General features: G+C 44.7%; 3 protein-coding genes across 3 annotated transcripts in view; 2 read left to right on the forward strand and 1 right to left on the reverse strand.

The window, feature by feature from the left end:
* The window catches only part of golt1bb (golgi transport 1Bb), an 8,456-nt gene extending 1,821 nt beyond the window's left edge, over positions 1 to 6,635 (reverse strand). Inside the window, exons 1-4 of the mRNA XM_084335633.1 lie at positions 6,527 to 6,635; positions 6,104 to 6,195; positions 5,736 to 5,914; positions 5,028 to 5,109 (exon numbers count right to left, since the gene is read on the reverse strand). Of these exons, the coding sequence (XP_084191759.1) occupies positions 5,028 to 5,109; positions 5,736 to 5,914; positions 6,104 to 6,195; positions 6,527 to 6,551 (378 nt within the window). The 5' untranslated portion in view covers positions 6,552 to 6,635. The remainder of the gene's footprint in view (positions 1 to 5,027; positions 5,110 to 5,735; positions 5,915 to 6,103; positions 6,196 to 6,526) is intronic.
* Positions 6,636 to 26,507: 19,872 nt separating this feature from the next.
* On the forward strand, positions 26,508 to 36,705 carry slc35b4 (solute carrier family 35 member B4). The gene is made up of 10 exons (XM_084334990.1): positions 26,508 to 27,003; positions 27,264 to 27,377; positions 27,476 to 27,578; positions 27,710 to 27,759; positions 28,169 to 28,250; positions 28,391 to 28,451; positions 29,386 to 29,495; positions 29,839 to 29,914; positions 32,550 to 32,625; positions 35,761 to 36,705. Exons 1-10 carry the CDS (start codon positions 26,927 to 26,929, stop codon positions 36,008 to 36,010), a joined length of 999 nt encoding a protein of 332 aa, XP_084191116.1. The 5' UTR covers positions 26,508 to 26,926; the 3' UTR covers positions 36,011 to 36,705.
* A 238-nt stretch (positions 36,706 to 36,943) lies between these two features.
* LOC311245150 (uncharacterized protein) lies at positions 36,944 to 48,827 on the forward strand. Its single transcript, XM_084334950.1, has 9 exons — positions 36,944 to 37,155; positions 38,293 to 39,688; positions 43,109 to 43,447; positions 43,657 to 43,750; positions 43,849 to 44,029; positions 45,269 to 45,352; positions 47,153 to 47,223; positions 47,327 to 47,462; positions 47,586 to 48,827. Exons 1-9 carry the CDS (start codon positions 37,075 to 37,077, stop codon positions 47,604 to 47,606), a joined length of 2,403 nt encoding a protein of 800 aa, XP_084191076.1. The 5' UTR covers positions 36,944 to 37,074; the 3' UTR covers positions 47,607 to 48,827.
* Positions 48,828 to 72,089: the final 23,262 nt, after the last annotated feature.

Genomic DNA, 72,089 nt, shown 5'->3' on the forward strand with positions numbered 1-72,089 from the left:
AGTTGCGTAAAAAGTTATTTGACAGGTGTAAAAACCTCGAGTTAATGTGGTTTAGTGATGCAGATAGACTAAAATGGATTTTTGATCACAGGGTTTTTGCACTTGCTGAATATTTAGAGAAAGCTTGGGATAAACGCATGAAAATAACTTATGTGATGTATTTTGGCCTCTGATGGTGTAGTTTAGAAACCATGGGAAGTGATTGTTATGTTCAATTGTTGTTTTTGGTGTCTTATAATCCCATAAGGGATGAGTCGTCAGACATGACACGAAAATAAATTTTTCATTAATTCATTGATACAGTTGATGTCATTCACGGTCTTTGCTGCCCTGTAACGGGCGCCGTGCCAGAGCCGGTTCCCGAACGGAATCTCGAACCGGCCGGCGTGTTCACACTGGGATTAATTGGTTCGGAACATTTTCCTTGCGAACCGTGACATCATCAGTCGGCATGCCATATTCTAGGCTGTCAAGACAAGCAAAAACGAACAGCAGAGGTTTGGCATTGCACTCAATCGATCCATTCAACAGGAAGCGATTTGCGACTGATCTCAAAATGAGATTAGATTCCAATGTATTGTTATTAGCGTATACAGCACAAGTACAATACACCATCCAACCAGAGTGGATAGATAAATGCTCCAGAAATGAATATGCATGGCCGTGGAGAAAGGCTTAGTGAGCCGAGGTGCGCAAGCACACACACTGTATATGTTCGAAATTAATTGTTCCAGCAAAGTAGACTTCTATTATTCTAATGACTTGTTTAATTGGGTATCATAGTAGTAAGTCCTACTGTAGAACATGACATATTAGCATGGTCTAAACACTCGGGCAAGACAAGCGGTTACAACAGATGCATCAACAAGGGCCCCCCCCCCCTTCATGTTCAATGCTGGATTACGTTGGAAACATGATCGCAATCAGTACTTGGAATGGCGATCAGATAATTGGATTATTCTTTTTGCAGTACATCATAGACATGGTAAGGGCTATATGTTATCAATCTTGCATTGATCCGATAATTCTTTCCCCGCGATCGGAGCGTGTGTCTGCGGTGTGTGTGTGGCGTGTCCCGTACCGTTGGTTGCGATCAAAGCACGGAGGGGCGGCTTCCCCCCCCTTTTCATGCATCCATGATGAAACATAATACCGATAATCTAGCGTTGATCTCAGATTGATTATTGATACAGGCAAGGAATGGCACGATTTATAGTGAAATGCAGTAAAACACTGTTTGGCACGTTTCCTGGGATTACACAGAATCACTCTAAAACTATACTCATATTCACCACGGTATAAACGGAAATGTATGGATGAAAGAAGTATCCGTTTGTTGCATCTCGACCGGAAGAAACTCAATGACAATCAACTATGTTATTACACCGGCATTTATCCCCATTGAACAAAGCGCTGGCACACGGCCCACAGCGACCTCTGGTGACTGGCACTGGATGTGTTAACGTTGGACGCTTTAGCTCAACTGGTTAGTGCAGCTGCCTGTGGTTCTTATGGTCCCAGGTTCAAATCTCTCACTTACACAAGTTCGTTTTTAAATTTCATTCACTTATGCATTTCTTTATCCACTCTGGTTGGATGGTGTATTGTACTTGTGCTGTATAATGAAAATACATTTGAATCGGATCTCATCTTGAGATCGCTACCTGTTGAGTGGATCAACATGATGCAATGCCGAACCTCCAAAGCCGTTTTATATAGGGCACTTTTCGCCACTGTCGTGTTCATATGGTTGTGTTTACCTCCGCCTGAGTAACGCCCCCTCCCCCCATTGATGACGGAGGACGGTGGAACGTTGGTTCTGCTTAAATAGGTGTAAACGCGGGCTGGTTCGCCAGAAAGCACCACGGTTCAGAGGCTCCAGAACGGAGCCGGAGCTTGAACCGGAGCCCTGCCGGTGTGAAAGCGCCTATTAAAGGTAATTTATAGGCCTCATTCTATATTCTATAATAATATTTCAAATTGCATGGGTCCGGATGGCAGAATTCAGTACTGTATCTACAAAACCTTGTTTAATCATCTTCCCTTTATTCATTTTCTCAGATTTTTGTACATGTGATCTCAAGAAGGTACTGAACGAGCTCAGTGGCAGTTTTTCATGTCTGGTCATTTTTTGCATGGTGTTATTCACGTCAAAGATGCAAAGAAAAATCATAATTCATATTCTCCTTTGTTTCATCACAATTTAAGCAAGCCTAGTAATAGACACAATATTTCTGACACTGGGAATACATTCCATGAGATCCATAGATGTCCCTAGATACAGAGAACATGCAAATGGACCTTGTAGAAGTGTGGAGCAATCTTCCATTTACTTAGTATGTATTTTAGGCAGATTTTCAGAAAATAGGGCTCGGGCCTAAGATGTTAACACGCACTGGCACGACGTATACGTGCCACTTTGCCCTTGCACGAAAGTCACGGCACTTTGCGAGCATCTAGCGGCTCGGGCTGCATTTTTCTCCAAACATAAATTACTGTTCAAAAGATCTATTTGTTGCTGTTTGAACGCCACCTCACTCGACCAAATCTGTGCCTCGGTTCTTGACATGACGATATGTCAGGCGAGCGTCAGATGACCACCCGGACTCGAGACGCTCCAGAACTGCCAATCATCCGCTGATAGCAAAAATGATTGGTCAGCGTTGTAGCCAATGAGTGTACCTTTCCAACGATACCCCACGTGGGGGAGTGCGAATAAGGGATGTCGGTGAAAGTTGACAAGCGAAAACCAGAAGAAGTCAATCAGACTTCAGAATGAACGGCTGTGGATGAGGAAATTGATTCCCCCCCCCCCGTCGGTTATACTCGGACATCTCTCAAAGACCCATTTCTGAACGGATTTTCTATCAAATTTGGACCTGTACTACATAAGCCTTCAGGCTATGGAACCGCTGTGTTTTCCAGCTTATACCGCTATGCTGGAATATTGGAATATGGAATCTTGCAACCACTACAGAAACATGCGAGTACACAAGTTCAACTCAAGTTCAGACCTCTGTTACTCTATTTCATTAGCACTAAGTGATTTTCCTTTTTTGCATTAGTAACTTCAGAATGAAAGAGACCAGGCTCATGCATGTGCTATAAGTATATAAAGTATAAAGCTAAGCTTTGCAAAAAAGTATGCAGTCCTCAAGTTCAAGTAAAAAAAATTCCACTTTTCTGGGTGCCTGTTAAAACACATTCGGGGCCATTGGGATGAGTCTAATAAATCTCTAGAGGACCGGCAAATGTAAACAGACGTGGGACTGTTTGTAGAGCTAAATCTATACTTTATAGTATTGCTATCTGTCCATTCTCATTGTCAATTGAGTCCATAAACCGTCCCTTCAAAATGGCTTAAAGAAAAAAAAATCATCAATACGTTCTCATTTTATAGCGCCGTGAATATAAGCGTTATACGGGATTTGTAGTATATTTTCTGGAAGGCTAGATAAAGGGCTAATAGCTGCTAACGTTATATACAATGGCATTTCCGTTATACAGATGCTACAGTTAAAACTCAAACTGCATATGATCGGCACGATCCTCAAGCATGTATGCATGAAAGGGGGGGGGGGGGACGACGACGACGTTGTTTCTTATTATTGATTACCAGTGTTGTGCTAGTTACTGAAAAATAGTAACTCAGTTACTTTACTAGTTACTTCATTTCAAAGTAACTTCGTTACTGTACTAGTTACTTACACCCAAAAGTAATGAGTTACTGTGAAAAGTAACTATTTAGTTATTAAAAAAAAAAAAAAAAAAAAAAAGATTGCTCCCGAGTCCCATGCCCCAGATACTCAAAATCGGTTGATCAACTTGACAGTTTCCATTCACATCACCGAACTCTGCTAAGCAATGTGGTCTAGATACAAACACAAATCTGACACAAACTAATGTTGTCCCGAGTCGATATAATAAGAAGTGCGGCGGTTGAAGGAACAGCCTTGATGTCGCCGGAGCGTTTCATTATAACCATCTTGCAACGTTGTTTAAGATATCAATCAAAGCATTGCAACGTTAGAATAGTTAGGATATCAATTGTGCATGAAAGGACTATATTTATATTGTTTGATTAGTATTATGAGATTCCCTGGCAGATTTCGTACAGTCAAAATCCGGAATCAGAAATGCGGAAACCAGAAATGCGGCTACGGAAAGAAATAGACGCTCTCTATTGTAAACAAAACAAACGCAGACGAAATCAAACGGAGTCAGGAGGACTCTCGCTATGAATCTACATAAAAAGAACGCAGTAACGAACTAACAAACCATTTAGTAACGGTAACAGCGTTACTGAATTTAAAAAGTAATGCGTTAGAGTACTAGTTACGGCAAAAAGTAACTTCGTTACTGTAACGCGTTACTTTGTACGTTAGTCCCAACACTGTTGATTACCAATAACCGTGTTTGTCTAACTAGCCACATAGGCCGATCGTATCGTATCGTAACAAGGCTCGATCGGGCTGTAATTTACGTGAAAAAGATCTTACCATGAGCCGGTTGGACCCCCCCCCGCGAGCATTTCCCCGTTATCGATCGCTATCTGGTAGATCGATATGTCCATTGGCTGATGATAAATGCCCTTAGTGAAATCCGCAATTCAAAACGTATCCTGTGCAACAGACAATAGCTATCGCTTCAGATGAGTAGAAAACTACATTAGAGATCCAAAAAAATAAAGACAACTTCTGCCACAGGGAACACTCTATTATCGCAATAGCGCCCCTAAGAGGATCTGGCCGGTATTGCACGTTGGCGAATTCAATGAGTAGGGTAAATCTGCAGTGCCGCTCTGCGACCTTGAATAGGTTATTCAAATGGAATAAAAGCAATAACAACTTGCCACGGATATATCCGTGCTTCTGTCCACAACGGGTGGAATCGAAACACGGAGATCTCCGTGGTTGGGCGCCATTGTGTTAAGAGGTTAAAAAACTGTAAATTTTACATGATTAATTTAAAATATAACCCAAACCACTGTGAAGAGATAACCAGGGTCATCCTTATACATTACTTACATTGCTGATCCCTGGTAGGTTGAGCAGGGAGCCGAGGACAGGAATCCGCCTGATGAAGCCTATGGCCACTGGGAAGAAGCCCCTGAGGAGAAGAGGAGAGAAGTGAGACTGGTTACATAAGTCCGGGATACAATATCAAAACAGCCCCCTAGCCATGTCAACCCGACTCTGTGCTACAGGAATAGTTTACAGAGTTGGGAACCAGTTCACTCAAAATGGGAGCGACCCGCCTGGAGGCACGCAATCTATTATTCCAATCTTCTCTGAAATCTCACCATGAACAGTCCAAAGCCTCCTTTCCCCAAAATGTGTCAAGTTTTTAAGTCCATAATGAATTGTTTGTTCACCCGCTCTGACCTCATGCTTCTAATTGTAAAATAATTTAACTTGGAGCATGCATTGCACACTACGACAAAATCATGCAGCGTAGCGCATGATTTCATTGTAGTGCGCCAAATTGATCAGAAGTGTGTGCTCACGAAAACGCTGAGCTGGTGAACAAAAAATTCATTATGGACCAAAAACCTGACTAATTTTGGGGAAAGGGGGCTTTGGACTGTTGTTGGTGAGTTTTTGGAGAAGATTGGAATAGATTAAGTGCCTCCAGGGCGGGGCACTCCCGTTTTTTAAGTGAACTGGTTCCCCACTCTGTATACAGATCCTGTAGCAGAGTCTGGTTCACACAGCCATCTTCCCTGCTGTACTGACCGGAATAAGAGGAAGAACCCATAGATCTCCAGGACCACTCCGATGATTGGCCAGCCAATCAGAACCACTAACACACCCCCCAGAAAGAAGCTTGTGGCTTTCACTTTATGTCTCTGGAAGAAGAATCTGAAGGTGCGCTCCAGGCCAATGACAAAGGAGAGACCTGCAACAAACAGAATCTACACACAAACGCAGACAAAGGAAGTCAAGTTCTAAAATGACATCCACTGAGCAGACAAAACACAGATGAGCAAAGATAGTGTTAGTAAAGTTTGAGAAAAGGGGCAAGTTCAAGAGATCAGATGAATTGGGTGATTTCATGTACGCACAAGGGCTCCACAAGGAGGCATCATATAGATTCAACTCACATTTCCAATGGCAAGAAGAGCTTTGTCAAAAAACAGGACCATCCCAAAGATGAGGAAAAACACTCCGAACCCCGTCAATCCCATTCCGATTTCTGTAGATGTAAAGCTAGAGTTAATAATCATGCATACAACAATGTCATAAAACAGCTATCCGGCTAAAGGCTATAACGTTATACATTTTTATTTAGCGTTGCGCACGACCTACTGCTATTATAGCTAACTTGTCCACTTGTAAAAGTGTTCAGCCAAATTAGTTAATTGATTAACACATTGCTAGAAGCCTCAATGTTAATGGTTAGGTGGGCCAGGCTAAAGTTAGCGTCATTCATTCGGCATAACCCGCTAGCTAATAATATAATAGCTGACAGTTACAGTTGGTCTTTCTCACAAAGAAGAAATAAAGAAGAGCACAACGTGTCTTACTTTGTGAATCCGTGAGAGAAATCATTTTGGCCGCTATAGAAGAATAGGCAAAAGCCCCCCCAGAAAACTTAGAATGCTGGCTAGCGGCGGCAGGGCTCTGTGTAGTGATTACAGCTGCAGCGGGAGGCAGAGCAACTCACAGACGAAACAGGCAAAGCTCGCGCCACGTCTTCCGGAACCACGCACGCGCAATTGAACATAGACCACTGCACTTCCGCGTTACATGGAGCTCGTGAGGGGGGGGTGGGGGGCAAAATACCGGAAGTGCCGGAATACCGGTGCCTCGCATGCGTTATTTTTAAACCGAGCCGCATTTTTCGGAGACGCTCTCTGATTGGCCACTGACTGACGCTCTCTGATTGGCCACTGACATGTTTGCCCAATCGCGTGACGAGCTGTGTCTTTGCCCATTTCCGGGTCTAACAGCAGCAAACTACCTAACGCATAGTTTATCACTGGTTAAGCGTAGGCGACTCTTTCGAAGTTGGTTAAGGTTAGAGTTTGGAATCAGGGCTGGTGTTTTATCGCCATGCTCTAAGACAAACTCTAACCAACTTCGAAAGAGTGCCTTAAAGTGTAGAAACATGCGTCGGCCAATCAGAGAGCGTCTCCGAAAAATGCGGCTAGGTTTTAAAATAACGCGCCTCGTATGAATGAATGAATGAATGAATGAAAACTTTATTTAACAGATTGCAGAATGGGTACAATACAGTACGGCTCAATACACACAATTGTTAAGGGGATGCAGACCAGAGAAAGACGTTTGTCTTGTTTACATCAGGGTAAATTAATTGAAAATGGGGGACCCTGATGGAAACAAGACAAACGTCTTTCTCAGGTCTGCATTCCCTTAACAATTGTATGTATTGAGCCGTACTGTATTGTACCCATTCTGCAATCTGTTAAATAAAGTTTTCATTCATTCATTCCCCCATTTTCAATTCATATTGACATTTATGACATACACAACATACATGACATTTATGGCATGGGACATACAGGTATTTAGTACTGATACATTTGTGACATATACGGTATTCAAATATACAGTACTGTTACCCATAGATCCTGACAGAGTATACGATGGGGAGGGGACTGTACATTAGGAGGGGGTGGGGTGGGTGGGAGAGAAATATACATACGGTGGGGAGAAGACTGTACATTTGGAGGGGGTGGGTGGGTGGGAGAGAAATATACATACGGCGGGGAGAGAATATATACATGCGGTGGGGAGGAGACTGTCTATTAGGAGGGGGTGGGGGGTTTGGACATTTACGGTGGCCAGTTTCAAATTGCAGCCTCCCGTAGGTGCTCTTTAAGAGCGGTTTTGAATGTGGGTAGGGATTCACATTCCTTTACAGCTTTGGGTAGGGCGTTCCACATTGATGTGGCATAATTGCGAAACGTGTTTGGTCCCTTGTTTGAGCCGAATCTGGGTTTAAGATTTGTTGAGCTTCCTCTGGTGTTGTGGTCGTGGTATTCACTGACCTTTGGGAAGTATTTTGACATGTACATGGGTACCTTAGTCGTATAGTGTATCTTGTAGACCAGGCCCATTGCAAGTTGCTGTACTCTGTCGTCTACTCTAAGCCATCCTACAGTAGGTTGTCGAAGTGGGCAGGGGTGAGGTGGGTTCTAGGGGTAAGGTCAAGTAGTTTCAAGTTCAAGTTTCTTTAATAGTTGTCATACAGAAGTACAGAATACTTTTATACAAAATGCTTCTTACTGTTACGCTCCAGAGACTGTGCAAGACAAGATAAGTATGAAATAAAATAACATAGTATAGCATGTAAATTAGAAGTAAAAAATGAGGTCACAGTGTTCAGTATAGACATATGTACAATGTTCGATGCAGAATAGACGTAACTGAGTTACCATATAATATACAATACTATGCAGTGTACTAATATACAATACTATATAGTGCAAGGCAGAAATGGGATGAGGTGCAATTTATACAATTTACAGTAGGTGTACGCAGGGGCGTAGCTGGGGGGGGGGGGGTAGCTTAGGATGATTCCAAGGGCCCAGCACTGAGGGGGCCCCCCAATTTTTTTTTTTATTTTTTTTTACAAGACATCACTCAGGTGTATTATTGATGCTCTCATTGATACTATGTTTGTTTCTGAAGTGTGTGTGTGTGTGTGTGTGTGTGTGTGTGTGTGTGTGTGTGTGTGTGTGTGTGTGTGTGTGTGTGTGTGTGTGTGTGTGTGTGTGTGTGTGTGTGTGTGTGTGTGTGTGTGTGTGAGATATATATAGAGAGAGGGGGGGCTTTGGTAGACTATTGCATTGGTCCATTCATTGAAGATGAACGCAATGCGACATCCTTTACTAGGCTCACCCACCAACAGTGCAGGTGCTGAACTGCTGATCCGAATGTATAGGTAAAAACCATATTATGCGTTTTCATCAATAAAAAAATGGCCAAAAAAAATTCCGCTCGCGCGCTTACGGGCGCTCGCATTCACCGGGGGCCTACTAATACATTCTTTCATGGGGCCCAGAATCTGGAGCTACACCCCTGGGTGTACGAGTTGTAGTGCAAATCCTTTATCAATAAATATAAAGTGTGTTTGTGTGATCTAAAGTGTGGAGAGTGGGTGCTGCAGTGTGTTGTTTGTTTAAGTGAGTGTGTGCGTGTGGGTGTGTGTGCTGTGTGCATTTGATGGTTGTTGCATAGTGTTTATTGTTTGTTTAGCAGCCTGATGGCCTGGGGATAGAAGCTTCTTCTGAGTCTTTCTGTGCTCGCCTTAAGGCTATGGTTAGACTAGTGTATTCCTGGCGTTTTTTTATACGTTTTTGACGACGTTTCATGTCCTATCTACACAGAAACACGTTTTTTGGCGTTTTTTTGTGGATACGGCTGAAACGCAAAATTGTGTTTGCGTTTGGAGATACGCAAAAAAACGAGTCGACAAACAGCGTGTAGTCAGCACGCTAGCCGTTGTTGCGAAAACGCCCATGCGCAGTAGATACCATCTGCGTGCCCTTCCGGTGACAGCAGTGTGTGTGTGTGTGTGTTTGGGACAGAGCTCCGTGTCCCAAATAGCTTCAGCTACCATGTGTTGTCAAGTTATTGTTATAAGGACCCCAGTCCAAGCTACAACAGTCTGCATTCCCTTAACAATTGTTTGTATTGAGCCGTATTGTATTGTACCCATATGCAATATGTTAAATAAAGTTTACATCCATTCATTCTGCTAGCATTACCGATGGCATGAGCAGCTGGCTAACGTGAGCTATCAGGATTCAGACCCTGTTAGCTCAGAGTTCCTCTTTCAACTTAACAAGCATTAAACAAAATGGCCCAGTCATCTATTCACCTTTGTTTAATACACACAGCGTTGTCTCTAATGTTATCAACTACTGATAGCTCGCGATATCATCAGTTTCGTGCTGGCTAAGTAGCGTGAGCTAACGTTAGCTTCTAGCCACAATGCTACATTGTTATAATGGCATACTCCATTGACGTTAGCATGCAGCTAACAATGCTACCGATCGTTTTTAGACTAAACTATCTGCTCTTGGTGGTCACTTGTGTTGATGTTAGTTTTGTTTCATCAACAAATGACAGGCAGAACACACAGTGAATGTATCCGTTTTGTTTATTGCACTTTTATTAGGCTTTGCTGAAAAAAGAATTGCTGCATTGAGTGAGCAAGCAAGATGGTGGCGCGGCATAGGCGCCTGCCTTATTGACATTTCTTTGCTGGAGCTTCCACCAGGAAGTGTATTGGCACATTCGTTCTGATTGGTTGAAATTGCCTTCATGTTTGCCACCTACTGCCACCTACTGCTTTGGCAGTGTACTACATCAGTGTGCTTGGCTGACAAAAACGAAAAAAAAACGAAAGTGTGACTCGAGGCGCATGACGTTGCGGCGATACGCGGCGATGCGTATAAGAAAACAATACGAAGATGATACGAAAGGTGTAACCTCAGCCTAAGACTCCGGTATCGCTTGCCTGACCGCAGCAGTTCAAAGAGGCAGTTGTTCGGGTGGCTGGAGTCCTTGATGATTCTCTTAGCCTTCCCCCTGCACCGCTTGTTGTAAATGTTCTGGAGGGTGGGAAGCCCCCCTCCAATTGTGCGTTCGGCTGAACGTGTCACTCTTTGTAGTCTGCTACGGTCTTGTGCAGTGCTATTCCCAAACCAGGAGGTGATGTTGCCAGTCAGGATGCTCTCTATTGTACATGAGTAGAAGTTCCTAAGGATCTTCTGACTGACTTGGAACTTCCTTAGGCGCCTGAGGAAGTAGAGGCGTTGTCGTGCCTTCTTCACAACACTGTCAATGTGTGTGGTCCATGTCAAGTCCTCGGATATGTGGGCTCCGAGGTACTTGAAACTGTTCACTCTCTCAACCGGTGCCCCGTCGATGCTGAGGGGGCTGTAGTCCTTGACCCCCGACCTCCTGAAGTCCACAATCATCTCTTTTGTTTTGCTGACGTTCAGGGAGAGGCAGTTCTCCTGACACCACTGTGACAGATTCTCTACCTCTTCCAGGTAGGCCCTCTCGTCGTTGGCAGAGATCAGGCCCACCACTACTGTGTCATCAGCAAATTTGATGATTGTGTTGTTGTTCCGCTGTGCCACGCAGTCATGTGTGTACAGGGAGTAGAGGAGGGGTCTCAGAACACAGCCCTGGGGGGCCCCTATGTTGGGCGTGATGGATGAGGAGGTGCAGTTGCCTGCTCTTACCACCTGGGGTCTGCCCGTCAGGAAGTCCAAGACCCACTGGCAGAGGTCATAGTTCAAGCCCAGGTCCCTGAGCTTGGCTATGAGTTTGGAGGGGACTATGGTATTGAATGCTGAGCTGTAGTCGATGAACAGCATTCTCACATAGTTCCCCTGCCTCTTGTCCAGGTGTGATGCTGCCGTGTGCAGCACATGGGCTATGGCATCCTCCGTGGACCTGTTGGGGCGATATGCAAATTGCAGGGGGTCCAGGTTGATGGGGAGGGAGGAACAGATGTAGCCCTTCACTAGCTTCTCAAAGCACTTCATGGCTATGGAGGTGAGGGCTACAGGGCGGTAGTCGTTGAGGCAAGCGGGCGTAGATTTTTTGGGTACAGGGATGATGGTGGACTTCTTCAGACAGGTGGGGATGACAGCCTGTTCCAAGGACAGGTTGAAGATGTCAGTGAATACTGGGGCCAGTTGGTCGGCACAGACTTTTAGGACGCGGCCGGGGATGCCGTCCGGTCCTGCTGCCTTCCTGATATTCACTTTTTTAAAGGTCCGCCTCACCTCATGCTCTGTTACCCTGAACACTGAGGCTACGTTTAGACGGAGAGAGTCTGAACAGAAACCGCAAAAGTCGTCTTACGGTTTCACTTTTAATTTTGGGTTTAGACGAGCGTTTTGGGATGGAATTCTCCGTGCAGACGAGGCTGTAACAACTCGAGACAACGGAGCCCCGCTGTCACACGATTGGCGCATATGTCACATGACGTGCTGTGAAGACCCGCCCTACTCTGCCTCTGATTCGCAGACTGTGGGTGGGGAATGTGATTGGACCAAAGCAGAGTCACTCACAGACAGTGGGTCCATCCAGTCACGCCGCGGGACAGATTCTTGTGTATTTAAAAGTACTGCCAATGTAGCCTTCAGGTGATCGCCATGGATAGAATCAGACATGCTTTATTTACGCTTCTAGGCTACTGGCGCATGCCTGTGATGTAAGCAGTACACGCGACGAGAGCCTTGACAACCCTTTCGTCATCGTTTTATGCGGTTTGACAGTTTAGATGAGAGCGCAAAGGTTTAGCGTTTCTAGGAATTCCACCCTGGAAGGTGGTCTCACTTTTTTACGGTTTCACCCCGTAAAAACGCTGTTTCCGTATAAACGAAAGGCACATCCGAAAAAATATTTTTGCGGATTCACCTGCTAGCGTTTCTGTCTAAACGGGGCCTGAGTCTCCATCAGCAGACCCCCCCCCCCCCCCCCCCCCCATTGCCGTGGTTTGTAGGCTGGTGTTGTTATTCACAGCCTCAAACCTCGCATAGAAGGAATTGAGATCATTTGCTAAGGAGATGTCACTGTTCAGTTTGAGGGAGGTGCCTTTGTAGTCTGTCATTGTTCTGAGGCCCTGCCACATACCTCTAGAGTCAGCCTGTTCAAACTGAAGTTCAACTTTATCCCTGTAACGCCGTTTTGCCTCTATTACTGCTCTCCTGACGTTGTATCTTGCCGTCTTGTGTTCTTCCATGTTGCCTGTCACCAGCCCGGTGTTGTAGGCTGATGTGCACACTTTCAGAGCCCACGAAGTAGTAGTCTGACCAGTTTGTTTTGTGATGTTTGTAATCTTGTTTTTAGCTCCTTTGCGGTGCTTTGGTACCATGAGGTGCAAGCATAGTCGTAGTACCCTTGAATGAGTGCTCCTGCCAGAGTCTTCAGGGTATTCTTGTTTATCAGAGAGGAGATCCGGTACAAGAATCTAGTTCGTTGGTTGACTTTTTTTATTACATTGGATGCCATTTTGTCACAGGAAAGATTTGCCTCTAGGATGGAACCCAGGTAGGTAATTTCATCTTTCCTTGTGACAATATTGTCACCCACTGTAACTGAGAAGCCGTCGGTCTTGCTGAGTTTATTATTTGAACCGAAGAGAATGGACTGTTTTACCCAGGTGTAATGATAGTTTGTTATCAGCGAGCCAGGTGCAGTCTGCAGAGTTCTGAGCTGAGGGTTTTTTCAACCTGTAACTTGTTCTTGTCAGAGACCAGCAGGGCTGAGTCGTCCGCGAACAAGAACAAGTTGCAGTCACAAGCTGACGACATGTCATTTGCATAAATTAGGAACAGTAGCGGTCCTAGTATGCTTCCTTGTGGAACACCACAGCTCAATGTGAGGGGGGGGGGGATAGAGCACCGTTTACCTCCACCATCTGTTCTCTCCCCTCAAGGTAGGATAGCATCCAGCTCACTGATAAACTATCAAAACCAATTGCTTTTAGTTTGTCAATCAGAATGGAGTGATTGACAGTGTTGAAGGCCTTTTGTAGGTCCAGCATGACCATGCCGCAGTATTTGCCCGCGTCCACCTCTTGTTTGATGTGGTCGTTCAAATAGAGAAGGCATGTGTCAGTGGAGTGGGATGTTCTGAAGCCAGATTGGAATTCGTAGATTAGATCATCGTAATAACTTTAATGTATTTTTTTTACCGTGATCCAACCGATTCCACAGTAACAATATAATAAGCTAATAGTGTGGATATTTGACTGGGATTCAAATATGAGAAAATTATATTTAGCCTATATGTTTTTTCTGCACAAAGTTATAAATGTCTGAAAATGGAGGACCCTTATGTAAACAAGACGAAAGTATTTTTCTGGTCTTCATCCTCTTAGCAGTTGTTTGTATTGAGCTGTACTGTATTGTAGTGTACGTGTACCCATTCTGCAATCTGTTAATAGTTTTCAATCAATCAATCAAACTACAACACCCATGAACATATAATGCGGAAGTGGATAGTGTAACCAGAGGGAAGAGGGAGGGTGGGTGTAAGGCTCTCTGCTTCAAATTGGTTATGCTTTGGCCCTCTTTCGAAGTGGGTTATGCTTAGAGTTAGGGTTAAGGTTAGGGTTAGGGAACAACATATCAATAGACCACTGCACTTCCGCGTTACATTGAAATCGGGGAGGAGATAGCGGGGGAGCAAATTAATGAATGTGGATGAGAGCCGTGATGTAAGTGGTTGCAGCTACGGCTGTGGGGGTGCTACTCGATCAGAACCACCACCTCCTAAATAGACAGTCTCCTCCCCACCGCATGTATATATTCCCTCCCCGCCGTATGTATATTTCTCTCCCACCCACCCACCCCCTCCTAATGTACAGTCCCCTCCCCATCATATGTATATACTCTGTCAGGATCTAGGGGTAACAGTACTGTATATTTGAATACCGTTTAAGTCACAAATGTATCAGTACTAAATACCTATATGTCCCTATGCCATAAATGTCATGTATGTTGTGTATCTATATGTAGCACCCTGAATATGTGGCTATTATTCAGAAGTGCTGACTTGCCTTTTATCTCCCCTCTGTGCACAAAGACATATTAACTAGTTTCCATTGATATTCCCTCGAACAATGACGCAGGTTTCTCCTTCTCTCACCGGCTGGAATATGGATTATAAACAGTAAACTGAATCATATTCTATCCACCCAGTTCTCTTCCTGTGGGGCTAGTTGGCGGTACCAGCAGGGGGCGGCAGGTGGCAGGCGGAGCGCACGAGAGAGAGAAGCAAGTCAACTGGAACGGAAGTGAGGCGAGCCAGCCTCTTCGACATTGGACTTGGATCTGGTCGGTCGTGTCTTGACAGAGCCCCGTTGTGGACCACACGGGTGAACGTATTGAACTTGAGTATATTACGGGTTATACTAGAAATATAAGCGTAGTAGCGTGTTGCATGTCCCCACTGAATAACCCTAGTGATACAACGAGTTATCCTAGAAGACAAGCGGTATAGCCAAGTGTTGGCTTATGTTAACGATATCCCCTCCAGTGAGGTGCCCAGCCAGCGTGGCTTGAAGAGGACTGGTGGTTAGAGGCACCCTGCGTCATTGTATGTTGCGGGTAAGAGGAGGGCTGTCTGGGACCCACAGAGTAGCTTCAGTTAAGGTAGGGCCAGATTATTATTGCGCGTCAACTCAGCACCGGCCGTCAGCAGCCTGGCTTCGCCGGCGTTCTACATCTGCTCTGCACCGGCGGTCGTCAGCCCAGCACGGGAGTTCGTCCCGTCCAGCAGAGGTCGCCATCACCCAGCACGCGCTCTCAGCCCGCTACTGCTCCCTCTGCCCCACCCCGCTTGCTAGCGCCCGTGACGAGAGCGTTCGACGCCATCTTACCACCCGGACAGTGGTGGCGCGGCGAGGCCGCCATCTTGGTTGAGTACATTAGAGCTTCGGTGCTCAGGATCTTATTGCACAGTACACAGTGTGATGCGGCCTACGGGTGAAGCTAACATTGCTAACTACAGTTCATAGGGGTACCCCATAAACATTACATGCCGGCATTAGTATAGGACTTTTGTTTTGGTAAAGTGGGCCCACCTTTTTCATTTCCTTTGAGTGTGATAACGTGTTTGTTCTTTAATAATAATTTCCCATCTAATTAACCCTTCCCCTGCGGGAAGGTTACTGACCAGTGGTATCATAAGTAAAGCCTTAGAGAGGTATTATCATTACCATATAATTAAAGCCTGAGAGAGGTATTATCCCTGGTACTAACCCAGACGTGGGTGATGAGTCAAGCACATTGGTGTATAATATAAGTGTCTAGAAGGTATTGAGTTACAACTTGGGTAATGGTAAGATTCCATTCTATTTAAACCATTGCCATTAAATCTTTGTAACTGAACAGTACAATTAACGATAAAGAATTAGATGGGAGTTCTGTGTGCGTGTCCATTCCTGAGCCCATGAATAACTCTTTTGGTGTGGGTAACGTTAATACAATTAACCCCTTCCTATCCAACTTTCCCCTTACAGTCATTAAGGTTTCTAGTGGTCATCAAGGGAGGGTACTGCTTGCGGGGGGAACAAATCTATTTATTCATCTATCAGTCACTAGGTGTGGGAGGGTTACGGAGGTATTGGGGGAAGTGAGAGCAAGTTGGGGAGTACTGCTGACCGCCCCGGAGAGGCGAGGAAGACCAGAGTACCAGACCAGGTTGGTAAATCCCGGGCCCCATCCACTCTCACTGCCGGCCTCCAGTTTGACGCTCCAGGCCCAAAGACGAGGGTGCAGTCAGACGGAGCTCTACTGTGTCCTGCTACCCAGTGACGGTGCACACCCGTTCCCACGAAGCAGGGATAATCCACCCTGCTACATATGAATTGAAAATGGGGGACCCTGATGGAAACAAGACAAACGTCTTTCTCAGGTCTGCATCCCCTTAACAATTGTGTGTATTGAGCCGTACTGTATTGTACCCATTCTGCAATCTGTTAAATAAAGTTTTCATTCATTCATTCAACTAAATCGGCCGAGATCAAGTCAGTCCCTTTTCCAGCGCCTACTCCCCATACACATGCGCATATTAGGCTTGTTCGAGGTGGGATAGGCGGACGCAGATCTGCGCAGGTTTCCCTACTGCCTCGCCAAGCGCGTTGCATGACGGTTAGAATGTTGTCCGACTTGCTCTGAAAATCTGACGAGGCGAGGCGTGGAACTCCCGCGGGAGCGAGCCACAAGCAGCCTTCAGAGTGAGGCTCCACAGTACCTCTCACTCGGCTGCTCCCGGCTGGGAAGCGACTTGCTATGGTCGGGCAAAGCGCCTATTGGCTCAGAAAAGTGACCACGTGACAGCCAGGGAGTTATGAGACGTTTGATTGATTGATTGATTGAAAACTTTATTATGTTATGCGTTATCATCATAAATCATCATGAGATAAACTTCAAGCTGTCAGACACACACACGCGTCGTCTGTTTTGCCTCAATACTGTATATATAATTCTGTTTTGCCTCAATATACACAGTATACATATATATATTGATGCAAAACAGAATTATTCAGCAGTGTGTTGTGTGTGCGTGCGGCCAGGAGCGCGCAACAAGATGGTATACATTATGGTATATGAATAGTATATTCCACTATAGCAGTATATGGTGTGCTGTACATTTGAATCTGATCTAATTTTGCCATCGCATTATAATGAGCTGGACAGGTGTGTAATGTGTGTGTGGTGACGTGAAAGCGTATCTGCCATGCGAGACTAGGCGAGAGGCTCTCGTGAAATCGGCAGTGTCCGCCTTTTTAACTCCTCCCCCGGCTTCACTCGGCTACTCTCGTCTACTAGTCGAGGCAAACCGAAATCCATCTCGAGCAAGCCTCTAGGTACTGTGGAGCCTCGCTCTGAAGGCTGCTTGTGGCTTGCTCCCGCGGGAGTTCCACGCCTCGCCTCGTCAGATTTTCAGAGTGTAACCAGGAGGTTCAGGGCATATAACAGACAGACAAAGCAATTATGTTTAATATAATTATCTTTATTGTAGCTATAGTATCAGAAAGAGAAAGTTGACTTTTATACAAAAATAGAGGTCACCATGTATACTTGGTATACATGAATACATTTAGCACAGAGAGACAGACTGAATCCACACTACTGCTCACCCTAACCTAAAATAGCCAAAGCAGTGACCACCTGTTGACCACCACACGTTGAATGAAACACCCGGCGTAGCAAACGCCACACCCAGCACACACCCGGACCGCAACGGTACGACTATTCCCCCAACCTTGGTATCGCCAGGCGCAAGCACAACGCCCCGCCTCGTCGCTGTTCACAGTCTGTCGTTCCCAGGACACTTGAGTATTTACTCGCCACACTCTCTCTCGTCTGGTAACATGCGTGGGGAAATGAATGCTGCTGCCATCGCCCGTTCCCAACTAGCAGTGTTTGTTTCAGCCGCCATCCGGTCAGGCTGAAATACACGCTGACGCCAGAGCCACACCCACAATACCCCCCAGCTGGCCACACTCACCCCCCTAGAAAACTAATCAGGGTCCCACTGATCTCCAAGTCCGTCTTTGGCCCCAAAGGACCCCTCCTCCGTACGACAACGCCCAAGTGGCGACGCCGCAACCCCTAGCACCGCACTCTTCCCCCCTGGATGTCGAACGGCTGAACGCGGCAGATTAAAGGGATTCGAACACACACCCGCATTGCTATGGTGTGACTGACGCACTTGCACCGGGAGCATGGTTCTCTCCTCCAGTGCCCTCCGTTCTCTGTGGGGCCATGGTTTCACCGGTTCAGACCGTGCCCCACCGTCACGATGATGGGACTGCTCCCCAGAGTCATCCGGACCACCCTGCTTGCTCCGTTCCGGACCCCCCTCCCCGGGATCCGCCCCCAAGCCCCCCTCTGACCCAATACCAATCCAAATTACACCATCATCCTCACTCTCCTCTCCTTGCACCACATGCTGCTCCCTAATCATAACCTGCACTTCCTGTGGACCCTCCCCGGCCACTACCTCCACCAGATGTGGCTTCACCCTAACATCTGAGGAACCCACATTAATGACCGGATCAGCCAGATGTCCATCGTTAGCTTCTACAGAGGTACTAGAGACCACCAACCCCGCAGGCAAATTCCCCTCTTCCAACCCCAACGGCTCTACAAGTACCGATGCCCTAGACAGGCATAGACTGTCAAGTCCGGCCGCTGGAACAAAGCACACCGATCCTGCAGGGATCGTAAACGGGGAGACGGCAGCAGCAAACATGTTCCTTTTTAATATGACCGTTTGTTCACTTTTACCGGCTGCAACAGCAGTCTGCCAACCTGGGGCCTTCAGGAGGGGCGGCGGTGGGCTAGGACCCTGCACAGGGCATAACAGCTGATAACATTCCTTAATGACATTCATCCCAAGCAAGCCTGGCACTGCTTGTTTACGCTCTTTTTCGGCTGGTCCAATTGAGTCTTTCACCACCAATATACCCCTCTGCGGTATAGTCCTGCCCAACGCCACCGCCTCCACATCAATTGTGAAGTAACCCAGGTATTCAACCCCCGGACCCCACTCAATGTCAGCCACCCACAGTCAGCCAAATTCCCACCCCATCTTGGCAGTAGATGTTTAAAGAAAAACCCTTCAGTAACCGTTGAAACATTTGACCCAGAATCTATTAAACATTGAAACTTCACCCCCCCCATAGAAACTTCCACAGTGTCACACTCCCCTAATAAACACTCATACACTTGTGGATCAATATCGGGTACCGTTACTGAGCCTGGCTGTACTCCACCCGGGGTTTGGCTCTTCACCACAGAGGGAGACAGTTTCCCTGCATGCTGCTCCGATATCTGGGCTGCCCCCTCCCTCCCTGCGGCCGAATCAGGAGACCAAGGGTCTTGACTAGGGCTAGGCCGTGGGGCCATACAGAATCGTGCGATATGGCCAGCTTTCTGACACTTAAAACAAATAGGCTGCCCTGAGGCATCGTATCGCGGCTGCCATTTACGGGCATCTGTTCTCCTGAACCCTAATGCCTGCCAAGTGGTTGAAACTGTTTGTGATAAATCATCAATTAAAACCTGTTGTCTTTGTAACATATCTAAAACTTTAGCGAGCATAGGTTCAGGCTTCACCTCCATCGCAGCGGTAACCATACTAGCCTCTACTGGTGTGGCCTCCACCTTCTCACAGGAACCCACCACCCGCCTCCTACGCTCTCCCCCGCACTCCGCTTCCTCCCCCCACTGAAAAGCTTCTCTACGGAGCTCAAAAAACGACATGGTTGGTTGCTGCCGAGTTGTTTTCTTTAACTCTCGACGGAGACTGATATCAGATACATTTTCTGCAAATTGGTCACGCAAGGCCAAGTCGCTGCACCACGCCTCCTTCACCTTACAGTGATTGATCTCTTCCATGACAGCCAGTAATGCATGCGAATATTCCCGGACAGACTCCCCTTCCTGCTGTCTTCTATCAAAGAACTGTCTTTGTAACTTAGAGAGTGACAGGGGCTGCCCATATATCTCTCGGAGAATGTCTAACACCCGTGCTGGATTTGATCGTTCAGCCTGTGGGTGATACTTTATCTCCTGCCTTGCTTCCCCCCCCAGCTGCTCATAAATGTACGCTGCCTTTTCAGCTCCAGTGTAGGAGCGGTAGACCAAAGTGGCATTAATTTCATCCAACCATTCATAAAAATGTGCACTTGACCCCCCAGTGAACACTGTACATTTTCTCTCCTGTGTCAGGTATACAATACGTTCCCTGGGGCCAACAGCTAGACTCTCACCCCCCACATGCCCACCCCCCCCCCAACCCCTGATTACCAGAGGACTGAGTAGACAAGGGAGATTCCTTCCCGTCCAACCTCTGTACTAAAGAGTCATTTTCATTTTTCAACTGGCTGATGGCCTCTTCACCAGACTGAACTCTGGCTTCCAGAGCAGCCAGTTCACTTCGCAAGTCCTTCACACTCATTTTTATGTTCCACAAGTCCACCTTAAACCGCGGTGTCGCGTCACTTCCCCAATGGTCCTCTTGTCAGGCCTGCCGCCTGGCAGGAGACTGTTGTGACGGCAGAGTCTTCTGTTGCCTGACTCCCCGGCCTCTCTTCTTGGACGCTGTGTGGTCACTGCTTTTAGCCACTCTGTCCCTGAATCCTCCCCCTGTATGCAGATCCAATCTGTCTCTCTATGTGCTGTTATAAATACCCGAAGCCTAGGTCACAAAATCAAATTAAATCCTGCCAACTGCGCCAAACTGTAACCAGGAGGTTCAGGGCATATGACAGACAGACAAAGCAATTATGTTTAATATAATTATCTTTATTGTAGCTATAGTATCAGAAAGAGAAAGTTGACTTTTATACAAAAATAGAGGTCACCATGTATACTTGGTATACATGAATACATTTAGCACAGAGAGACAGACTGAATCCACACTACTGCTCACCCTAACCTAAAATAGCCAAAGCAGTGACCACCTGTTGACCACCACACGTTGAATGAAACACCCGGCGTAGCAAACGCCACACCCAGCACACACCCGGACCGCAACGGTACGACTATTCCCCCAACCTTGGTATCGCCAGGCGCAAGCACAACGCCCCGCCTCGTCGCTGTTCACAGTCTGTCGTTCCCAGGACACTTGAGTATTTACTCGCCACACTCTCTCTCGTCTGGTAACATGCGTGGGGAAATGAATGCTGCTGCCATCGCCCGTTCCCAACTAGCAGTGTTTGTTTCAGCCGCCATCCGGTCAGGCTGAAATACACGCTGACGCCAGAGCCACACCCACAATACCCCCCAGCTGGCCACAAGAGCAAGTCGGACAACATTCTAACCGTCATGCAACGCGCTTGGCGAGGCAGTAGTGAAACCTGCGCAGATCTGCGTCCGCCTATCCCATCTCGAACAAGAGATGGATTTCGGTTTGCCTCGACTAGTAGACGAGAGTAGCCGAGTGAAGCCGGGGGAGGAGTTAAAAGGGCGGACACTGCCGATTTCACGAGAGCCTCTCGCCTAGTCTCGCATGGCAGATACGCTTTCACGTCACCACACACACATTACACACCTGTCCAGCTCATTATACTGCGATGGCCGTGTGCAAAATTAGATCAGATTCAAATGTACAGCACACCATATACTGCTATAGTGGAATATACTATTCATATACCATAATGTATACCATCTTGTTGCGCGCTCCTGGCCGCACGCACACACAACACACTGCTGAATAATTCTGTTTTGCATCAATATATATGTATACATATACTGTGTGTATTTTGAGGCAAAACAGAATTATACAGTATTGAGGCAAAACAGACGACGCATGTGTGTATGTATGTGTGTGTGTGTGTGTCTGACAGCTTGAAGTTTATCATGATGATATGATGATAACGCATAACATAATAAAGTTTTCAATCAATCAAACGTCTCATAACTCCCTGGCTGTCACGTGGCTGGTGACTGACAACTTTTCTGAGCCAATAGGCGCTTTGCGCGACCGTAGCAAGTCGCTTCCCAGCCGGGAGGCCTATTGCTTAATAACAGGTTAGTAGTGCTGCTTTTGCGTTTTCCCTGATTGGCTGCGCCATGCCCCGCGGCAGGCGCGGCAACCGCAGAGCAGAGCGGCAGAGCGAGCGGAGCGGCAGAGCGCGAGCGGAATTATGTAACCGCCCTAGTAATCCGCCATGATTTTCATTCGGCGCTTCAGCTCACCTGGCAGAGCAGCGGTCCTGCGGTCCGTTGTTGACGAGTTCGAATCCATCAATTTTTTTTTTTAACGTGATTTTTTTTTTAACGTGTATTCTTTCGCCGGTTAAGGTTAGGCATGGTTAAGGTTAAGGTTAGGCATTGTTTCGGAGTTGGTTAAGGTTAGAACGGTTAAGTTTAGGCGCTGTTAAGGAGCTGGTTAAGGTTAGAGTTTGTCTTAGAGAATGGCAATATTCTTTCTATGGTTAAGGTTAGGCATGGTTAAGGTTAACTGAAACTAAACTTGATCCATCTGTAACAGACCCTGAAATAGAAATAGAGAACTATACTATAGTCCGTAATGACAGAAACCAGTATGGAGGTGGTGTTTGTATGTACATACATAAGGACACCAAATTCATTACCCGTACTGACCTTCATCATGAGACAATTGAAACCGTATGGGTGGAAATTTTATTTGAAAGGGCAAAATCTGTTCTAGTCGGCACAATATACAGACCGCCAGATCAAACTGGCTTTTATGATACTCTGGATGTGTGCTTAGCTGGAGCTGAGGATGCGGAAAAAATTCTTATTGGGGATTGGAACACGGATATGCAACAAAAAGATGCACCCGTCTTCAAATCCTTCAATAGGTTTTGTGATCTGCACGGCCTCAGCCAACTAATCACCCAACCCACAAGGATATGTGAATCAACTCAGACTACCATTGACCTCATACTGACCTCTGACAAGTCCAAGATCTCCAACAAAGGGGTTATAGCATGCGGGTTAAGTGATCATTATATGATATTCTGTACCCGCAAAAAGCTAAAACTAAAGGCTGGCTGTCACAAAACAGTCACATCTAGAGACCTCAAAACCTACTCTAGCGAGGCCTTTAACCTTGAACTGGAGAGTCTGGACTGGTCAGATGAACTCAATGGTACACTGGTTGAAGAAACTTGGCTTGGCTTCAAAACCAAATTTTCATCAATACTAAACAACATGGCCCCCCTAAGAACCACCAGGGTAAAAAACCGCGCTGAGCCATGGATGCACACTGAAATACTGACCGCTATGAAAGCCAGAGACAAAAAATGCTCTGAGTTTCGTAAAAGTCAGTCAAAGCTTACCAAAAGCACGAGCAGTGAACTCCAAGACCACGTGACTGAACTCAAACTAGAAAGAAACAGACTAAGAAATGACGTAAACTCCATGATCAAAACTGCTAAAAACAATTTCATCAATGACAAAACCGAGGAAAACAAAAATAAACCATGTGAACTTTGGAAATTACTCAACAATCAACTAGGCTGCAGTAAAAAACTCAAAACCAGGTTCTCAAACATAAACATAAAGACGGACAACACGCTCATCACAGACAAGCTGGATGTAGCCAATTACTTAAACACTTTCTTCACAAACATAGCCACAACACTGGTAAACAAACTACCCTCCCACTCAGGGCAGTATGGGGTAGAACACATAGTAGCATACTACAAGAACCTAGGCGTCCACAAAGACGACTTCAAACTGGAAATAGTAACTACAGATGAGGTACTCAAAAAACTGAGCGCCCTCCAACCAAACAAGGCCACTGGCCATGACAACATCCCCTCCAAATTCCTCAGAGACTCAGCAGCAGCCATCACCCCAGTCATCACACACATAATAAACCTCTCCATAAAACAGGGACACGTCCCCAAGGACTTCAAAATTGCGAGAGTAACACCCCTGCACAAAAAGGGCAGCAAATTAGACCCGGGTAACTACCGCCCTGTTTCTATCCTTACATCCATCTCGAAAGTCATGGAAAAAATAGTATACGAACAGATCGAAAAGTACCTCGCGGAAAAAAATCTAATCTACGAATTCCAATCTGGCTTCAGAACATCCCACTCCACTGACACATGCCTTCTCTACTACTGACACATGCCTTCTCTACTTGAACGACCACATCAAACAAGAGGTGGACGCGGGCAAATACTGCGGCATGGTCATGCTGGACCTACAAAAGGCCTTCGACACTGTCAATCACACCATTCTGATTGACAAGCTAAAAGCAATTGGTTTTGATAGTTTATCAGTGAGCTGGATACAATCCTACCTGGAGGGGAGGGAACAGATGGTGGAAGTAAACGGTACACTATCCCCCCCCCCTCACAGTGAGCTGTGGTGTTCCACAAGGAAGCATACTAGGACCGCTACTATTCCTAATTTATGCAAATGACATGTCGTCAGCTTGTGACTGCAACTTGTTCCTGTTTGCGGACGACTCAGCCCTGCTGGTCTCTGACAAGAACAAGTTACAGGTTGAAAAAGCCCTCAGCTCGGAACTAGGCAAAATCTGCATATGGCTCGCCGACAACAAACTATCATTACACATGGGCAAAACAGAGTCCATTCTCTTCGGTTCAAATAACAAACTCAGCAAGACCGACGGCTTCTCGGTTACAGTGGGTGACAATATTATCACAAGGAAAGATGAAATTACCTACCTGGGTTCCATCCTAGAGGCTAATCTTTCCTGTGACAAAATGGCATCCAATGTAATAAAAAAAGTCAACCAACGAACGCGATTCTTGTACCGGATCTCCTCTCTGGTAAACAAGAATACCCTGAAGACTCTAGCAGGAGCACTCATTCAAGGGTACTACGACTATGCTTGCACCTCATGGTACCAAAGCACCTCAAAGGCACTAAAAAACAAATTACAAACATCTCAAAACAAGCTAGTCAGACTACTACTTGACCTGACTCCTAGAACCCACCTCACCCCTGCCCACTTTGACAACCTAGGATGGCTTAGAGTAGACGACAGAGTACAGCAACTTGCAATGGGCCTGGTCTACAAGATACACTACGCGACCAAGGTACCCATGTACATGTCAAAATACTTCCCAAAGGTCAGTGAATACCACGATCACAACACCAGAGGGAGCTCCACAAATCATGTAAAACCCAGATTCGGCTCAAACAAGGGACTAAACACGTTTCGCAATTATGCCACATCAATGTGGAACGCCCTGCCTAAAGCTGTAAAGGAATGTGAATCACTACCCACCTTCAAAAACACTCTCAAAAAACACCTACGTGAGACTGCAATTCGAAACTGGCCCCTACAAATGTCCTAACCTAGTTGTACAGTAAATGACCAAGTAAGGCTTTGTCAATATTCCAATGTACAGTGTAAAATGTGTGTGTGTCCCCTTCCCAACCCCCCCCCCCCCCCCCCCCCCCACCTCCAATGTACAGCCCTCACCCAACCCACCCAACCAACCTCCTCCAATGTACAGTTTCTATGCCAAATGTATATACACTCCTTTGCTGGACACTTTTGTATCACAAACAGTACTGTATTTGCAAATCTGATATGTCATAAATGTATAGATGTAGCAGTACTGTCTATCTGTATGTCATGTATGTCATATATGTTATGATGAATTGAAAATGGGGGACCCTGATGTAAACAAGACGAAAGTCTTTCTCTGGTCTGCATCCCCTTAACAATTGTATGTATTGAGCTGTACTGTACTGTACCCATTCTGCAATCTGTTAATAAACTTTTCAATCAATCAATCAATCAATCAAAGGTTAAGGTTAGGCATTGTTTCGGAGTTGGTTAAGGTTAGAACGGTTAAGTTTAGGCGCTGTTAAGGAGCTGGTTAAGGTTAGAGTTTGTCTTAGAGACAGCCTATTTCCGCACTGCCGCTCTCCCGCGTTGCCGCGGTCACATGGTCAAATTGTCACATTCTTGCACTACTGAACTGTTAAAAAGCAACACGCAGCCGGGAGCAGCCGGCTGAGAATAGTCAACGGAGTCTGGACGACGCGGGATGACGCACGAATGAATGTGGAATGTTCCATCAGAGGGGGGAGCCTCGGTGGCCAGTGTCCTTTCAGCCGAACAGGATAATGAAAAAATTATCCCACTAAATGGCCAGACGCGTCTTATGGCGACATCTACAATTACCTCATTGAGTCTCCAGGTGAATGAATGAATGAATGAAAACTTTATTAACAGATTGCAGAATGGGTACAGTGCAGTACAGCTCAATACATACAATTGTTAAGGGGATGCAGACCAGAGAAAGACTTTCGTCTTGTTTACACCAGGGTCCCCCAGGTAGACTAATGTTTATATTTAAGTGCAGTGGTCTGTAGCCACTCACACTACCACCGAAGCTCCCCCCTCTGATGGAACAGTCCACATTCATTCGTGCGTCATCTCGCGTCGTCCAGACTCCGTTGGCGTTGACAATCTGCGCATGTGTATTGGGAGTAGGTGCTGGAAAAGGGACTTGATCTCGGCCGATTTAGTTCTGAAACTCAGGCGCATAAAATTCTATTCGATTGTCTCTAGCACCCCCACAGCCGTAGCTGCAACCACTTACATCACGGCTCTCATCCACATTTATTCATATGCTCCCCCCGCCCCCGCTATCTACTCCCCGATTTCAATAACGCGGAAGTGCAGTGGTCTATTGTTGTTGAATATGCGGAAGAGACCCTTCGGCGCTAAACCAATCAGAGAGGGTCTTCGCTGTACGCGGCTAGCCAATCAGAGAGCGTCTTCGCAAACATAGGCTACGGGGAAAAATCACGCGTTCAAGCGGAAAAAATAGTTGTTTAGTGTCTCGCTGTGCGCCTTTGAACAACCAAGTATATTTGCAATAATGCACATACAAGGAATGATCGGAAATAAGTAACATATTGTATAATCTTTAACTGCTGAACATGGGTACCATTATAGCCATTATTCTTGTTTTTGTTGGATGCTGCAGCAATGTGGTGTTTCTGGAGCTTATGATAAGGTCAGTGCAACTATGAACGATTTCACCATTTAATTACACTATTACTTTCTGTTGCACCGGCTAAAGAACATGCGTGGCATGGTTTTTTATTATTATTATCTTAAACTACTTTAATACATTTTTGTGTGCGTTATTATACCTTTCTGGTATGTAGAGTAGAAGTAGCCCTGTGGCAAGTCGGATAACACCATTCAGTGGTCTGTGTGGAGCTTATTCTCGATATTGATTGAAATGATTGATCCGATTCATTCCAATTTCAGAGAATTTCCAGGAAGTGGCAACATTGTAACCTTCGCCCAGTTTGCATTCATTGCATTGGAGGGGCTTATCTTCGAGTCGAACTTTGGAAGGAAGAAACCAGTAATCCCAATAAGGTATAATATTTCACTGCTGAGATTTTATCTTACTGTCATCGTGGAAGATGGAAAGTGGGTGGTCACTAAAATTGGCATCTTAAACCTTTGTTTTCCAGCAACTATGTGATCATGGTGACCATGTTCTTCACAGTCAGTGTGGTCAACAACTATGCCCTCAACTTCAACATTTCTATGCCGCTGCACATGATCTTCAGATCTGTAAGGACTGTTCTCTTTGTGCTTTTTGAGATTTTGACCTAATGTCTTCTGTCATGCTACACCCTATTACCAACATCAAGACCTAATAATCTTCTTGGTCGAATAATGCCTTTGTGTGCCTATCTTTACAGGGTTCGTTAATAGCTAACATGATCCTGGGTATTGTCATTCTCAAGAAAAGGTATCCCTTGCATTGCATGCTCTGACTTGACAACCTCACAACCCCTTCCTTTAGCAAACGTTAGGCTGCACCCTAAAGTTTTCTATATCTTTGCATCTTTGTATGCATGGCCAGATTCACTGCATCACAACCTAATCACGATTATTTAACATGATTACTCATTGATTTTGGAAACATACATTTATAAAAAATTTACAGTGGATTTCCTTGAACTTTACATATAATTCAACTGAAACAAACTGAGCAAAAACGTGACCTTGCTAAATGTTGATTATTTTGTTTTCATAATCATTGGAAGCCAAAATCGTAATTGAAAATAAAATGTGATTAATTGCCCAGCTCTACTTGGTAGTATGAAAGTGCACTCTACCATTGCCATTATGCTTAGCCTGGCCCCCTCTCCCTGCAGGTACACAACAAGCAAATACCTTTCCATAGCACTCATTTCAGCTGGTATCTTCATATGCACCATCATGTCTGCTAAACAAGTGGTGAGTCCTCCACCCAATGATAATGTGCAACACATTTTCTATACATAATGGATGGCCCTCATGCAGTAGTATAATAATTTATATTTTAATGATATCTACTCTGCCACAGGATTTTGTGATTTGTAATTTGCTTTCTGCAGAATCTGGCGAGTGAAGGATCAGAGGATGATGGTTTTTATGCCTTCCTGCACTGGTTGTTAGGTAAGTGTTTTTCCTTGGACTGAATGTTTGTTCAAACCTTTCTACTTCATAGCCATTTTACTAGAATGTGACCTTTTGCCTGGAGACGGAACTTGAAGGGAAATAAAAAAAAATTTGTATCTACTTTTTCTCCCCATTTTCTATTTTTCTCCCATCCCAATTTCGTATTTCCAATTCTTCCCTCCCCTGTCTTGAACGTTGCTAGACTATGCCTCCCACTGGTCGGCTGTAGTGAGGATAGAAGCCTTGCATCACGTGTCCCCTCCGGTACACGAGGAGGCAGCCTGTCGCATCTTTTCACCGCAGCAGCTCGAACTCTCAGTGGCGAGGAGTAACGCGTGGGAGGCTCACGCTGCCCCCGATACTTCCTGTTTCCGCCGCACCGGCGTCACCCAACCGACCTGTAGGAGTCGCTGTCCACAACGTCCAATCCCTACCCACCGGCTTTCCCACACCTGTCTCAAACCCTGCCCCTTTTCTTGATCCTCCAATCACAGCTGTCGCTTACCTCTGACTTCCTCGTACAAACTTTGTTTGTACGAGGAAGTCAGAGGTAAGCGACAGCTGTGATTGGAGGATCAAGAAAAGGGGCAGGGTTTGAGACAGGTCCATTGTGTTAGTATGACGGCCGGCCAAGCCGGTAGCAACGCCGAGAGCTGGTCTCGATACCAGCATCTCCTGCGTTAGTGGCGAGAGCCTTGTCCACTGCGCCACTCAGCCGCCCCAAAGGGAAATACTTGAAAATACTTGCCAGTAGTGTAATTTACGCATAGACATTACCTTGCATACCCAGTAGAAGTTGTCAGCATGTGTGTCTATACAATCTATTGTAATGACAATACATATTCCTCTGTCGTAGGTCATTATAAGCTTTGTCCTATTATTGTAACATTAGTACGTCACCAGTTACTTTGTGGGTTCTCTGTTCCCTCAGGTATCGGCATGTTGACCTTTGCTCTGCTCATGTCTGCGAGAATGGGCATCTTCCAGGAGACGCTGTACAAACAGTATGGCAAGCACTCAACGGAGGCCCTCTTCTACAATGTTAGTAGTACTTTATATCAGGGACATTGGATCTTTGTGTTGTTTTAATTGCAGCTCAATTAATTAACACATTAGCAGGCCCTGTAAGACAAGGTATTGCTATTTTTTCACCTACATCATTTCATGGCGATGACGGCAACGCAAGTATTCAATGTCCCCAATGACATCACTGGTGCCCATATTCAAACTAATTTATTCTCAGTAACTGTCAAACTAAATTAATGTGTGCAACATTGTTTAGAGCTTTTGGATGTGTGTGAGATTATGTATTAACTCAGCATTTTTCTTTTTGGTGAAGTGCTCCTTTTAAGTAGCAACCCTTTATCTCTCTCTCTTCTCACAGCACTGCCTCCCTCTTCCTGGTTTCCTGCTTCTCTCCACCGATATCTACAACCACAGTTTGCACTTCAGTCAGAGCAGTGAGTTTGAACTGATACTGTATGTTTTGTCAACGCATGAAACACATGTGGTCATGTGTAGTTAAGTGGGTAGAGGATGGAACAGGGTTTGATGTCCACTGGGATCACCTAAAATGTATGCACTCATGCTATTGAAAGGTGTCTTTGGATAAAACATCCACAAGAGTAGACATCATTAAAGATAATTTCAGTAGAGAAGACTGAGAAATGAATATGAAATGCAGGCATATCTTTTACCATTGAGTGTTATTTTCATTAAAAAATAAATATATATATATACATTTCTGATTTATTGGATAGCTCACAGAGCTGGAGTCAAGTCAAATTTATTTATAAAGCACATTTTAAAACAAACCCATGTTGACCAAAGTGCTGTACAGACCAGGGCAGGCAGTAAAATCACAAGGAATACAAAATAGAAAAAGCCCAGATATGCATCAATATACACAATAGTGCAGTGCATAGGCACAAATCAACAAATTCAAAACAGATCATAGGCACAAAACCATACCAGGGGCATCCAAAGGCTAGCGAATAAGAATGAATGTGAGCCAGGACTTAAAGGAATCAACAGAGGGGGCAGATCTGACAAAAAAGGGGGTGTGTTGTTCCACAGTCTAGGGCAGGGGTTCTCAAACTTTATTATACCACGACCATTTTATTTTGGATTTTTTTTTGGTGACCCCACACTTAATATATTGCGTACTTTCAACGTGGAAATAAGGAATATCAAAATAAAAGCACACGTTGAACTTGATCATGCATATTTATTAGAAAATGAAATTACAGCACTATTATCAATTAAATGAATGAATATTATCAACAAAAGCAACAGAATTGGAATAATATTTTTGGAGAACATCTGATGTGAGGTAAGGAATCTATTTTACCAGTCTTGGGGTAATCAGAGTTTTTTTTCCACATATCTCAACGTGTCCCCTATCTGTATGTGTGTGTGTGTGTGTGCTGACAAGGAAATGGATAATCGATTTTTCAGCCCGCTCAGTGGTTCCCAAAGTCGGGGTCGCGACCCAAAGGTGGGCCGCGAGCAGCCACGGATGGGCCGCGAGATGATTTAAAAAAAAAAAAAAAAATATTATTTTTTTATTTTTTTATTTAATTTTTTTTTGTCAGGCCACTGAACTTAGAAGCAGGCCAGGACAGTGTTTCTAGTTGTATTCTAAAATTCTATTCTATTGTATTCTAAAATGTGACTATGGTTTTATATTAACTTAATAAATAAACAAAAACGAAAAATCTACTTATTTCAACGAACATTTCAAACTAAATAACAGATTATGCACATAAAACGCTGAAAACAACCGAAGCAACAATAGTATTTTAATGAGGCTATTATTATTATCATTATTATTTTGCAACAAGTTAGCCCTCTCATAAATAGCACATATAAATGAATAACTAACTTGAACTAACTTAATAGGATTGAAGTGATATTTGGCTTAAAAAATCGGTCGGATGGCAAAAAAAAAAAAAGAAAAAAAAAGCCAGACGATGTGCATTGGGCCGCGGCTCTCTGACGCCTTATTTTCTGGGCCCCGGCCTGAAAAGTTTGGGAACCTCTAGCGTGCATAAGTACACATAATACTATCGATAATCTAGCATTTATTTGAAAACTATTCATAAATAGGCCGAAGAATTACAACATGTTTTGTGTATTCCACTAAAGGGCCATTTATCACAGAATCTTTTTTATTTTCTGGAAATTTCTAAGAACGAGCGTTTTTCAAAATGGTATAAAACGGAAATGTACCAATGAAATAAATCGTGCGCCCCCTGCTGGCACTCAAAGTGTTAAAAACCAACAGGGTAACATTGAAATCAATTCTATACTGTACTAATGGAGAGAGGCTAGAACAGGACTAATATGGTCCCTCTTCCATGTACCTGTCAGGAGCTGCGGCACTTTGTACTAATTGTACTCAGGGGCGACAGTGGCTCAGGAGGTAGACCGGTCATCTGGTAATTGGACGGTTCCAGGTTCGATTCCCGCTCCTCTCAGGCAGCGTGTCGAAGTGTCCTTGATCAAGACACTTGACCCCTAATTGCTCCCGATGAGCAGGTTGGCACATTGCATGGTTGCCTCCGCCGTCGGTGTGAATGTGTGAGTGAATGGGTAAAATGTGAGGAACAAAAATTGTAAAGCACTTTGGATAAAAGCACTATATAAATGCACCATTTACCATTTAATTGGAGGCAGGACAGGAATGACTAATCCCAGTATACAGGGAGTTGCAGTAGTGAGAGGAGATGAAGTCATGGGTGACTTTCTTGAGATCTTTGGACGAGAGAAAAAGCTTGAATTTGGCAATGGTGCAGAGCTGGAAAACATAAAACTGGCTTTTACTACAGCATTGGCCTGCTCGTCAAACTTGAAGGCAGAGTCAAAAATCACACCATGGTTTTTAACATTGACAAGGGTCTTCCTGCAGAGCCACGAGTAATGCTTTGATTTAGAAAATGATATCCAGAAGTGTATCAGCGGTAATGACGTGGACTGCAGAACCACATTCATATATTTACATAAGGGGAATAAACAGGATGTTGACTGAAGTTGTGCTTTTTACTGTAAGCTTCTTTACTCCGAGGTTTGTAATATGAATGTTTTCTCTTGCAGCTCCTGTGGCGGTGCCTGTGATTGGAGTGGTCGTACCAGTGTTGTGGATCTACCTACTGATGAACGTCATCACACAGTATCCTTACGTCACTCCCATCGTCATCAGTGCACACTCGCACGTTTATGGGCCGACTTGAACAAAACATACGGTTTATTGTAGAATCCAATCAACAGGAATGCAAAAAGCCAGGACTTTTACATTTACACCTGTAGCTTATCAATAAACCTCTGACCAATCACAGAAAACGGGACATGTGACCAGACAGACACTAAAATTAAGTTTTAAGAAATGATTTATTAATGGCGGCTGGGTGGCGCAGTGGACATTGCGGTTGTCACCAACGCAAGAGACACCGGGGTCGTCTCCGGCTGTCGGCGTTGCCTCCGGCTTGTGCCAGCCGTCATACTAACTCAATTGGCAGAGTTAGCGGGTGGAAGTCGATGGGTGGTAATCTGGACGTTGTGGACAGCGACTCCTACAGGTCGGTTGGGGACTCCTGCACAGTAGAGACAGGAAATGGCGGGGGTAGTGTGAGCCTCCCACACGTTACACCTCGCCAATGAGAGTCCGCGCTGGCAGGTGAAAAGATGTGACAGGCTGCCTCTTCGTGTATCGGAGGGGACACGTGATGCAAGGCTTCTATCCTCCCTACAACCGGCCAGTGGGGGGCATATGCGAGCAAAGTTCAAGATGGGGGATGGGAGAAAAATAGAAAAAAGGAGAAAAAAAGTGGATCAAAAAAATTTATTATTTATTAGTGATGAATAATGGCGACCTAGGAATGGTGAAATACAACTAAACCAAAGACACGAACCTGCTCTTATCATTGCAGACATCTTGGGAGGCAAAGAGCAGGTAATTGTAATCATATACCAGATGATTATCATTAAATGCCAACTGTAGCCAGCTTTGTTGAATGAATGAATGAATGAAAACTTTATTTAACAGATTGCAGAATGGGTACAATACAGTACGGCTCAATACACACAATTGTTAACACAATTGTGGGGCGGCGTGGCTCAGGGGTAGAGCGGGTCGTCCAATGATCGAAGGGTTGGTGGTTCGAATCCCCCTCAAGCCCATGTCCATCCCACTGCCGTTGTGTCCTTGGGCAAGACACTTAACCTACTTGCCTCGTATGAATGTGTATGCATGTGAATGAATGTTGGTGGTGGTCGGAGGGGCCGTAGGCGATGATTATTCGCCATGCTTCCGTGAGTCTGCCTCAGGGCAGCTCTGGCTGCAATTGTAGCTTACCACCACCGGTATGACTGTGTATGAACGAATAATGGACTCTGTAAGCGCTCTGGGGTAACTGGGGTGTCATGAAGAGCGCTATATAAATCCAATCTATTATTATTATTAACACATTGGTTGCCAACCAGGGTGCAAAATTAACGGGGGCTCGGGGCAAAATGCCAGTGAAAATGGACAAAATGCCTTCGAAAATCATTTAAGGGGGGCACAAAAATGCCCCAGACAGTTTACTGGTGCGGGAGCTTGGTGCTGGATTAGCTGAGCTCGGCGTGCAGCTGCGGAGCCGCAGAGCTCACAGTTGTGCCCGCACAGTGCAGTACTCCAATTCAGCCATTGGCAATTCAGCCATTGGGTGGGTGGCGCTGCGAAGCGGTCCCCAGACCGGACCTGATAGCGCCGCTGGCTCTGCGGCTCTGCAGTTGCATACTATTGGGATGAGTTTATCGCTTCGTTGGGAGGCGGAGGTTGTCGTTGGTTTCAGCGATCACGCAGCGTTGGGGGGCCGGGGGGGACAAAAAGCCCCAGACAGTTTACTAATGATATATATATATATGGAGACATTATTAATGTCATTAACATTACGTTATCAAACATAGTATAAAAATGTATATTACTATTTATTTAACTGACGAGTGAAAGACGTGATTTATTAAATCTGTTTTGATCAGACTCCGACGTCAACGTCACTCTCCCCACCCTCTCACATTAGCAGGTGAGCAGCTCACCAGCATTTGATGGCATTTTGAAGACAGACAAGATGGAGCGTTTTTTATCAAACTATAAAAACACGAAGGAAAAAGAGTCTGAGAAGCAGATTCCCCAGGTCCTCAAATAAAAAAATGTAAAGCGGAGTACGATGGAGTCGTGGGGATTAGACTGGGTAGGGGTTGAGGAGGATGCTACCGGTCAACATATCATTTATTGCAAAGCTTGTCGTGAGACTCCGGCTGCAAACACGGCTAGTGTTCGAGGAGCTTGTGTGGATATTTTTGTCCGCGGGACGAAGACTGTAAAAAATTTTGGAAGTAAGGATGTTTAATAACCATTTTCATCATAAAAATTCAGTGCCCCCGAAATACAAAAAAAATCCCCCGAAAATCAATTAAGGGGGGCAAAAAAAGCCCTTGAATTTTTTTTTTAATTTCTAACCCTGTTGCCAACGATGAATGACGAATTATCGCTTGGTTGCCGCCACTCTAATCAATGAGAGGACGAGCACTTTTGCGAACGCATAAACTATATCTTAAATTATGGCTATGTGTCTAATACACCTGTCGCTTATCAATGACTTGCTTGCAGTCAACATGTACGAAACGGATTGTTTTTTCATCCGTACATTTCCGTTTTATACCGTTTTGAATACGAGTATAGTTTTGAAGATTTCTAGTGATTCCAAAAAAATAGGGTACCGTTTACCTCCACCATCTGTTCTCTCCCCTCCAGGTAGGATTGCATCCAGCTCACTGATGAACTATCAAACGTTTTCAAAACCAATTGCTTTTAGCTTGTCAATCAGAATGGAGTGATTGACAGTGTCGAAGGCCTTTTGTAGGTCCAGCATGACCATGCCGCAGTATTTGCCCTCGTCCACCTCTTGTTTGATGTGGTCGTTCAAATAGAGAAGGCATGTGTCAGTGGAGTGGGATGTTCTGAAGCCATTCGTAGATTCGATTTTTTTCTGCTAGGTACTTAAGGCATTACGCCATATTGGTAGAAAATACATGACGGGTCATGAATAGATTTATATAAAAAAAAATATATATATATATATATATTACAAATTAAGACTAAATCGTCATGCTCTTATACAACCCCACCACACTCCAGGAACGTAACTCAGAGAGATATTTAGTATTGTATGATATTTAGTATTTTATTTCACACAAGTTGTATTTATTTTCAACCGCTGGTTTCTCGTGGTCCAGTTGTACACCTTAACCTTCTTCCTCTTAGATACGTGTGTATCCGCGGCGTGTTCATCCTGACGACAGAGTGCGCCTCCCTGACGGTGACCCTGGTGGTGACCCTGAGGAAGTTCATCAGCCTCATAATCTCCATTCTGTACTTTCATAACCCCTTCACCACCTGGCACTGGGTGGGCACGGGTGTGGTCTTCCTGGGCACTCTAATCTACACAGAGGTTTGGACCAGCGTCCAGAAAGCCCTCCGCGGAGCCGGCGGGAAGGAGAAGAAAGTGGAGTAACACGCTAAAGCAACTTGCCCGTCAGAGTGTGTCTTGGCGCTTATATGATTGTCGTGGACTGTGAGGGTGTGCTTTGTAAAAATCTAGGGTCTTTTAGGGGTTATTCCTCTACAATCGCAGCATACTTTAGGTAGTCATGTTGCTTTGTATGAATAATGTTCTCCATGTTGTGTCCACTGTCCATGCTTGACTGTGCTCTGTGCACTATAGATAATGTCAACTCCATTAGAAGAATACCTCACCAGCACTTCATTTGCAGACTTTTTTTTTTTTTTTTTTTTTTAAACCATGGACTACCTTATGGCTTCCTTTGTTTGTTGATTTATCAGTTGACTATTTATTCAAGTTTTTGTAAACATGACTGTATTTTGTGAATTGTTTGGTTATATGATCATATTCATTGTTAAGGCAACAAATGTAATTATGATTATGTTCTATGGACAAAATACTTTAATACTGTATCAATTCAAATGAGGATTACTGGGAATAGGCCTATTACTTAATGGTTTAACAAGATGGAGTTCACTTCAGCTGTGATGGCATTTATGCTTTGGGGCTTTCTCATGTGATCTTGTTTAAATGTTCTGTCTCAGGATTTTTGGACCAATATCAGAAGATATGCACTGTACACGTTATTTACACCCATCCATGTTTAGTGAAATAAAATAAAAAAGCATCCATGGATGTGGATGAATCCCCATATCTAAACGTTTTTATATATTTGTTGTATATGAAGCAGTGTATTTTGCATAAATTAAGAATACAGTTGAGAAATGTAAAGATATTTTTACCCAGCGAACACAATGTTCATTCACATCACAGTTTTCCTGGGGATTTGCAACCAATCAAGAGAGGTGTTAAAGGCACCCGGCCCCTACTCTCATCCAATGGAAGGTGCTATTCTTCATCTCAGGAGTGGGAAGGGCTTTCTCTTGCACTTGCAGTCTGGGTTCTGACACTCTGCTGTGTGGTGTCTGCAAGACCCACGTTGTGGATTAAATATATCCCATAAACATACCACCCCGACGACTTCAATATTTGAGCCTGGGTTTAAAAAATAAATAATGGGGGGTAACAGCTCGAGCCACCTCTCTCGTGAAGACGATGGTGAAGGAGGCGGAGTAACTTTAATGAAGGGCATCAGGGTGAGTGAACACCAGCGTACTGTACTGTACCCATTCTGCAATCTGTTAATAAAGTTTTCAATCAAGCGAGGCAGCAACTTCGGTGGCAACATTACAACCACAACAGCAAAACCATAGTTTATGAATTGTCAAGTCTCTTTACATTGTGGCTTTGCTGACCTATACAATCACAAAACAAAATGTTCCATTTTTTCCTGCAACAAAACACGTTTTCACTTTGAAAGTTGTACATCCAGCGGCACTGAGTGTTCCTGAAATAGTGACCTATAGATTATAATTAGGACCAATATTGCTACTTTCTCCCACATTTTCACAAGGATTTAATAGTTTTAGAACACTCGGTAGCCAGTTTGCCTGCAGTGTATCCTGGGCCTACACATTCACAAGTTAAATTTAGAACAGTGTTGATCATATAGGTAGCTATAGCTGGTATACCAGTTAACCTCTACTGTGCTCAACCGCATAGTAACGAGGTTGGGTGAAGGCCAGCAAACAAACGTCATTTAAGACGTAATTTAAAAACGTGAGCTTACTTTGTCCGATTTGTTATTATTACACTACCTAAATTACAATATTGAGTCGATCGTTCGAAGTGCAATGTTTATAAGCACTGTTTGCATATTATGGCTTTTCCTCATGGGGGACCCTGATGTAAACAAGACGAAAGTCTTTCTCTGGTCTGCACCCCCTTAACAATTGTGTGTATTGAGCTGTACTGTACTGTACCCATTCTGCAATCTGTTAATAAAGTTTTCAATCAATCACTCATATGCTACCAATCTGATACGTGACTGGCGATGCAAATATTAAGTGACCAGCAGGTAACTTCAATTAGGGAAACCCACAGGAACACCCTATATTTTTGCCCATGGCAAAACCATTTGTTTTCTGGCCAACCTCGTACTATGCGGTTGGGCTAGGTGCGATAGTTCCTAGCTTGCACTTATACTGTCAAGAGAGTGAACTCCAGTGAGGAAACATGATGCCCACGAAGGTTGTGAACTAGTCGATATCTTTAACGCCATCATATTGAGACTGTCCAAGCAACCTAAATGTTTAGAAGATGATCTTTCTAAAATTATTAGGAATTGTTTTATGCTTACAGATGATTGAACTTAAATACTAACATCTTTGCAGATGTCGGACAGAGTTGTCAACCGAATGAAACGGTCGTCGGTTGTTGATGCTCAGAAGAATGGACGCGCTCCTTCACAATCGCCTGAAACGGCCAAGCCAGCTTCAGCGATCCACCCGCCTCCAACCTTCATCTCCACCCTAATTCCCCAGGAACCTACCCCTGCACCTCCACCTGCATCTATATCACCACCTCCATCTGTTAAACTGGTTCCCCCTCCTCCAGTCACGTTTCATTCCCCTCCGCCTCTGTCTGTAGAACCAGTAGCTACACCTCTAGCAGATCCACTAGTCTTAGCTACACCTCCCACTCCAGCTCCTGAACTTGAAGCAGCACCCAAACCCTCTCCTCCTGAAGTTGAAACGGTTGTCCCATCTACACCTTTGAAACCTATGGCTCCGTCTGGGCCCGCTGAGTCTGTTGTTAAGCCAGTAGTCCTAGCCCCTCCTCCACCTTTAGAACCTGAGATCCTACCTACACCCGTTGTCCTACCAACCAGTGAGCCTTTAGTCCTAGCCCCTCCTCCACCTTCACTACCTGAGATCCTACCTACACCCATTGAACCAGTTGTCCTACCAACCAGTGAGCCTTTAGACCTAGCCCCTCCTCCACCTTCACTACCTGAGATCCTACCTACACCCATTGAACTAGTTGTCCTACCAACCAGTGAGCCTTTAGTCCTAGCCCCTCCTCCACCTTCACTACCTGAGATCCTACCTACACCCATTGAACTAGTTGTCCTACCAACCAGTGAGCCTTTAGTCCTAGCCCCTCCACCTTCACTACCTGAGATCCTACCTACACCCATTGAACCAGTTGTCCTACCAACCGTTGAGCCTTTAGTCCTAGCCCCTCCTCCACCTTCAGAACCTATCCTACCTACACCCGTTGTCCTACCAACCATTGAGCCTTTAGTCCTAGCCACTCCTCCACCTTCAGAACCTATCCTACCTACACCCATTGAACCAGTTGTCCTACCAACCAGTGAGCCTTTAGTCCTAGCCCCTCCTCCACCTTCAGAACCTATCCTACCTCCACCTGTTGAACTAGTTGTCCTACCAACCAGTGAGCCTTTAGTCCTAGCCACTCCACCTTCAGAACCTGAGATCCCACCTGAACCCATTGTCCTACCAACCATTGAGCCTTTAATCCTAGCCACACTTGAAGAACCTCTAGTCCCAGCTGCCCCTCAGAAACCTGTGGAACCTACTCTCATTGAATGTGTTGAACCTATAGCTCCAATGATTCCACTTGTACCTGTAGAACCTCTAGGTCCAGCTACTCCCATTGAACAGGTTGCCATACTGCCCCCTGTTGAACCAGTTGAAGGTGTTGCAGCCGTTGACCCTGTAGTCCTGCCCGTCCCTCTGCCAGTGGGACCTGTCCTATCTGACCCTGGTGAGTCTGTTACACTTTCTTCTACTCCCCTCCTTGAGTATGCAGTCATAGTGGCTCCAGTTGAGACAACTACTGTTGAGCTGGTAGTTCCACCTACCCTTCTTAAGGCTATTCCAGTTGAGCCTGTAGTTTTACCCCCTGCCGTTGAGGCTATTCCAGTTGAGTCAGTAGTGGCACGTTTTTCAATTGAGCCCGTAGGCGTACCCTCTCAAGTCGAGACCATTCCACTTGATTCTGTAGCCCCAGCTACCAATGTAGAGACTATTCCTGCTGAACCTGTGGTGTCGCACATTCCAGTTGATACTTCAGCTGAGCCTGTAGTTGCAGCCACTCTAATTGAGATTATTTCAGCTGAGCCTGTAGTCTCATCCATTCCAGTTGAACCTGTACTTGCACCGAGTCCAGGTGAAAGTATTACAGTCATTGAGCCTGTAGTTTTACCTCCTCCAGTCGAACCTGTAGTCCTCTTTACTCCAGTTGATCATGTTCCAGTTAAACCTGTAGTCCTCCCTACTCTAGTTGAGGCTGTAGTCCTCCCTACTCCAGTCAAGGCTGTTCCAGTTAAACCTGTAGTCCTCCCTACTCCAGTCGAGGCTGTTCCAGTTAAACCTGTAGTCCTCCCTACTCCAGTCGAGGCTGTTCCAGTTAAACCTGTAGTCCTCCCTACTCCAGTCGAGGCTGTTCCAGTTAAACCTGTAGTCCTCCCTACTCCAGTCGAGGCTGTTCCAGTTAAACCTGTAGTCCTCCCTACTCTAGTCGAGGCTGTTCCAGTTAAACCTGTAGTCCTCCCTACTCCAGTCAAGGCTGTTCCAGTTAAACCTGTAGTCCTCCCTACTCCAGTCAAGGCTGTTCCAGTTAAGCTTGTAGTCCTCCCTACTCCAGTCGAGGCTGTTCCAGTTAAGCTTGTAGTCCTCCCTACTCTAGTCGAGGCTGTTCCAGTTAAACCTGTAGTCCGCCCTACTCCAGTCGAGGCTGTTCCAGTTAAACCTGTAGTTCTCCCTACTCCAGTCGAGGCTGTTCCAGTTAAGCTTGTAGTTCTCCCTACTCTAGTCGAGGCTGTTCCAGTTAAACCTGTAGTCCTCCCTACTCCAGTCGAGGCTGTTCCAGTTAAGCTTGTAGTCCTCCCTACTCTAGTCGAGGCTGTTCCAGTTAAACCTGTAGTCCGCCCTACTCCAGTCGAGGCTGTTCCAGTTAAACCTGTAGTTCTCCCTACTCCAGTCGAGGCTGTTCCAGTTAAGCTTGTAGTTCTCCCTACTCTAGTTGAGGCTGTTCCAGTTAAACCTGTAGTCCTCCCTACTCCAGTCGAGGCTGTTCCAGTTAAGCTTGTAGTTCTCCCTACTCTAGTCGAGGCTGTTCCAGTTAAACCTGTAGTCCTCCCTACTCCAGTCGAGGCTGTTCCAGTTAAGCTTGTAGTTCTCCCTACTCTAGTTGAGCCTGTTCCAGTTAAGCTTGTAGTCCTCCCTACTCCAGTTGAGGCTGTTCCAGTTAAGCTTGTAGTTCTCCCTACTCCAGTCGAGGCTGTTCCAGTTAAGCTTGTAGTCCTCCCTACTCTAGTCGAGGCTGTTCCAGTTAAACCTGTAGTCCTCCCTACTCTAGTCGAGGCTGTTCCAGTTAAACCTGTAGTCCGCCCTACTCTAGTCGAGGCTGTTCCAGTTAAACCTGTAGTCCTCCCTACTCCAGTCGAGGCTGTTCCAGTTAAGCTTGTAGTCCTCCCTACTCCAGTCGAGGCTGTTCCAGTTAAGCTTGTAGTCCTCCCTACTCCAGTCGAGGCTGTTCCAGTTAAACCTGTAGTTCTCCCTACTCTAGTCGAGGCTGTTCCAGTTAAGCTTGTAGTCCTCCCTACTCCAGTCGAGGCTGTTCCAGTTAAACCTGTAGTTCTCCCTACTCCAGTCGAGGCTGTTCCAGTTAAGCTTGTAGTTCTCCCTACTCCAGTCGAGGCTGTTCCAGTTAAGCTTGTAGTTCTCCCTACTCCAGTTGAGGCTGTTCCAGTTAAACCTGTAGTTCTCCCTACTCTAGTTGATCATGTTCCAGTTGAACCTGTAGTCCTCCCTATTCCAGTCGAGGCTGTTCCAGTTAAGCTTGTAGTCCTCCCTACTCCAGTCGAGGCTGTTCCAGTTAAGCTTGTAGTCCTCCCTACTCCAGTCGAGGCTGCTCCAGTTAAGCTTGTAGTCCTCCCTATTCCAGTCGAGGCTGTTCCAGTTAAGCTTGTAGTCCTCCCTACTCCAGTCGAGGCTGTTCCAGTTAAGCTTGTAGTTCTCCCTACTCCAGTCGAGGCTGTTCCAGTTAAGCTTGTAGTCCTCCCTACTCCAGTCGAGGCTGTTCCAGTTAAGCTTGTAGTCCTCCCTACTCCAGTCGAGGCTGTTCCAGTTAAGCTTGTAGTCCTCCCTACTCCAGTCGAGGCTGTTCCAGTTAAGCTTGTAGTCCTCCCTATTCCAGTCGAGGCTGTTCCAGTTAAGCTTGTAGTCCTCCCTACTCCAGTCGAGGCTGTTCCAGTTAAGCTTGTAGTTCTCCCTACTCCAGTCGAGGCTGTTCCAGTTAAGCTTGTAGTCCTCCCTATTCCAGTCGAGGCTGTTCCAGTTAAGCTTGTAGTCCTCCCTACTCCAGTCGAGGCTGTTCCAGTTAAGCTTGTAGTTCTCCCTACTCCAGTCGAGGCTGTTCCAGTTAAGCTTGTAGTCCTCCCTACTCCAGTCGAGGCTGTTCCAGTTAAACCTGTAGTCCTCCCTACTCTAGTTGATCATGTTCCAGTTAAACCTGTAGTCCTCCCTACTTCAGTTGAACCTGTAGTCCTCCCTATTCCAGTCGAGGCTGTTCCAGTTAAGCTTGTAGTCCTCCCTATTCCAGTCGAGGCTGTTCCAGTTAAACCTGTAGTCCTCCCTACTCCAGTCGAGGCTGTTCCAGTTAAGCTTGTAGTCCTCCCTACTCTAGTCGAGGCTGTTCCAGTTAAACCTGTAGTCCTCCCTACTCCAGTCGAGGCTGTTCCAGTTAAGCTTGTAGTCCTCCCTATTCCAGTCGAGGCTGTTCCAGTTAAACCTGTAGTCCTCCCTACTCCAGTCGAGGCTGTTCCAGTTAAGCTTGTAGTCCTCCCTACTCCAGTCGAGGCTGTTCCAGTTAAGCTTGTAGTCCTCCCTACTCCAGTCGAGGCTGTTTCAGTTAAGCTTGTAGTCCTCCCTACTCCAGTCGAGGCTGTAGTCCTCCCTACTCCAGTCGAGGCTGTTTCAGTTAAGCTTGTAGTTCTCCCTACTCCAGTCGAGGCTGTTCCAGTTAAGCTTGTAGTTCTCCCTACTCTAGTTGAGCCTGTTCCAGTCAAACCTGTAGTCCTCCCTACTCTAGTCGAGGCTGTAGTCCCACCGACTCCAGTAGAACCTACTGTCCCACTTACTCTTTCTAAACCTCTTTCCTTTACCCCTCCTCCACTCACAGAGCCCACACCTGTCATTGCACCCCCACCCACTGCTCTTCCTGCACCACCTCCACCTTCCATTGAGCCTGTAGCACCACCACCACCTCCACCTCCCTGTGTCGCCATACCCATACCAGAGCCCATGTTTGAAGAGCCTGACATGCTGCCGCGTCCACCTTGTTACTCTATGGAGCTGGCCATCCTACCCACCGTTTCACCGGTCTGTGAGCCCTGCATAGAGCCCATAGAACCCCCTCCAGCCGTGATGCCCACCATGCCCCTTCTTCTGCCCAGCGTTGAGGATGAAGTCCCTGTTGTTGCCGCACCACCCGCACCTGCACCCGCACCTGCACCTCCTGGTGAGTGTGTTTCTCTTCATCAGCGAGACAATAGCTTTGCAGTTTGTAAATAGGTCTGTAAAATGGTGCATACTGTAGGAGATGTATGTTAGTCATTTCACAAATGCATTTCCTCAATATCGCACTCTAAATCAGGTTTTTACATGAATACACATCTATCTGTCTTATTTATCTGTATCCATCCATCTATTCGTCCTTCCTTCCTTAAGTGGATGAGCACGAGTTGAGGAGGAAGATCAACGAGGAGCTGCATACGCGTCTGGACCTGGAGATCAGCCAGAAGAAGCAGCAGTTCCAGCAGGAGTGAGAACACGGCACTAACCACTCTTTAACTGTCAACACTGATGGGATTAAGTTGTCATATTGTGTGTGTGTGTGTGGTGTGTGGTGTGTGTGTGCAGGCTGGAGGAGGTGATCACTTGGGCCAGAGCAGAGGCCAAGGCAGCAGCCCAGGTGGAGGTAGAGGAGCAGGTGAAGAAAACCCTGGAGGCAGACAAGGCAGCCTTCAGAGAGACCCTGAGAGATAGCCTCATGAAGGAACGCATGAAGACTGAGGATGAGAGACTCATGGCCCAGCTCTATGTAAGCATGTGTGTGTTTTTGTATGATTAACCTGTCTACTAAGGACACGATCACGTATGTTTACTCGTGTTTATTGCTGTGTGTGATGCATACAGCGTGTGTGCGTGCCGTGCTTCACAGGTACTGATATTCCTTTTAGTCATTACACCTAGTGAATAGTGGCAAAACATTTCCATGTTATGTTTTGACAGTGATATGCTGTGTTCGTATGTGTCTGCTTGCATTTGGCATGTTTGTTTTGTTTTGCTTTGCATGCTAAATTGATATAGGACTGATCTCTGGCTTTGACCGTTGTAAAAGCACCTTTTTCTTTTTCTTTTTTTACATAGTATTACATTCCTGTTCTATATAACGTTAAACAATCAAATTCCCACCGTAAGCTATGGCCTCATACGGGTTCATTAAACCTTGTTGTTTTGTGTATTTCTTGAACTGAACTGTCAAAACGGTCAAAAGTGACAGCGTAACCACGGTTGCCTCGCAACATGGCGACATGGATTTCAAAATAAAAGTCACATACATGGGCTTCTATCAATTCTAATAATAAAAGTCCTGGATTCCTAAACATTAATTGACATAGATCTCTATAAAACCGCCCAACACATTGATTACTTTAGGCACACACTAAAACCAGTAACATCACACATATTAAGCAGGCAATTACTCTAAAAATAATAAACCTTTCATGGGGTTATTTACACCCTTCCTTATCCTTGTTTTAATCAGCTTGGTTACCCCACCCAGCTCCTAGATTACTGTACTACAGACTATTGCTCAGTTAAGGACAACTTCCGGATCCTCTGCCAGCATGCACAGTCGGGCTGAGGCCTACAAAGTGTGTCTGTGTGTTCATTTCTGTTCTGAAACGGAATGATGTATCTTGGAGGTCTGCATTTCCTCTCGCCTAGAAAGATGAATTTCTTTCCATTTCTTACTGTCCATCTCTTTCTTTCCTGTCGCCTTGCTTCAGTGGATGGAGCTGAAGGTAAGATAGGAGAGCTCTCCGACATGCATGGCTCCCTCTTTCATTCGTATTCATTCTGTTCTAGACAGTTAGAAACAGTTTGAAACGATATCAGTTGTGTCTCAACCCTCAGTATGCCGCCTCCTATAGATTTCCTGTTGCATTCAGTGAGATAAAATGTCTCAAATTGGTATGAAGTTCCCTTCGTGTTTCGGTTAGTGAGGAAAAGAGGATGATATTGATGTAATAACAGAGGTGTCGTATCCCCGTCTCAGGCCCATAAACTGGATGAGAAGGAGAAGGAGCTGAAGAAGCAGGATGCTCTCTTCAGGGAACACGTTGCAAAGCTTGAAGTGAAAGTCAGTATTCCCCTCAGCTCACTTTTCATCTTGGTGTATTTTGACTGGCCGCATCACTCACCTTCACCTGTCTTCTTCTCTTGATATAATGCGGTTCATTGGTGATCTTCTGTAGAGATGCATAATAATATTGGCCACTGTATCAGGCGATCATAGTGGTTTCTTTGTTCTTTTATTTAAAAAATAAATGTGGCATCAATCCGGTGAGCAGAACTAGGGAGATGTGAACAACCGATGATTATTTTTCAGTCTAGCTGCGCATTTGTTTATTTATTTATTGCCATGCCGGTTTTATTTGGTTACTTGCATGTGCACAACATTATTGAAATAGACTGCAGAAACAGAAGTGATGACGGATTGTTTGATTTTGAGTGTTTTCATGTCTTAACACTTTTAGTTTATTTTTTATGTGCAAAATTGGATTACCATAGGAACTTTTTTATACAGATCATATCAATATTAGTGCTGTCAGGCGATTAAAAAAAGTAATCTAATTAATAACAGGAATTGTAATTAATCGCATTTTAATCTCATAACCATTTTAGGCCTGATATTCTATATTCTATAATCATATTTCAAATGGCATGTGTCCGGATGGCAGAATTCAGTACTGTATCTACAGAACCTTCTGTTTAATCATCTTCCATTTATTAATTTGCTTCGATTTTTCAGGTCTGGTCAATTTTAGCATGGTGTTATTCAGTCAAAGATACATTATTTTTTATTGATATTCTCATTTGGTTCATTACAATTTACTCAAGCCTAGTAACAGACACAGTATTTCTGACACTGGGAATACATTCCCTGAGATCCATAGATGTCCCTAGAATCAGATACCAAGAACATGCAAATGGACCATATTAAAAAGAAAAGTCTGTAAATGTGTATTCTACGTTCTTTTTTTTTATCCACTTTTTCTCCCATTTTCTATATATGTTCTCCCATCCCAATTTCGTATCATCCAATTCAACCCTCCCCTGTCACGAACGCTGTTTCTTGCCTCCCACAAGCCGGCTGCAATGTGGACTAAGTCATACATAGCACAAGTCCCCTCCGGTACTTGAGGTAACAGCAGTCGCATCTTTTCACCTGCGCAGCTCGACCTCTCAGTGGCGAGGAGTAACGCGTGGGAGGCTCACGCTGCCCCCGACACTTCCTGATTCTACTGCGCAGGCGCACCAACCGACCTGTAGGAGTCGCTGTCCACAACGCCCGATCCCCACCCATCAGTTTCCCACCCCCTAATACGGCCAATGTGTATTAGTACGGACGACCAGCTAAACTGAAAGCAAATGTGGAGCGCTGGGCTCGAACAGGCAAGCCCAGCGTCTCCAGATTTCGTGGCGAGCGCCTTGCCCACTACGCCACGTAGCCGCCCATGTATTCTACGTTCTTATGGAATTAATGAGATAAAAAAAATATATATATATTATTTTTGTTAATTTTGAGTTAATTTTCATAACGTGATAATTTGCTGTGTAATTAATTAATCTAATTAACGCGATAAACTGACAGCCCTTCAATATCAATGAATATCGTTGGCCATATTGGTTTTGGCCAAAATGTTCATATTGGTTCGTCCTATTCTGTGCCATGATTTTTGTAGTGCTGATGAAGTACCATGACTCGACTGTAGTGCTGATGAAGTACCATGACTCGACTGTAGTGCTGATGAAGTACCATGACTCGACTGTAGTGCTGATGAAGTGCCATGACTCGACTGTAGTGCTGATGAAGTACCATGACTCGACTGTAGTGCTGATGAAGTGCCATGACTCTTATTTGACTTCTTTGATGCAGGGTGCTCAGTTCTATCAAGTCACTGCTGAGAACTTCCAGAAGGGCAAAGAAGAGGCGCACAACCGGTTTGCGTGAGTTTGAATGTTTTTGCATATGATCTTAGTCTAGTGCTTTATGAAAGTCAGAATAGAATGGTTTGTTACAGTTATGTTGAAATCATATCACTTCTCCCAGGCGTGTCACTATCAAGCCAGTTTGTGGTGACCTGCAGAGTCGGATCCTAAAGTGCTATAGGGAGAACACAGGCGAGACCCTCGCCTGCTCCAGCATCGCCTCTGCCTACCTGAAGTGTGTGGAGAACGCCAAGCAGGTACCACTTTAGTTACATCACACGATTGGCCTCCTTTCATAATCTGTCCGTACCACGTGATGCCACGCACCTGAATTATGAGGTTACCATTTTGAAGTCACCCTTTGTCCCTTTCATCTTCAGAACAAGAGCACTGGGGGTTAATGTGACGAGGCAAGCTTTGTATTTCACCGATGGCATTACTGTACATTGAACCAAAGAGGAGAAGATGGGCGACAACAACCAAAACACACCGTAGCCAAGACGACCAGTCCAGTCCACAGACCAGGGAGACACGCCAGTATCCACTAAAGCCTTAAGCCAGTATCCATCCAGAATGGCAGGCATTGGAATGAAAGAGGAGACTTTGTTTGGTCCAGGCTAGGGATCAAATTTGGGGTCTTGGAGTGGAGACTGCAGCAACGCTCAGCAGCCCTGGCTCTCTGGTAGATAAGAGAACGACGTGCCACTACCACTACACTACCAATACGATAGGTGATAGATCATTTCTGCTGCCCAAACACACCTCTTTCCTAACAAAACACAACACATCAACAAAGGAATAAACAATAATAATGGTTATATTTTGATTTTCAGCATTATGAATTGAACTAAGGTGTTTTGTGTGAGACAATATGTATCAAGGGGAATGTTGCATGACTGGATTACTGAATTGATGTGCACTTGTGCCTTAATCCTATGAAGACACATTATCTGATCAGATGGATGGAAGAGATGTAAAGCCAGAGCTTCATGTATCATGGATCTGAATAGCCTGACATGTCAGACCCCATGGAAGGCAAGCTAGCTCTCCATGGCTCTGGTGTGTCAGGCTAGGATCTGAAACAAGCTAGCTCTCCATGGCTCTGATGTGTCAGGCTAGGATCTGAAACAAGCTAGCTCTCCATGGCTCTGATGTGTCAGGCTAGGATCTGAAACAAGCTAGCTCTCCATGGCTCTGGTGTGTCAGGCTAGGATCTGAAACAAGCTAGCTCTCCATGGCTCTGATGCGTCAGGCTAGGATCTGAAACAAGCTAGCTCTCCATGGCTCTGGTGTGTCAGGCTAGGATCTGAAACAAGCTAGCTCTCCATGGCTCTGATGTGTCAGGCTAGGATCTGAAACAAGCTAGCTCTCCATGGCTCTGGTGTGTCAGGCTAGGATCTGAAACAAGCTAGCTCTCCATGGCTCTGATGTGTCAGGCTAGGATCTGAAACAAGCTAGCTCTCCATGGCTCTGATGTGTCAGGCTAGGATCTGAAACAATTCTGCATGGGTACACTATTCTAAATAGTGAATAAAGGCACTTTTCTGATTTGACCTTTTCTGTTTTAGACATGATCGTAAGAACTTGTACTGTTTTCAATAAATATTTTGTGAAACCCATGATGACATTGTAGTTGCAATTGAACCAATAAGGACATTTCTTTTATTGCAATGTGTTGCAATTATTCCTTGAAATATGAACAATTATTTCCCAAATCCACAAAAAAAGAACTAGATTTGAATCTGATATTGTTTTGACATGTAAAATCTAGAGCAGCTCCATAGACAATTAATGTGACTGATTTTGTGTACCCATAGAATGCTTTTTATAGATTCGATTAAAATGTATTGTCATACACAGCACAAGTACAATACAATGAAAATAAGTTGTCATCCAAAAAAGTGTGCACTCTAGTCAGCCCTGTTTATATGTCATTTTTGGACTTCTGCTAAAACATAAAGGTAGGATATCTTTTTCAGTGTTGTCCAGCAAAGTGAACACCTGACCATGTGGGTTGGTTCATCATCAAAGGTGACCCTTCTACACCATATATATATATATCTATGTTCTACACTACCGCCCCATAAACAGTTTGGACGTATGCTACCTTCAAATGGAACTCGTGAGTTCATGGTCTCGAGTCGACATGGGAAATCGAGTACACTGTTTTTTCAAGTGGTTGAAGTAGTGATGACATCATTGCTAGGCAACTGGGCAATGCGTCTTGAAGCTGCCGATGCTGACCATTTATAACTAAATGCAAAGTCATAATGATGGAGGAAAAAACACGAGGCCGTTGGGAATATGAAAAATGTTCAAAGATATTATAATAAAATTAAGAAATACTAAATCCACGGCAAAACCAATTTCCATGGTCTCCGCCATAAATACATTTCTATAATAATGACGAATAATTAATTATAAAATGCAATGCGTGAACTCTGATATTTAATTAAAACATTTCCAATTTGAGCCCAAGAGCAGAACACAGGGGAGAGGAGAATGAGGCGGTTTAGGTTATTTAATTCAAAGGTACCATGCAGACAGGCCAGGGTTAAAGAATGTTCGGAATGTGCGAGAGGAAGGTCACTCCATGTGATTCGTAGGAACGTCCAGGCTGCGTCTATTCGAATACCAACCGGTTCATGCTTCCGCGTTTGCGTTTTGCGCTCTGATTGGCCACTGATGTTTCTGGTCGCACCAATCGTGTGACGGCAAGTTCTTTCGCCGGTTAAGCTTAGGCACTCTTTCGAAGTTGGTTAAGGTTAGAATTTGTCTTAGAGCAGGGCGATAGAACGCCAGCCCTGATTCCAAACTCTAACCTTAACCAACTTCGAAAGAGTCGCCTAAACTCAACCAGTGATAAACTAGGCGTTAGGTAGTTTGCTGCTGGTCGAGGCGGAAATGGGCGTGTCACGCGATTGGGCGCACATGTCACATGACCAGAAACGTCAGTGGCCAATCAGATCGCACCAGAAACGGCTGTGGCCAATCAGATTTGCAAAACGCGAACGCGGAAGCATGAACCGGTTGGTATTCGAATAGACGCGTTCTACTGTACTAATAAACTTTTCAATCAATCAATCAATCATGTAACCTACTGTACCTCTGCGCTGGCTTGCACGTTGTAATGTAGTTAATCAATCAATCATGTAACCTACTGTACCTCAAGTCAAGTCAAGTCAAGAGTTTTAATTGTCACGGCATACAGGTATACAATGAAATGCGGGTGGTCTTGCCCGCAACGATGTGCAATACAGTGGTACAACATATAATAGAATCAAAAAATGAAAAAACAACATTGTGCAGTAAACAGGTAACAGGTAACATGGAGTGACATCTCGGTATCTGTACATAGTTATTTACAGAGCATATGGGACATGCTAGTTAGCTTTGGTAGTGCAATACACTGTTCCTGTTATTCTAATTTAAAGTGTCCTTTCCTTTGGCCATAAGTGTGCGTGTGTGCGACATGAGTGTGTGCCCGCTCATGTTAAAGTGTTAAGTGGCTGCTTGTGTGTGAGCGTGCACAGCGTGCGTGTCGTGTGTGTGTTCATGTGTGCTTGTGTGTGGATAGTTCAATGTTCTGAGCACTCAATGTTCATTGTTCATGGCTCTGATGGCCTGGGGGAAGAAGCTGAGCCTAAGCCGCTCTGTCCTAGTAGCTGGGGTTCGCAGGCGTCTGCCTGACCTCAGCAGCTGAAACAGGCTGTTATTGGGGTGGTGAGGGTCTTTCATTATCCTGCAGGCTCTGGATTTGCACCTCTTGTTGTATAGAACCTGCAGGGGGGGTAGTGCAATACCCGTGGTACGCTCGGCTGAGCGCACCACTCTCTGTAGGGCCTTCTTGTCCTGTGCCGTGCTGTTTCCATACCAGGCAGTGATGTTTCCGGTCAGGATGCTCTCTACAGCTCCTGAGTAGAAGGACTGGAGTATCTTCCCCGATACTCTGAACTTCCTTAACTGTCTCAGGTGGTAGAGGCGCTGTTTCGCCTTCTTTACTACTGTGTCTATGTGTGTTGACCATGTCAGGTCCTCTGAGATGTGGACCCCCAGGTACTTAAAGCTGCTCACCCTGTCCACGGTAGCCCTGTTAATCATCAGTGGTGTGTGCGTCTCCTGCTGTCCTCTCCTATAATCCACGATCAGCTCCTTGGTTTTACCAATGTTCAGGAGCAGGCTGTTGTCCTGGCACCAGCGTTCCAGTACCTCAACCTCCTCCCGGTAGGCCTTCTCGTCGTTGTCCGAGATCAGCCCCACCACCACCGTGTCGTCTGCGAACTTCACTATGGAGTTGGAGCTGAACTTGGCCACACAGTCGTGTGTGTAGAGTGAGTACAGCAGGGGGCTTAGAACACAGCCCTGGGGGGACCCGATGCTCAGGGTGATGGTGTTGGAGGTCTGACCCCCCACCCTGACCGCCTGGGGTCTTTCACTCAGAAAGTCCAGTACCCAGGCGCTCAGGGCGGAGCTCAGACCCAGCTCGATCAGCTTGTCCACCAGTCTGGTGGGGACTATGGTGTTGAACGCTGAGCTGTAGTCAATGAACAACAGTCTCACATAGCCCCCCTTCTGACGGTCAAGGTGGGAGAGGGTGCTGTGCAGTACCTGGGAGACCGCGTCGTCAGTGGACCTGTTTGTCCTGTATGCAAATTGCATAGGGTCCATATCACTGGGGAGGGAGGCACAAATGTGGTCCTTGACCAGCCTCTCAAAACATTTCATGACCACAGAGGTGAGTGCCACCGGTCTGTAGTCATTTGGACATGTTGGGGAGGGTTTCTTCGGTACAGGGATGATGGTAGACATCTTGAAGCAGGCAGGGACCACCGACTCCGCCAGGGATTGATTAAATATGGCGGTGAACACTGGGGCAAGCTGGTTGGCACAGGACTTAAGTATGCGTCCTGTTATACCATCTGGGCCAGCAGCCTTCCTGGTGTTCACCTGCATAAATGCTCTTCTCACACTGTGTACCGTCAATGAGAGAGCGCCCCCCCCCCCCCCCCCCCCCCGCTTATAGCTTATCCGCAACAGTAAGTTACTTCCGGGGTAGGCCTGATTGGCCCCGACAGGCACGTGACGCGCAACTTTCTCTGCCGCGCGGCACGCTCCGCGGAGCCGAGCGGCAGAGCTTGCGGAATTACGTAACCGTCCAAATACGCCATGACTTTCATTCAGCGCTTCAGCTCACCTGGCAGAGCAGCGGTCCTGTGATCCTGCGGTCCGTTGTTGGTGAGTTCGAATCCCATCAAATCTTTTTTTTTTTAACGTGATTTTTTTTTAACTTGTATTCTTTCGCCGGTTAAGGTTAGGCATGGTTAAGGTTAAGGTTAGGCATTGTTTCGGAGTTTGTTAAGGTTAGAACGGTTAAGTTTAGGCGCTGTTAAGGAGCTGGTTAAGGTTAGAGTTTGTCTTAGAGAATGGCAATATTCTTTCTATGGTTAAGGTTAGGCATGGTTAAGGTTAAGGTTAAGGTTAGGCATTGTTTCGGAGTTGGTTAAGGTTAGAACGGTTAAGTTTAGGCGCTGTTAAGGAGCTGGTTAAGGTTAGAGTTTGTGTTAGAGAATGGCAATAGACAGCCTATTTCCGCGCGACAGCTCTCAGCAGCCTCGTTGCGCGTCCTGAGTTTGCCGCGTCACGTGCCTGTCGGGGCCAATCAGGCCTACCCCGGAAGTCACTTACTGTTGCGGAACAGTTACAGGCCCCCCCCCCCCCCCCCGCGGATGCCCCCCCCCCCCTCCACAACAGCCGGCGCACCAGTGACGTCACTAGCCGTTGGGCTAGCAGTGCCACTGTTTGCACCAAACCGCGCATAGAAGGTGTTGAGCTGGTCCGCAAGGGAGGCGTTGTCGCTCCCCATTGAGGGGGCGCTGACTTTGTAGTCAGTTATAGCCCTCAGTCCCTGCCATAAACCTTACTGTGTACATCACCCCGCCATCACCCCAATCATCACACACATAATAAACCTCTCCATAAAACAGGGACACGTCCCCAAGGACTTCAAAATTGCGAGGGTGACCCCTCTGCACAAAAAGGGCAGCAAATTAGACCCAGGCAACTACCGCCCTGTTTCTATTCTCACCTCCATCTCGAAAGTCATGGAAAAAATAGTCTACGAACAGGTCGAAAAGTACCTAGCGGAAAAAAATCTAATCTACGAATTCCAATCTGGCTTCAGAACATCCCACTCCACTGACACATGCCTTCTCTATTTGAATGACCACATCAAACAAGAGGTGGACGCAGGCAAATACTGCGGCATGGTCATGCTGGACCTACAAAAGGCCTTTGACACGGTCAATCACTCCATTCTGATTGACAAGCTAAAAGCAATTGGTTTTGATAGTCTATCAGTGAGCTGGATGCAATCCTACCTTGAGGGGAGGGAACAGATGGTGGAGGTAAACGGTACCCTATCCCCCCCTCTCACAGTGAGCTGTGGTGTTCCACAGGGAAGCATACTAGGACCGCTACTGTTCCTAATTTATGCAAATGACATGTCGTCAGCTTGTGACTGCAACTTGTTCCTGTTTGCGGACGACTCAGCCCTGCTGGTCTCTGACAAGAACAAGTTACAGGTTGAAAAAACCCTCAGCTCGGAACTAGGCAGAATCTGCATATGGCTCGCTGATAACAAACTATCATTACACATGGGCAAAACAGAGTCCATTCTCTTCGGTTCAAATAACAAACTCAGCAAGACCGACGGCTTCTCAGTTACAGTGGGTGACAATATTGTCACAAGGAAAGATGAAATTACCTACCTGGGTTCCATCCTAGAGGCTAATCTCTCCTGTGACAAAATGGCATCCAATGTAATAAAAAAAGTCAACCAACGAACTCGATTCTTGTACCGGATCTCCTCTCTGGTAAACAAGAATACCCTGAAGACTCTGGCAGGAGCACTCATTCAGGGGTACTACGACTATGCTTGCACCTCATGGTACCAAAGCACCTCAAAGGCGCTAAAAACAAAATTACAAACATCTCAAAACAAACTGGTCAGACTACTGCTTGACCTTACTCCTAGAACCCACCTCACCCCTGCCCACTTTGACAACCTAGGATGGCTTAGAGTAGATGACAGAGTACAGCAACTTGCAATGGGCCTGGTCTACAAGATACACTACACGACCAAGGTACCCATGTACATGGCAAAATACTTCCCAAAGGTCAGTGAATACCACGATCACAACACCAGAGGGAGCTCCACAAATCATGTTAAACCCAGATTCGGCTCAAATAAGGGACTAAACACGTTTCGCAATTATGCCACATCAATGTGGAACGCCCTACCCAAAGCTGTAAAGGAATGTGGATCACTACCCACTTTCAAAACCTCTCTCAAGAGACACCTACGGGAGACTGCAATTCAACACTGGCCCCTGTAAATATCCTAACCCAACCCCCTCCAATGTACAGTCATTTACCTAGTATGGTTTTGTCAATAGTCCAATGTACAATTTTGTTTGTTTGTACAGAGTCTCCCCCCCCTCAATGTACAGTTTTGCTTGTTTATACAGTGTGCCCCCCCCCCCCCCCCCCCAACCACCTCCAATGTAAATTACCCAGTATGGTTGTCAATATCCCAGTGTACCCAACCCCCCCCACCCAACCTCCTCCAATGTACAGTTTCTACGTCAAATGTATATACTCCCTTTTCTTGACTCCTTCTGTATCACAAACAGTACTGTATTTGCAAATCTGGTATGTCATAAATGTATAGATGTAGCAGTACTGACTATCTGTATGTCATATATGTCCTGATGAATTGAAAATGGGGGACCCTGGTGTAAACAAGACGAAAGTCTTTCTCTGGTCTGCATCCCCTTAACAATTGTGTGTATTGAGCTGTACTGTATTGTACCCATTCTGCAATCTGTTAATAAAGTTTTCAATCAATCAATCAAAACATGTGCGCTTACTGTACCTCTGCTTGGGCCTACAGCACAGCAGGTAATGGCGTTAATCAATGAAACATGTAACCTACACCTACTGTACCTTACTGTACCTCTGCTTGCCTACAGGTAATGGCGTTAATCAATGAAACATGTAACCTACACCTACTGTACCTTACTGTACCTCTGCTTGCCTACAGCACAGCAGGTAATGGCGTTAATCAATGAAACATGTAACCTACACCTACTGTACCTTACTGTACCTCTGCTTGCCTACAGCACAGCAGGTAATGGCGTTAATCAATGAAACATGTAACCTACTGTACATTACTGTACCGCTGCTTTGGCCTACAGCGCACAGCAGGTAATGGCATTAATCAATGAAACATGTAACCTACACCTACTGTACCTTACTGTACCTCTGCTTGCCTACAGCACAGCAGGTAATGGCGTTAATCAATGAAACATGTAACCTACACCTACTGTACCTTACTGTACCTCTGCTTGCCTACAGCACAGCAGGTAATGGCGTTAATCAATGAAACATGTAACCTACACCTACTGTACCTTACTGTACCTCTGCTTGCCTACAGCACAGCAGGTAATGGCGTTAATCAATGAAACATGTAACCTACTGTACATTACTGTACCGCTGCTTTGGCCTACAGCGCACAGCAGGTAATGGCATTAATCAATGAAACATGTAACCTACACCTACTGTACCTTACTGTACCTCTGCTTGCCTACAGCACAGCAGGTAATGGCGTTAATCAATGAAACATGTAACCGCCTGTTCAGGCCTTGTGATTCCCAGGAAGAGTTCAGGCTGGTGGTGTTTCGGGGTGAGATGCAGGCCGAGCATGTAGTCCATGGCTGGTGAAGCAACACTCGGACAGGAAGGAAGCGTAGGGCTGTGTGATGAGCAGACTAGTCTCAGGGTGCGTCGATTGATCCCAGGTGACAACGTGTGGAAGCTGGAATAGGAAGCTGCCCATATAAGGGCGTGGAAGCAGCAGGGGAGAGAGAGGCGCGCTCTGGCCATGGTTGTAACAGTAATGTGTTGTTTGATTTCATTTTCATGGTTTATGATAGGAAAACTATCTATATAAATCTAAGATATTATTATTATTATTATTATTATATTATTATTATTATTATTATTATTATTATTATTATTATTATTATTATTATTATATTTATGAATATGTGCTGTTGATATACCAGCACATATGCTTTAAAACCTTTTTCCCCACTAAATCCCTGTATTGTGCTGTCAGAACAGTCTTATGTTTGCAGGTTAAGTATTTAATTTTTGCTATTGCCCAGCTGACCACACTGTCCAGGAAAATGCTCACGTAAAACTCATAAGTAGATACATCTAGTGATCTATGCACAACAATGTCTTGGTTATAACACGATTGTGTAAACTAAAAACTGTTGTGTTTAGGTAAAACACGTTTTTCTATATAAATATTTTCAACTCAGTGAACGTCATTTGCACCGCCTAGAGCGAAGCTGTGTCTGTTCGCCTCAGTTTGCATCTTTCAATTGACTTTGTATGCATTCAGTCTCCTGCCCTTCAGTGACAGATGTGCGCAGAGAGAAGAGCAATGAAGTTGTATTAGATAAACGCAGAACAACAATTATAAATATTTAATTGAGTTAAAAGTTAACATGGAAATCAACTGAAATGGATTGGTTAGACTCTTACCTATCGATTTCACATGATTTGGGATAAAGTTATGCATCTGTTGGTCACAGATACCCAGAAAGGTGGGGCGTGTGGAACAGAACACCAGTCACATTCATCACTCTGGCAACAGCTCTAGTGGACATTCATGCAGGCTGCATGCCAACTGCACGGCCCCTCAACTTGAGGCATCTGTGGCATGGTGTCGTACAGCAAGAACTGCACGTTTTACAGTAGCCTTTCCGGTTGGCCTCCTCATAAGGAACAACTGTGTGGCGATCATGCTCCAGCATATGTTTAACATCTTGATATGCCACACCTGTCGAGTAGATGGATTAAAGCAGGAATGCTCACTAACAGGGATGGATATGAACTGAATTCGAGCAAAAGTGTTGCATTTAAAGAAATACAAAATTAAAGTGTAGAAAGAATTTGTGTCACATAACTTGAAAGCAGACATCTTGGTGGCAAACACCAGGTGGTTCTAATTAAATAGCAGGTGGTTTGTAAGGTCCCAGACAGGACAATGTGAAAAGTGGTCTCCTGCCTCCCTCTAGTGGACACCGTCAGATGGTGCAGGCCATCATAGAACTGTGGTTAGGTATAATTAATATAATGTCCTCTTTCATATTGCCGTGGGTCATCCCTGCCTTTGTTTGATGTCGTCCCCCTGTCTGGTTGTTGTGTGTGTTCTTGCCTTTTGTGTCCAGGTTTGATTATTCTTAGTGTGGTCTGATTTTGTATTCTATGTTGTTGCCTGGCTGTGCCAGGTGTGGCTCATCATCATTAGTCTGTGTATATTAGTGTGTTCTGTCCTCACTTCCTTTGTGGCGTCATTCTGTTAGGATTAGGGGGAGAAAAGAACCCAATATGCGGAATGACAGAGGAACGGAGACGGTGGTTGCTCTTCTCAAACGTAGTGTTCTATTTATTTAAGAACCACGAGAGCAAGGGTATATTACAAGTACAAAACAAAAGCAAAAGGCACAGCCGAGCTGGCACTTAGAAAACACGAACTTGGAAACACGAAAACAAAAGTGCACAAAACGGAATACTAATATAACTTACTATGACTCAAAACAAACAGCAGGGCAAGGAAGACGACAGCAGTGACACGACAGGTACAGGAACGCGGAGGTAACACGGCGGTAACACGGAGGTATGATGCCACAAAGGAAGTGAGGACAGAACACACTAATATACACAGACTAATGATGATGAGCCACACCTGGCACAGCCAGGCAACAACATAGAATACAAAATCAGACCACACTAGGAATAATCAAACCTGGACACAAAAGGCAATAAGTAAGGATGCCTTTGTATATAAAACACTTCTAGGCCGTAATCCCCCTTACCTTACTCGCCTAGTCCACCCTCGTCCACTCCCAAATTACCACACCCGGTCAGCCACACATATCCTGGTAAACGCCCCCCATGCCAACTCCTCACAAGGCCGTTCCTCCTTTCAGTACGCAGCAGCTGATAGCTGGAACACACTACAAAAAACCTTAAATATGGAAACGTTTATTTCAATTCGATTGTTTAAGGAAACTTTAACAAACTCCCTAGAGCACTCATGTAGATGTTTCTCCATGTGCTAACACCATGCTGCCACTATTGTTCTGTTGTCCGTCAGTTCAGTTGTTGCTCTGTATGTATGTCCTGCCTTTTTAATAATGTTCCTTTGTGTTTTATTTTTATTTATTTGATTTTATCCCCCATCCCCTTTCCCCTAGGGGGCTTTTTACCCCCAAATAGGCCGTTATTTAAAACAAGAACTTGTTCTTAATTAACCTGCCTATTCAAATAAAGGTTTGATGATGATGATGAAGGATTCGTTGTTGGTGTGGACCCAATAGCAATAACAGGAACGAGAGAGAGAGAGACAGGCAGGACACAACAGGGTGTAGTTGAAAGAAGGCTTTACTTGTTCGTCACAAGGCTTTAACTACAACAACAAAACAATAATCAGTACCTCAGCATAAGCTGGCAGAATACAATGAATGTGACAAGAAAGGTTAACGGACCGACAGGGGAGTGACAGGGAAGGACAGAATATATAGGGGACTAATCACTAACAAGACACACCTGGACAGACAAACAATGACAACAATATATAACATGACAGGACTGAATAACAACGATACATACAAATACAACACTAAACCAGACCGGGAAACAGAGTGGGCAACACAGACAAGAATACATTAAACACATTGAACATTAAAGACATAAGGAGAATTGACATATGAATTGTGACTAACAGAGGGACAAGGGAGAGAAGCGGGAACACTCCACTACCACTAGAGGGGGCTGCAGGGCAGGCTTTCTGAGGTGGAGGGGAGTGTGGCCAGCCTGGGTGAACGGAGGGACAATGGGACCAGGCTGGAGAAACGGATCCTGACAATAACACACACAACAACCAGACAGGGGGACGACATCAAACAAAGGCAGGGATGGCCCACGACAATATGAAAGAGGACATTATATCATAGCTGTCAACATTGGGTTTTTAAAAAACGTGCAGGTTTTAGCCCCGCCCCTTCTCCTGGCCCCGCCCCCTCCGCCCGCCCCCTCCCACCCGGCCCCGCCCCCTCCCAATGGAGCTGCCTCGTCGCTGCCATCTGCTGGTCAAAACCGGTATTATTTTGTTTTCCTACTGTGTAGAGTGTAAATGCTATAAAAATACAGTAAATTACCTTTTATCAAAATATTAACCATTAAATAAAGGTTGTAATCTGTAAATGCATTTGATTTTACTGTAATTTGACAGTATTTGGAAACCATAGATGCCAGACATTTAGTTTTCTTGCAGCTTTTTTTTCTTACAGTCTACAGTCAGTGAATCCTAAATCTCCACTAGGCAACCACTTAAAGTTATCAGTCCAACAAGGACTGGGTGAACTAGTTGCTACATTAAATTAATCAGATACCTGGTTGAAAGTGAAATGCTGTGAACATCCCTGCATTAAGTGTAAGACAAATTCAGTATAAATTCAGTTTATGTAGTAGTAGCATTAACATGTTCATATTTATTGAAATCTTACAATTCATACATAAAATGTTATGATGAATTGAAAATGGGGGAAGAAGTCCTTCTCTGGTCTGCATCCCCTTAACAATTGTGTATTGCACCCATCTGTTAAAGTTAGCAATCAATCAATGTATTACCAGTGTCTTTATACCTTCATCACTGTAGGCTACATATTAATACGACAACTCAAGAAGAATCAAGAGGTTTATTTGTCACATACAGTGAAATGCAGGTGGTCACGCCCGCATTGATTGTGCAAAATGCAAAAAAATATAGGTAACAGGATATGCATGATAAAAAAAGACATGCCATGTTCCTGAAAAAGCTATAAAAAATACCTATGGTCATTAATTTAGCAGTGGGAAATGGGAATATCATTTTTGGAACAGTGTGTGTGTCTATTATGTCTGTGTAGTATGTCTGTATTGAGCCGTACTGTATTGTACCCATTCTGCAATCTGTTAAATAAAGTTTTCATTCATTCTACAGAGAAAAATGATAGAAAAAAAGCCAATGCGATTTTGTGTTTTTCCTCAATATCTCTGCAATGCCTGCGAGTTACCAGTAACTGTATTTGTCATACCATGACAATTCACGACAACTTTTAAAACGGATCAATTTATTTATATGTATAAATCGCATTCAGGAAATTGGGCGTCAGTGGAGGAATGGGAGGAGGGGACAGTGGAGGCGCAGAGGCGCAAACGGCTGTTAGTGTTCACCAACCATCACATTTACACATTCCTGCATTTGTATTGTTTTATCCACAGAATATTTGCAAACCTTTTGTTCCAGAGACAAAAGCCACAGAGTGGGCAATCAAGAGACACTGGCTAAGTTGATTTGACATGCTCGGTCCGCGGCCGCCTCAGTGCGTCAGTCTACTCAATCCCCTGAGCTCTGAGCTTTATCCGGTCGCGTCGCTGTCTTCTTCTGGTCGCAACGGTCTGACTTCCTGTGATAACGGTCTAATCTACACTGCTGCCACCTGTCGTCACGGAGGAGAATTGCACCCATTTTGTAAAAAAAATAAAATAATAATAAGTACAAAATACGTGCCAATCCGTGAGCCGTGAAGAGGCCGTGCAGAGGGTCGAAAAAACAGGAGAATCCCGGTAAAACCGTGAGTGTTGACAGCTATGCATTATATTAATTATACCTAACCACAGTTCTATGATGGCCTGCACCATCTGACGGTGTCCACTAGAGGGAGGCAGGAGACCACTTTTCACATTGTCCTGTCTGGGACCGTTACAGTGGTTATCATTAAATGACAACTGTGGCCAATGAGCCGTGGCATTGCGGCACAGTGTATGGCAAAGCATGTCATGAGAATACTAAATACTGGGTGGCATAGCCACTCCACTCTGTCAGAACCCATAGTGACTGGGCAGTAAGGCAGACTGTCTGGAGATTAATGTCGCTGTCGCACAGGCATCCGCATGCGTGATTTAAAATTCTCACCACTCATCAGCTTGGCTTCAACTTTGTATCAACTGTAGCACTGCAATGATCACAAGAAGACTTCTATATAGCCACTGCCAAATAGCATTCACTGCAGAATCCTTATCTATAACCCATATTTGCTTTGTGTCTGTGCACCCTTGCCAAAATGAAAAATTATTTGGAGACTTTACACCATACAGCTTTACACCATATTTGATCTATTTATTACTAAAGATTTGCACTACCTCTGTACCTAATTGTTGCATTGCATTTGGCATTTTGCATTTTTTGTTTTGTATTATTGTATATTTTGTATAGTGTTTGGTCTTTTACTTTTTACTGTATGAAGCACAATTTTAGGAGGGTCATACAGAACCAAGCATTTCACTACAATGTACATGTACATTCTATGTGACAGATAAAACAAAACCTGAACTTGAACACTGGCACCAGAAGAGGGCCCTCCCTTTGACTATTGTATAATTTCATCTCACTCTCCAGTAAGGGAGATAATGTTATTTCTAGACTAGAGCACCAACAGTCTGTTTCAGATACCACCACCCGGGACAAGCAGTTGTGAAAATAGGGTATCCTTTCCTGTGTCATCCTTTTCTACCTCTGGCATAACGCTCTGCTTTGTGAAGCCTCTAGGTGGCTAGAACACACACCTACCACGTTTATTTACAAGTGGTTTAGGGTGGTTGCCTTCTCTGATTGTTAGTACACCATGTCCTGCTTGATGTAGCAGAAGAATATAGTGTATCAAATTACGGACTGGCGTGTGTGCATGTGCTTTGTGAATAAACGCAAGAAAAGTAAGATAAACAGTGGAATAGGGATGTTGGTTGTGGTGTTAAATTGTTTGTTTTGCCAGAGCAGCTTAGGGCATTTGCTGGCCTCCTACAACCTACATACGGTATGGTATATATATGCAGTTTGCTTCATTTAACCATAGAGGAAGCTGTGGTGGTCTCACCAATGTTTATCTGTGGCTTATTGAGTTCATATGCATACTGTATGTATTACATGTGATGTAATTTGGGGCCAACCACCAAATGTAATTGTAACAATTATAATTGTCAGTTTTCTTCCTTATTATTATTATTATTATTATTATTATTATTATTATTATTATTATTATTATTATTATTATTATTATTATTATTATATAATGGGTGTCAATGGCCCATGGAACCGATTGGTCGCTTTTCATGAAACTTGGCGCAGTGATAGAGGACTATGTCCTCACACAGCAAATGTTGTCCAAATGAGTGAAACCAAGCTCCTGGCCCGTTATTCGTCATAAAACGAGTACGCAGAAATGTGGCTCGACATGGGCGCATATTCTGAAGGACCCATGAAGTCCACCATATTGGAATTTCCACCATTTAGAAATATCCCTTTAACTGAGACATAACTGCAAGTAGAAATGGCGCCCGCCCCCACAATTCCAGCGCCATTTTTACTTCCAGTTATCCATGCTCGCTTGAACTCATAGGCTGTTCATCCAACACTCCTGCTGTGTGGCATTTAGGGACTAACATCTTTAAGCTTTTAGTGTATTCAGAAAGTCGATCGGCCTATGACCACCAGTGACAGTGGCTCAGGAGGTAGAGCAGTTGTCTGGTAATCAGAAGGTTCCCGGTTCGTTTTCCGGCTCCTCCCAGCAGTGTGTCGAAGTGTCCTTGAGCAAGACACTCCACCCCTAACTGCTCCTGATGAGCAGGTTGGCACCTTGCATGGTCGCCTCCGCCGTCGGTGTGTGAATGTGTGAGTGAATGGGTGAATGTGAGGCTTAAGTTGTAAAGCGCTTTGGATAAAAGCTCTATATAAATGCAGTCCATTTACCATTAGTCCATTTACCACCAGATGCCATCCAATTTCGGATAAGCAGGAATTAGAAGTGATGTGTACTCATGAACATTTAGTCTGATTTGTACTAAACTTGATAAATAGGTTTTTGCTCCACGACAGGAAAGAGGCTTGTAATGTTTTGAGTCTTGTAGCCACATTCTGATGCTCAAATACCACTAAGCATGTGAATTAACCTACTACCGCTTGTCCAATTACAATTACAGTTGTTGTTGTTTTGTGATATCCTAGACATTTTATCATTATGAAAGTGATACATGTTGTTTTGTTTTATTCAGAAAACATATTTCCCTACTCCTATAGGTTGTTCGTTTGACTGTTATAAAACTTGTGTGGCATCTATGGAACCAACATCTTCTAATGTATTTTACAAAAAGTTTGGCCAAAACCTAGGACCAGTAGATGCCCTGATTCTTTCCAAAACAGGAAGTAATTTGTTCCTCATGCAATGTTCCTCCTTGTCCAATGTGCACTAAAACGTGGGTGGTTGGTGATTGATAATGTGAACTGATAATGATGCATAACTCTCCCCTCACTAAAATTTGAAGAACTACAATGGGCGGGTAATTCGAATTTCCTGATTGTCTCTCTCAATCAGCTCCCCACTCTTGCCAGGTAATGGAGTAATCAGAAGTAAATGCTCACCTTCCCCTCCTTGTGTGTGTTTGGTGGAAGTGGCAACCTTCGACTGACGTTGACTGAAGCCTGGCCTTTTTGCCTCAGTTTAGTCCTTTGTAAAGCCAGAAGCTGGAGCATGCACAGTAGTTTATATCTGACAGAGCTGATTGCGAACACATTTTATTTGCTATATAGTGTATTTGTTGTAAAACTTGTCTACAAATACTACAGACAACAAAGAGTTGAATTCCCCTTAACACTTTGGCGACTGCTGGGATGCGTCTAATATAGTGCTTGAGGATCAGGGTTTGTCAACAGACCGGTGTCTTTTTGTACAGCTATATCTATACTTTATAGTATTGCTATCTGTCCATTCTCATTGTCAATTGAGTTCATAAACCGTCCCTTCAAAATGGCTTAAAGAAAAAAGAAATGCATCAATAGGTTGTCATTTTATAGCGCTGTGAATATAAGCTTTATCGCAGATTTTGTCTCATATATTTTCTGGAAAGCTAGTTATGGAGCTAATAACTGCTAACGTTATATTCAACAGCATTTCCGTTTTATATATGCTAAAGAAATAACTCAAACTGCATATGATCCGGGCTGTCCCAGAGCATGTATGCATGAAAGGGGGGGGGGGGGGGGGGGGGGGGGGGGCGGGGGACGTCGTTTAGTATTATTGATTACCAATAACAGTGTCCGTGTAACTAGCCACATTCACTGATCTGCTGCTTGCGTTTCACAGCAAGCTCCGATCCGGCTGTAATTTAGGTGAAAAAGGTCTTACCGTGAGCCCGTGGGATACCCCCCAGCATTTCCCCGTTGTCGATCAGCATCTGGTAGATCGATATTTCCATTGGCTGATGATAAATCCCATTATTCCATGGTGAAATCTGTGATTCGAAACGTGATCCACAGTACATTGTGCTGGTTCAGGATCCGGCTACAATGATACTCCATTGCCCACAGGGCATACTGCAGTGGAGCGATGGCGCCCCTAAGAGGATCTGGCCGGTATTGCATGTTCTCGATTCCACAGACGAGGGTAGATCTGCAAAGCCGGTCGGGGATCTTGAGCCGGTTATTAATATGGAATAAAACAATAACAACTTGCCACGGCTATATACGTGCCTCTGGTCCACAACACATGGCACCGAAACCCGTATATATACGTGGCTGGTCCCCATTGTGTTGTTAAAGGGATGTTTTAGTAGAACTTGTAGAACCACTGCTGTCCCTGTTGTTTGCTTGACACCACCAGTCCTCCCAGTATACGTCTAAATATCATACTTGTGAATTATAAACAAACAATACAGAAATATTAATTCAAGTACAGGAACTATTTCTCACTTGAGGTGTAGTTTTACCAACTGGCAACTTCTCACAGAATGTTTAGCACACACAACAAATATATTTTAGCCTTTATGTTGAAAAGGTAATACATCTGTAAACATATATTACTGTAAATGCCAAAACAAACACATACCTTTGACTCAGAATTTACTGTTTTATTGAAATCTGCACAGCAGTAGTTTGTTTATACTTCAGAAGTATGATATTTAGACCAGGTCCTCAAAATGAATGGAAGTGAATGAGGAGCCTGCCACCTGGGAGGGATGGTGGTGTTGACAGTGGACAACAGGGACAGCAGTGGCTGCTATCTTATTTATAGATTACTTTGCATAAAGGTAAGACACTTAAAACTTGACAAGTTCTACTAAAGTGAAATATCCCTTTAAGTTCCTTGGTTGATCCACCTGAGCGGTTGGGCAGGTTTGCCTCTGAGCTCCTATGTGGGCTTGTGGGCGTCTTTGGGAACTATGCTAACCTGGCACACAGAGACCCTTAACACATTCCCGGCCAACCACGGACATGTCCGTGTTTCGGATCCAACGGTTGAGGTTTTTTTCATCATGCAGTGAATTTTCCCTCTAGCCCGAAGCTATGCCTGTAGCATGTAGCTTGGAATACCTTTTGCGACGCCGAATTCAGTATGCAGTAAAGGAATATATCATCAGCCAATGGACATATGGATCTACCAGATGGCGATCAATAACTGGGAAATCCTTTTTGCAGTCCAACCGGTCACAGGTAAGAGCTATTTGACGTCAATTACAGCACAATCGAGCCTTGCCTTGATAGCCATCCACCCGGTCAGCGAATTTGGCTACTGAGGCTAATGCCGTTATTGGTAATCAATAATCAGAAACTACGTCCCCCCCCCCTTTCATGCAGTCATGGTGGACCATGATACCGATCAAATGAATTTTTTATTTTATTTTTTTCTGGTACTTAGGCAGTTTAATCTCTTTCGGTACTATACCCAAAACACATGCCATTGGGGAGTTATTCACCTTTACATTCAAAACTTTACTTAGGAATATCACAATTTGATCCCACATTTTCCGGACTTTCTCACATTCGTATAACATATACAGTAAAGTGCCTGTCTCCTTCTCACATCTCCAGCAGATGTCACTGTCCCTTAATTTTAGTCTGGCCAGTTTACTAGGCGTCCAATAGCTTCTGTTTAAAACTTTGTAAAAGATAAGTTGTGATTGTGCCTCCCGCGAGAATTTACCCCATTTGGACACCAGCTTCTCCCATACTTCCTCAGTAATATCCTCACGTACATCGTTCTCCCAGCTCAACCTCAGACCCGCCAACTTGGGTGCATTGTGTTCCCTTATAACATCATAGAATCTTGACGCACCGCCTTTCCTACGCCATCCTTTATAAAATATTTCTTGAATTGCAGTAATCGGGCCACATTTTGGCCCACCCATTGATGACGATATACAATGACTAATCTGCAGGAATCTATAGAAGTTTTTATTATCTATACCAAAGTCCTTTCTAATATCCTCAAAAGGTAATACCCCATCTTCCTCGGCTATATCACCTAGTACATGTATCCCCCTTTTAATCCAGTCCTCCCATATGACTGATTTCTTACCAATCTTTAGTTTTTTATTATACCATATAGAGGCTCTTGTAGTTAGATATGGGCTATCACTAGTCAGCCTGTGCGATTGATTCCAAGTTTCCCTGGCAAACGCTATTAGAGGGTTCTTAAAAGGTATAGGTCTGTCTGATTGTGTCAGGAAGGATTCCAGAGATGAGGGATATACCATTTCCTCCTCCATCTTGACCCAAGCAGGTGCCTCCTCAGTCGAGTGGTTCAATTTGGAGAGCTGGGAGAGTGAGAACGCATTGTGATACCAGTCTAGCTTAGGCAGGGATAAGCCGCCATCTTCCTTTGCTGCATACATTTTGGCCCGACCAAATAGCGGCCTTTTGCCCCCCCACAAATATACATTAATTATCTTGTCATATTGTTTGAGTAACTGAGTCGGGAGGGTCAGCGGCAGCATATATAGGATATAATTTAATTTGGGAGCCAATATCATTTTTACTAAGTTTACCTTTCCAAGGAGGGACATATTCATCTTGGACCAATTCTGGGTCAGAGCACTAACGTGTTCGATTATAGGGGCAATATTGGCTTGTACTATCTCTTTCAGACCTGGGATCAGCTTTATTCCTAAATATATCAACCCTGACGGCATCCACCTGAACTGCCATCCCCTCCTAATAGCAGAGGGACAGCACTTAGAGAGAGGCATTGCTTCTGATTTGCTCCAGTTGATTGTGTATCCAGATATTTCTGAGAAGGACTCGATAACAGTTCCAATGACCCCAGTTGCTGTTTGGGGATTGCTGGATACCAATAAGATATCATCCGCATATAAAAATAGTTTATGTTCCACCTGTCTAGTCCTTAGTGTGATAGCAAGTGGTTCGAGGAAAAGCGCGAACATTTGGGGAGAAAGCAGAAAACCTTGCCTCGTCCCCCGTCCTAGGTTAAAGGGCAAGGATACGATCCCGTTAGTCAAGACAGAGGCCATCGGATTTGTGTACAACAGCTTTACCCACCCAGTAAACGATGGTCCGAATCCGAAGCGCTCTAGCGTGTGAAACAAAAATGCAGACTCCACCTTATCAAAGGCCCTTTCGGCGTCCAAAGAGAAGGCCACTGTAGGCTCTACATCATTCCTAACCTTCCACATTATGTGTAGGAGTCTGCGAATATTATCAGCTGAGTTTCTCCCCTTCACGAAACCCACTTGGTCTGAGTGTACCAAACTTGGTAGTACATCCTCTATTCTATTTGCTAGTATATTTGCTAATACTTTTTCTTCCAAATTGCTCAGGGATATAGGCCTATAGTTCCCACAATATTGAGGGTCTTTGCCCTTTTTCTGTAGTAACGTAATAGTGGCCGATCTCAAGCTAGTGGACAAGCTCCCTTTTAACAGTGAATCTTGATATACTTTCAATAGTCTTGGAGAAATTATATCACTGAATTGTTTGTAGAAATCGGGAGTAAACCCATCGTCTCCTGGCGCTTTGCCTAATTTAAGGCTATTGATTGCCGCATGTATTTCCTCTATCGAGACATCCCCCTCCATTGACTTCATTTGTTGTTTAGATAACGATGGTAATTCAATCTTGTTGAAGAACTTGTCTATTTTTACCTGGTCCACCGCCGCCTGTGGGGTATATAAATCCTGGTAAAAGCACCTGAAAACATTGTTAATTTCCTTTTTGTTTGTAATAATTTTGTCATCCTTATTATAAATTGAGGATATAATATTTTGATTTAGCATTTGTTTAACCCGATTCGCTAGTATTTTACCCGCTCTCTCCCCTTGTTCATAATATCTTTGGTTGGTCCTAAATAAAGCATATTCAGCCTTTTTTTGGTATATGTTGTTCAATTCATATTTGGATTTGTTCAGATTTCTCCACGTTTCTGGGTCTGGTCTCTGGCTGTGCTGTTTCGAGAGTGCTTTAATTTCTTTGTCCAATGCTGTCATTTTCTGTTTCTCTGCCTTTTTTAGTATTGCAGTCGTCCTCTCATGTATGCTTTACATGTGTCCCACATGTCCCACATTATGCCACTATCATCTATTGACCCTTCATTAAGTTCCCAGAATTCCTTAAATATAGTATGCACATGACACTTCGTCATTCAACATTAGGTTATTGAATCGCCATCTCAGGGACCGCTGCCCCTCCTCTATGGGTGTGATTACCAACTCAACTGGAGCATGATCAGATATTACAATGTTCCCTATCCTACTATCTGCTATTTGTTCTACCAGCGTGCTAGAGATCAGGAAATAGTCTATTCTAGAGTATGAGGCATGTGGGTGAGAGTAAAACGTGTAGTCTCTTTCCTGTGGGTTCAGAACCCTCCAGATATCCACTAGGCCCAATTCATCTATCAGTACACCGACCGCCAGTCTCCCTGCGTTGTCAGCGGTCCTGGGTTGAGATGATTTGTCCAGCAAGGTGTCTCCAACCAGGTTGAAGTCCCCCCTATGATTACGTTGCTATTCCCTATCTTCCTAATCACCTCACACACTTCATGAAAAAAGTCTGAGGACGTCACGTTGGGTGCATATATATTAGCTAATATAGTTCTCTGTCCCTCCAAATCTGCATCCAATATAACCCATCTCCCCTCATCATGCGAGAAACTGTTTTTTCTCACTAATATTGCCACCCCCCTCTTCCTAGAAGAGAACGTACTATAAAATATTTGTCCCACCCAGTCCCTCTTAAGCTTGGCCGACTCCTCCTCATTCAGGTGTGATTCTTGAATTAGTGCAATATCCGTCTTTTTTTGTTTCAAGAACGTCAGTACTTTTTTTCTCTTAATGGGATGATGACATCCGTCTATATTCCACAATACTATTTTAATCAGCCCCATATCCCTTGTAATGTATCTCCCCTGTGCACTCCAGCATGTAATGCTTCTATGTCTGGGGCGCTATATCCCATATTTCCATATCTAGGACCTGAGACTGTGATGATATATACACAACAACATAGTATATTATGATGAAATAAAAAGGAACATATAAAAACATAAATACATTCCCCCCCCCCACATTTACCCAAGCTACGTTCGATAGGACCCCAGATAGAACAATTGTACCGAGGGTGAGATCGATACTCACCCGTGCACTTTGGTCCCCCTCGTCTACCAGAGGAGTGCATTTGGCACAAGGTAGGTTGCCCAAAACTGTGCCCCTACTATTTTGTATACCCTAATGTAACGTATGGCTCACACTGTAGTCTATATACAGTGTGATCAACTCAACTGAACTTATCAAGATGGTGACGTTTTTTTTCCGTTTTTTTTTCTTCCCAACAATTAACATTTGTATATCCCCTAGATATATATTGGTACATTGCAATTTCTATGTCATAGCCATATTGGACTGTGGTTCATTTCGCCATCCCTTTTTTATCTATCCAGGATATTTCCCTTCCCACGCTTATAGCATACTTTTCTATTTAGTGCACTCTATTTTCATTTCAAGTTTTTATTTTTTATTTTTTATTTTATATTGGCACTTTGCGATGTTCGTTACTCTACGACGATGCCCCTGAGACGTATCTGTATCCACGTGTTTCTTGACCGTTATCTTAATTGTCCGCCTCCGACTGTCCCCGTCTGAATCCCTGTAGTTTCTCCCGGTACCCGTGATGTTCATTGCCCTGCTGTGCGGGGCCTTCATTCTCCGTCGCCTGTATGTCGCCTCCCGGTCAATCGTTGTCTTCCCACTGTCTGCCAGGTAGACAGCCGCAGTATCTACTCTCGATCTTGGTCGGCAGGAGGGTTCACCACGGTGATCTGATATCCACGTCTTGCCATATCCGCCGTCGCCTCCGCTGCGTTCTGGTATAGGCGGGTGCCATCTTCGTAAAAGACCCTCATTTTCGCAGGATACGGTGTCTGGAACTTGAGATTCTTCTCCTTCATTATTCTCTTGGCTTCGGCATATTCTCCTCGCTTCTTCAGTATTTCAGTGGGGAAATCATGGTCGACATAGAAGCGTGCATTGTCACATGAGACGTTTTTCTTCTGCCACGTCCGGCGTATTATCTCTTCTTTCATTTTGTAGCTCCCAAATTTAACCACGATTGACCGTGGCTTCAGCTGCGGGTTGTTAGGCCTTGGGGCTAATGCCCGGTGTGCTCGTTCGATACGAAGGTCCATGTCATGAGGCAGGCCAAGTGCGTACTTAAACAGGCTGTCTAGAAATCCGTGCATGTCTTTTCCCTCTTTCTCCTCTGGGATACCGTAGACCCGTAGGTTCTCCCTCCTCGTTCTGCCCTCCTGGTCGAGCAGTTTAGCCTCCACGTCAGCCTGCCTCTGCATTAGCTTCTTGATTAAAACCGTTGCCGCATCAAGCACATTTTCATTTTCTCCGATTCTCCCCTCCGCTTCACCGAGTCTGTTGTTCATTTTGTTCATCTAATTTTTTATTTCCCGAAATTGACGCTCATTGTCTCTTCTGAACTCTTTGAGCTCCTTGTAGATGTTCATCAGCGTGGCCTCTCGCTCAGAGTCATCGTCGCCATATTTTTCTCCCGTTGTATTGCCATTCTCTGGCATTCCGTCGTTTTTTTCAGTTGTAATCGTGTTCGCCCTACGTCTTGTGATAGCCCCTTCTTTCATCCCTATTAAATATATACCCTGGTGTTGTCAATAAATGTTTTCCGGGGCTATATCATTTTGCTGTCGGGGAGCTCGTGAGTTAGGCTGCCATGTTCTTCCGCGGTCAAACCGGAAGTCCCGATCAAATGCATTTTGATTTTTATCTCTAGCTGGTCTATGGCCGAAACGCCATTCGATTTAACGTTATTAGCTTAGCGCCTTGTAACTCGCCTTCCAGGAAATACCCCAGAACATTTAGCTATATAATTCATATTCACGACGCTATAAAATGGGAACGTATTGATGAAAAAATTATTTGTATAAGGCATATTGAAGGGACGGTTTATAGTGTCAATTGACAATGAGAATGGACAGATAGCAATACTATAAAGTATAGATTTAGCTCTACAAACAGCCTCACGCACAATGAAAGTTTGTTTTGATTTGCTGGCCGTATAGAGTGGGATTAGACGTATCCAAATGGCCCCGGATGTGTTAAGTGGTGTTGCATTCATTCAAAGTGCTCATTGGCTCCATGGAGTTCACTGTGGAGTGGATGCAGGTGGCCAAGGCCTTCTAGCTGACCGTAAGTCAAAAGAGAGGGTTGGGCACACTCCTCTTGATGAGCTTAGGCTTTGATCGTACATGCCAAGCTAAACGGACCAAGTTTCAAGTTTCTTTATTAGTTGTCATACAGAATACAGAATACTTTGCATGAAATGTTTCTTTCTGTGTTGCTGTGTTGAGAGTGTGCTAGATAATAACAAGATAGTATAACAAGAACCTAGGTGTAAAAATCGA

This window comes from Notolepis coatsorum, assembly GCF_963971535.1.
Source record: "Notolepis coatsorum genome assembly, chromosome: 18".
Classification (NCBI taxonomy): domain Eukaryota; kingdom Metazoa; phylum Chordata; class Actinopteri; order Aulopiformes; family Paralepididae; genus Notolepis; species Notolepis coatsorum.

Excerpts from the sequence above, each read along its gene's own strand:
- slc35b4 (XM_084334990.1), top strand. The coding sequence starts at position 26,927 with ATGGGTACCATTATAGCCATTATTCTTGTTTTTGTTGGATGCTGCAGC. Across the intron at positions 27,579-27,709 it reads TGCACATGATCTTCAGATCT|GGTTCGTTAATAGCTAACAT; the intron begins GTAAGGACTGTT and ends CTATCTTTACAG. Across the intron at positions 32,626-35,760 it reads CTGATGAACGTCATCACACA|ATACGTGTGTATCCGCGGCG; the intron begins GTATCCTTACGT and ends TCTTCCTCTTAG.
- LOC311245150 (XM_084334950.1), top strand. The coding sequence starts at position 37,075 with ATGGGGGGTAACAGCTCGAGCCACCTCTCTCGTGAAGACGATGGTGAA. Across the intron at positions 43,448-43,656 it reads ACCCGCACCTGCACCTCCTG|TGGATGAGCACGAGTTGAGG; the intron begins GTGAGTGTGTTT and ends TCCTTCCTTAAG. Across the intron at positions 43,751-43,848 it reads AAGCAGCAGTTCCAGCAGGA|GCTGGAGGAGGTGATCACTT; the intron begins GTGAGAACACGG and ends GTGTGTGTGCAG.